This window comes from Schistocerca americana, chromosome 3 (assembly GCF_021461395.2).
Source record: "Schistocerca americana isolate TAMUIC-IGC-003095 chromosome 3, iqSchAmer2.1, whole genome shotgun sequence".
NCBI lineage: Eukaryota > Metazoa > Arthropoda > Insecta > Orthoptera > Acrididae > Schistocerca > Schistocerca americana.
Genome location: NC_060121.1, coordinates 78,714,549 through 78,786,637, shown reverse-complemented (window position 1 = coordinate 78,786,637; position 72,089 = coordinate 78,714,549).

Below are 72,089 nucleotides of genomic sequence, written 5' to 3'. Positions count from 1 at the left end.
TTTCACTTTGTTGCAAAACATCATATTTGTTTGTATCGCAAAATGTGACAGATTTTACTGAGTTTGTTATTCTTCTAGTGGACAACAGATTACCTTTGAGCGACACTTTTATCCACTCAGACGTTGTTTCACTGTCTTGCATCACTTCACTAGCGTTTTGCTTATCCTTATTGCAGGCATCACTACTATTCGACAGAACACTATACCTGGTTCTATCTGCAATTATAATTTCATTTGCTGCCTTTTATGCCTGTCTATCGCTTCCTTTCCGCTTCTCATAACTCACCAGGTTCCCGTTTTGTGGCTTAATTGTTTTATCATTTAGAAGATGGCGCAACTTCTTCAGCTCACAGTTTTCATTAGTTATATGCGAAATCTCACGTCTTAGAACATCTTCAATTTTTTGTAAACTTGAAATGCGTTCGTTTAGTTTTTCGATTTCACTTTTACAGTTTTCACAGGATTCCTTTTTTACGACAGAACAGTAACTTTTATTCACTCGTTCACTATGCATCACTACACTTGTCGCCATGTTGCTTAGATGGTTGGTAACAAGTAGGTTTTTTAAATTAAAATACAGAATGTAGATATGTTTGCACATTTTATTTTGGTTGTTCCAATGTGGTACATGTACCGTTGTGAACTTATCACTTCTGAGAACGCATGCTGTAACAGCGTGATTACCTGTAAATACCACATTAATGTAATAAATGCTCAAAATGATGTCTGTCAACCTCAATGCATTTGGCATTGATGTTATGTGATGTCTAAAAAGGTTCATTGCAAATTAATATTATGCATGCACTGTTATCACATCAATATTTTGAATACAGTCATGTTACTGAATTGGAGGTTCCACATATCTCTAATTTATGTGAGGAAATGCTGTGACTGAACATTCTCATTATTTTAAATGTACCAGTAAACCCCTGATGCTTAAAGACTCGAACTCTCATATGTAAAACAGCTTCAGTCATCTGATTGCTTTATAAATTAGTTACTGTTTTAAATATTGCATTTCAAACTTAATTTCAAATATTTCATAAACTTTCCAAACGAACTTCATGTACAAAAGTGAGAGAGTCACTAGGCGTTCTCAGTCTGAAATACTGGATGAATATATGAGTAGTACAGATACTTGCATGCTGTCAGTTATGCTGTCTAAGGACACTAAGTTGTTAACTGTAATACTTACTTGATTTTGTTGTTAAACTTCAGACATAAGATAATGCCTCATAATGTGCAGATCATGACAGCATTATATCTATTTATATTAAGTCAATAATTACATGAAGTAATGGAACTCAGATGTATTGCTCCTGGAAGCAGTTACATACTTCTGAAAATGACTGACCAGGTCATTGGGCAGTAATAATATTTATTCTGAATTGAAACAATCTATAGTAGTTGGATTAAAATAATCCTTTCATTTACCATCCTCCTCTAGGAAACAACTCCACAACTCCAGCTCTGTAGTTGGGCACTAATGGTGTTTATAAAGGTAAACAACAACCTCGTGCAGCGAGAGTGCATCCCAGTACTAACCTTCGCATTACAGCTCACTCCCAACAAAGACGACAATGGTTGTAAAACCACTTTCTACAATGGGCTGTATCTGATATTATTTGACATGTGTTGGCAGTGGGATCCAAATGTTTTTCAACTTCATCTGAGATGGGGTGCTCAGATGACAAACCCACAGCATGAAGTTTTGCGATTTCCAGTTTTTCTTTATTTTCAATATTTCTCCATGTTTAGCTTTCAATCCTTCATGTACAGACCTTCAAATTCTTCTTTCCCTGATGCATAATAGTCACTAAAATATGAGGAAGTGTACCTGCCATTAAGGATACATCAGCTTTTGTGTAAAGTTTGTAGTGTTGCTGAAAGTAACATTTCCATAGTGCAAGAAATTCCTCATTACCATTATCAGTAGATAATAAATGTACATTTCTCCTGCATCATCCTTAGTAGCTCATGGGGTTGTGGCAATGTAGTGAACAGTCCATCAGATTTATCAGTAATTGGTTTGAGAACACATTCTGGGTTTGTCGTTAACTTCAGTTGTTCTGCCAGCACGTCTTGCAGCTTCTGATTAACCAAATTCCAATTTTCTTTGTTGGAGTGTCCCATTTTAGCTGCTGTATCAAGCTTGGAGGGATGAAATTACTGTTCAAAGCTATTGGGTGTTGTGATATGAATCTTTCATACTCGTGGTCTGATACGGGGTCTTTATAAGGATGGTGATGTAGCTGGAAATTGATCAACCTGCACATTTAGGGTTCACAATTTGTAAACCCAGGCATTGATGAGATCACTTTCATTCTATAGCTCATGGACACAGAGTTTTTTAGATGCCGATTTTGAAAATGTGTAAGTTCAATTTCTCCCCATTCCGATTCAGCCTAGGGGCAATTAGGCCTATTTATTATATGATGTGGAACAGACACCCAAAATCATGCACAATAATGGTCATTGACTTGGCTCAATTATTTGAAATACAGTGTGCCAGTTACTCTCAGGGGAAAAAATGATCTCAAGTTGAGTAGTAGTCAGTTTGTAAGCTTATGACCCTATTTTAGTTTGAGCAAATTTTCCTATTCTCACCTAGAACAAAAAAAAAAGCAATAAGAAATTGAATAGAATGATTTTTAAAATTGTGTTTAGAATCTCTAATGTGACCACATCCCACACCTGGCTATCTAGTTCCAAAGGGCTTAAAATGTGAGACAATGTGTCAGAAATATGTCACACATGATAACTGTCATTTCATGATAGAACCGGCCATTAGCAACATCCGAGGTAACAAAGTATCATCCAGCGGAATGCAGTAGCTGCTTCCCAGGGAAGACTCAGCCCCCCCCCCCCCCCCCCCCACTGCACATCCACAGCTTAGATGCAGTGATATGGCCCCGCAAGAACACAATTGTGGTTCTCGTTGTAACACAATGCCAACTTGTGCTGGAGCCAGGCCAGATGTCGTAGTAGGGAGGAGACATCTGCTATTAACTGGTGTCCATTCATAGCGGCCCACAGCTCGGAGCCATACCTCCCACCTGTATGAAAATGGCCAGCAGACACAGCTACCATCAGCCCTAAGGCATTATAGAAGATTCCACAAATGTGTGAATTGATGTATCACCGGTGCACCACACAGCCTATCCTCCTCCACAGAAAAGCAGGTACCTTCTCCATTTTCTCTCACAACAAGGAAAGAAACTAGTCCCCTTTCTAACCTGAGATATGTGGACTTGAGATTTTTCCAGTCTGCATATTCTGGACCAAGAGACTGACTGCATTAAGAACCATAAAAACTTGACAGGGGCCCTCATAATGTGGGGATAGCTTATTTGGAGATTACCTTTTTGCCCTGCCCCTCCCCCTGCCCCCAAAAAACTCCAAAATTATGGATGAACCCCTTTGCACCTGGCTTAACCTCAGTGGAGCGACCCCCTTCATTATAATGGTGCACCTCTCTGGAGTGAGAGTTCTATGTTCCTACATGCCAGTAATTTGTGGGATAGCTCGACATGGAAGAGGCTGTAGTGGCCTTACTTGCCTCGCAGTGAACAGAGTTAAAAGCCAGGTTTAACAATTTAAGCAAGGTGTCCTGTCTTCAGTGAGAATGCTGATGAAATGCAATAAGAATCAACTTCAAACTCAGATTAAGACTCTGCAAAGGAGGGTTGCAGACACTAGGGTATTGTGGTGGAATGATTAGTGTCATTCACAAAGCAAAACCTCCTAAACTGATGCAAAACAAGCACTGGGCATTATCACTAACAAATTATCTCAGAAGGCCAATAATGGAAAATATTTGAGGTAAATGCCAAATCTTTAGACTGGCTGTGATGCCAGTACTTAGTACAAGCCACACACAACTGGAAAGTGCATCCATGACAACCGGGATATAGAGGTCACCATCCTGTGTCCTAGATAACGGACAAATGTAATCAATGGACAGATTGCCCACCACGCTATTTTCCTTTCCAGACTGCTACCTCCCATTCTGAAAATTAAGATTAGACTTGGCTACCTTGCAGCTGTGACATTCTATCACTAACCTCTGAATTACCTGATACAAGGTGGGCCAGGCGAGGTGGTCCCTAATCTTTGAATGTGTTCTGGCAACTCCTAAATGACTACCTGCCGCAGAATTATGGAAGTAATATGAAATAGCAAGAGTTGGTTCACCAGTCACCATTGAAACATTTCGCACTCCTGGCTTGGTAGCACATAATGCCCTTCCTTACACTGTAACCTGTCACACCACACACCAAGCAAGGTGGCGCAAAGATTACCACATTGGACTCGTGTAGTAACCACGACAGGAACTGCCATGGGGTTGCTGCTAATGAAAACGCAGTGGGACCAAATGGGAGAGGCCCGCAAACAAACAAGGTGGATGAACTTGAATGGAAGGAAAAGCACGACGACAGACAACCGAACAAGACCCCAAGTACAGCAACAAATTATTAAGCCATGGGGTCACAAGAGAGAACCTCATGAAATCAATACAAAGCCCACTCGTAAATGGGAAGAAGCACATGCAATGTAAACACGATGACTGTAAGTGAGATATAAACTGATTCAATGTGAATACCAGACTGCCTCACTGAGTGAGAGGCTGCCACCTAAATACACGACAGGGTATGCCACTATTGGTCACTGGGACAACATGCTCTATAGTGGAGGGCTCACGCTGGACTCAGGGCCAAGAGAGTGTGCTGCCATGGCTTATGGCATGAGTGCTGCAGAGACCTCTAGTGGTCATTGAGTTCCATGTGGTCTGGCATGGATTCGAAACCCGCGGTGCTCCGGACACAAACCCTCCTCCCTAAAACTTGTGCATTGACGTGAAAATGCTCTGGACTTGCCACAGTGGTCGGCAGATGGGAGAAGACCCAGGCTTGTCAAATGCCGTTGTCGGGGAGGAAGGGACATCCAAGGTGTCCATGATGGCCAACACAGAGGCCATGGCATCGTATGGAGCCTCCAATCCACCAGGGGGTGGGGAGGCCTGGGGGCAGGCTCGGAGGGAGACAGCAACCGGTTGCAACTTGAGGACTGTGTCTGTACCCGAAGGAGGGAGTGTAGGAGGATACAGCAGCAGGAGTCCCGCAGGGGTACAAGGGCAGAGCTGGTTATGATAGCGGCACTCCAACCCTTTCGATAACTTCACTAATGTCACATCTACATCTACATCTACATTGATACTCCGCAAGCCACCCAACGGTGTGTGGCGGAGGGCACTTTACGTGCCACTGTCATTACCTCCCTTTCCTGTTCCAGTCGCGTATGGTTCGCGGGAAGAACGACTGTCTGAAAGCCTCAGTGCGCGCTCTAATCTCTCTAATTTTACATTCGTGATCTCCTCGGGAAGTATAAGTAGGGGGAAGCAATATATTCGATACCTCATCCAGAAACGCACCCTCTCGAAACCTGGCGAGCAAGCTACACCGCGATGCAGAGCGCCTCTCTTGCAGAGTCTGCCACTTGAGTTTATTAAACATCTCCGTAACGCTATCACGGTTACCAAATAACCCAGTGACGAAACGCGCCGCTCTTCTTTGGATCTTCTCTATCTCCTCCGTCAACCCGACCTGGTACGGATCCCACACTGATGAGCAATACTCAAGTATAGGTCGAACGAGTGTTTTGTAAGCCACCTCCTTTGTTGATGGACTACATTTTCTAAGCACTCTCCCAATGAATCTCAACCTGGTACCCGCCTTACCAACAATTAGTTTTATATGATCATTCCACTTCAAATCGTTCCGTACGCATACTCCCAGATATTTTACAGAAGTAACTGCTACCAGTGTTTGTTCCGCTATCATATAATCATACAATAAAGGATCCTTCTTTCTATGTATTCGCAATACATTACATTTGTCTATGTTAAGGGTCAGTTGCCACTCCCTGCACCAAGTGCCTATCCGCTGCAGATCTTCCTGTATTTCGCTACAATTTTCTAATGCAGCAACTTCTCTGTATACTACAGCATCATCCGCGAAAAGCCGCATGGAACTTCCGACACTATCTACTAAGTCATTTATATATATTGTGAAAAGCAATGGTCCCATAACACTCCCCTGTGGCACGCCAGAGGTTACTTTAACGTCTGTAGACGTCTCTCCATTGATAACAACATGCTGTGTTCTGTTTGCTAAAAACTCTTCAATCCAGCCACACAGCTGGTCTGATATTCCGTAGGCTCTTACTTTGTTTATCAGGCGACAGTGCGGAACTGTATCGAACGCCTTCCGGAAGTCAAGAAAAATAGCATCTACCTGGGAGCCTGTATCTAATATTTTCTGGGTCTCATGAACAAATAAGGCGAGTTGGGTCTCACACGATCGCTGTTTCCGGAATCCATGTTGATTCCTACATAGTAGATTCTGGGTTTCCAGAAATGACATGATACGCGAGCAAAAAACATGTTCTAAAATTCTACAAGAGATCGACGTAAGAGATATAGGTCTATAGTTTTGCGCATCTGCTCGACGACCCTTCTTGAAGACTGGGACTATCTGTGCTCTTTTCCAATCATTTGGAACCCTCCGTTCCTCTAGAGACTTGCGGTACACGGCTGTTAGAAGGGGGGCAAGTTCTTTCGCGTACTCTGTGTAGAATCGAATTGGTATCCCGTCAGGTCCAGTGGACTTTCCTCTATTGAGTGATTCCAGTTGCTTTTCTATTCCTTGGACACTTATTTCGATGTCAGCCATTTTTTCGTTTGTGCGAGGATTTAGAGAAGGAACTGCAGTGCGGTCTTCCTCTGTGAAACAGCTTTGGAAAAAGGTGTTTAGTATTTCAGCTTTACGCGTGTCATCCTCTGTTTCAATGCCATCATCATCCCGTAGTGTCTGGATATGCTGTTTCGAGCCACTTACTGATTTAACGTACGACCAGAACTTCCTAGGATTTTCTGTCAAGTCGGTACATAGAATTTTACTTTCGAATTCAATGAACGCTTCACGCATAGCCCTCCTTACGCTAACTTTGACATCGTTTAGCTTCTGTTTGTCTGAGAGGTTTTGGCTGCGTTTAAACTTGGAGTGGATCTCTCTTTGCTTTCGCAGTAGTTTCCTAACATTGTTGTTGTACCACGGTGGGTTTTTCCCGTCCCTCACAGTTTTACTCGGCACGTACCTGTCTAAAACGCATTTTACGATTGCCTTGAACTTTTTCCATAAACACTCAACATTGTCAGTGTCGGAACAGAAATTTTCGTTTTGATCTGTTAGGTAGTCTGAAATCTGCCTTCTATTACTCTTGCTAAACAGATAAACCTTCCTCCCTTTTTTTATATTCCTATTAACTTCCATATTCAGGGATGCTGCAACGGCCTTATGATCACTGATTCCCTGTTCTGTACATACAGATTCGAAAAGTTCGGGTCTGTTTGTTATCAGTAGGTCCAATATGTTATCTCCACGAGTCGGTTCTCTGTTTAATTGCTCGAGGTAATTTTCGGATAGTGCACTCAGTATAATGTCACTCGATGCTCTGTCCCTACCACCCGTCCTAAACATCTGAGTGTCCCAGTCTATATCTGGTAAATTGAAATCTCCACCTAAGACTATAACATGCTGAGAAAATTTATGTGAAATGTATTCCAAGTTTTCTCTCAGTTGTTCTGCCACTAATGCTGCTGAGTCGGGAGGGCGGTAAAGGGAGCCAATTATTAACCTAGTTCGGTTGTTTAGTGTAACCTCCACCCATAATAATTCACAGGAACTATCCACTTCTACTTCACTACAGGATAAACTACTACTAACAGCGATGAACACTCCACCACCGGTTGCATGCAATCTATCCTTTCTAAACACCGTCTGTACCTTTGTAAAAATTTCGGCAGAATTTATCTCTGGCTTAAGCCAGCTTTCTGTACCTATAACGATTTCAGCTTCGGTGCTTTCTATCAGCGCTTGAAGTTCCGGTACTTTACCAACGCAGCTTCGACAGTTGACAATTACAATACCGATTGCTGCTTGGTCCCCGCATGTCCCGACTTTGCCCCGCACCAACGATAAGTAACCACATGGACACCAAAACCGGGCCTGGAAAATCAAGTTGGATGTGATCCCAGGGCCAGCGAGGCCCATGGGCCACAATGACCATGGTGGGCGTCCAGCCCACCTTGTTCCCGTACACGCAAGCCCACATGGCCGCGCAAGAGGCATAATGCTAGGAGGGCTGGTAGCGGGGGTGGGAGGGTGCAGGTATCAGCAAATAGAGCAGGGTCCATGGCTGTCGCCCAATGGAGAAGCTCCGCTGGACTATGTCAACTGGGTGGTGTGATATGTGCTCAAGAACAGGGTGAGGGCTGATATGGTTGGCATTGTTTCAACTGCCTTTGTCATGTGTTGTTTAAATGTATGGACGCACAAGCCTCTCTGCTGTGCCATTGGAGGAAGGGTGGAAAGGTGGGCTACGGATATGTTTAATACTGTTGGCCTGACAGAAGTCTTGGAAGGAAAATGCCGTGAATTGGCAGCCATTATTGGAGACCCATGTGTGAGGCAGGCCCTCAATGGCAAGAAACTGAGCCAGGGCTGTGAGTGTGTCCTCTGTGTTGGTGGATGCCATTCGGATGACATATGAGTATTTGAAGTAGGCACCAACGATAAGTAACCACATGGACACCAAAACCGGGCCTGGAAAATCAAGTTGGATGTGATCCCAGGGCCAGCGAGGCACAGGCCAGGGTGTGAATGACTGGGGGGGGGGGGGGGATTCCTTGCCTGTTGATGTGTGCACACACAGTGCACCTGCAGACCAGGTGGTCAATATCGCCATCGATGGTTGGCCAATACATGTGCTGGCGAGCCAAAACTTTCATGTGGGACATACCCCAGTGCCCGTGATGGAACAAAGTGGGCACGTGATGTTGAAAATCCAGAGGGATGAACACCCGATGGGCATCAGTCTCCATGGCCAACAGAAGGACATCATCAACCATGGAGGGCTGTTGGACAGGTGGCGCCAGGGGCTGAAGTCAGTCCCCATCCAATGAGTAGTACAGGAAGGCCAACCATGGATCATGTAGTGGGGAACCTGCCGCAAGATAGGGTCTTGGTGTGTAGCCGTGGCAATGTAAGCAGCCGTAGGAGGCAGAGAATCCAGCGCATCCCAGCAGTCAGAATCAATGTGAAAGTGGAGGACCTCCTGTAGGTCAAAGGCAGGATTGGGGCCTGCTGGGAGACGTGAGAAAGCATCTGCGTTAGCATTGTGGGCGGTGGACTTATACCGGATGCTGTATGTGTAATTCCGTAAAAATAACGCCCAGTTCTGGACTCATTGAGCCACCCACTCTGGAAGGTGAGAGTATGGCACGAAAAGCATAACTAATGTTTATGGTCTGTAAGGAGGGTGAACTTTCTCCCAAAAGGTAGATATGAAATTTTTGGGTGGCAACACGATCGCCAGGGCCTCTTTTTCAGTCTGGGAGTAATTCCGTTGTTTAACATCTTAGATGCATAAGCGATGGGCTGTTCTGAGCCATTGGTATTCTGATGTACGTGGACTACCCCAATGCCGTATGCTGATGCATCAGCTGCCACAACCAAGGGGCAGTCTGGAGAGAAGAAAGTAAGGCAAAGGGTGGACTTCAGCTTCATCTTTAAAAAGAGAAATGTGTGGTCACAGGCAGGAGTCCAATCCAAAGTCGTCCCTTTGCAGTGCAAGTGATTGAGTGGATGAGCAACAGAGGCAGCTTGGGGTAAGAAATTTAAGTTATAAGTAACCTTGCCCAAAAACACCTGGAGTGCAGATAAGTCCTTGGGACGAGGAAGAGCCTCTATGGCTGTGACATTGCGATCCGAATGGAGAATGCCATCTTTACTAAGCCAGTGGCCTAAGTATTCCACTTCCAGGTGAAAAAAAGACACTTGGTCAACTGACAGCATAAAACTGCAGACTGCAGAGCATGAAATAAGGTGCTGAGGTTGTGCAGATGTTCCTGGAGGGAATGCCCAGTGACCAAGATGTCATCCAGGTAATTCACGCAGGCTGGGATAGGCTGTGTAAGTTACTCCAGGAACCTGGGAAAATTGGTGGCGCTGAAGTGACACCAAATGGAAGGCACTTGTACTTGTAGAATCCGAAAGGTGTGTTGATAACCATGAAGTTCTGGGAATCAGAATTCAAGGGTAACTAATGGTATGCCTCAGCCAGGTCGATCTTAGAAAAGTACTCGCCCCCACAAGCTTGGCGGGACATGGGGCAAGTATCTACTAGCGACTGAGCATTGATAGTAGTGCCAAAGTCCCCACACAGCCAAAGGGACCCATTGGGTTTCCGTACAACCAGCTGCTGGCGTTCTGGAGACAATAAAGTTCCTGCTTGACTGCCAGCCATAAGGCCACTGGATGGGGTCAGGCCCAGAAAAAGTGAGGCTGTGCATCCAGCCAAAGTGTGATGTGTGCCTGAAAATCTGTAGCACATCCGAAATTCATTGCAAACGACGACACAAAAGCTGAGCACAGAGCGTCCAAGTCCTGAAAAGGAACAGTCCTTAGCTTCATCAGAAATTGAAAAGCCAAACAGTTGAAATGTATCCAGACCAAAAGTATTCTAAACCAATGGATGATCGACAACAAATAGGGTAAGGAGCCAGTGAACATGAGTGTATGTCACATGGATGACGAACTGCCCATGGAAGGGACTGGAACCATCGCCATAGGTGACCAAATGCTGAGAGGGAGGTGAGAATGCAGGGGAGCCAAGGTGGGTATAAGTCGCAGTATTAATCAGGGAGCCGGCCGAAGTGGCCGTGCGGTTAAAGGCGCTGCAGTCTAGAACCGCAAGACCGCTACGGTCGCAGGTTCGAATCCTGCCTCGGGCATGGATGTTTGTGATGTCCTTAGGTTAGTTAGGTTTAACTAGTTCTAAGTTCTAGGGGACTAATGACCTCAGCAGTTGAGTCCCATAGTGCTCAGAGCCATTTGAAGCCATTAATCAGGGAGACGGTGGCCACAGTGTTGACCTGCAAACTGACAGTAAAAGGCGGAGTGTGAGGAATAGCTTCTGTGCTGATGGGTCCTCCAGCTTGATGACTGATTGCAGAGCATGTGCTGTATCCTGAGGCCCAGTAGAGGCAGGACGGGAGCAAGTCGAACGACTACAACAAACAGATTGGATGTGGCCCTCTTTCTCAAACAGCATGCACGTTTTCCAGCAGTGGGGGCAATCAGATTGAGAGAGTGTGGTAAAGCACTGTGGGCAAGATCGAAGTGGACTGCGTGACCAGTGACGAGGGGCAACCGGAGGCTCTGATGCAATAGAGATGTCAGGCAAAGAGGAATCCCGATAGTGCTAGCCTCTGTTGGCTGGGCCATGTATATGTCACAAGGGCAGAACCCGCAGAGACACATCAATCGCTGCCACTTGTGGCCATCCCATGAGATGCTCGTTGGCTGCCTGAGCAATTTAAAATGAGTGGGCAATGCAGGGAATCTCTTCCAATGAGGGATTATCGAGTTTCAACAGCGCAGTGCGGACTTTAGTATCAGGAGCCAACTGAACACTCACATCCTGGATGAGGAAATCTGCATACGAAGCCTTACACTGCTGATTGTTGCATGTAAAATTGCAGTGACAGCTGACATCCTGCAAGTCCGTGACCCAGGAACAATATGATTGAGCAGGCTGTTTATGGCACTGGTTTAAATCCAGCTGAGAGGCGACCACTTGGTAGTGCTGAGAATAATAGTTTGTCAGCAAAAGGCATATCTCCTGGAAAGAGAGAGCCACAGGATCAGACAATGGTGCCAACTTGCGGAGAAGAAAAAATGTGTCTGGGGAGGCTCACGACAAAAGCAACGACCACTGCAAGGGTCACCCATGACCTGAAAAGCTGTGAAATGTTGTTTCAGCTGATTTAAGTATGTTTCCCAGTGTTCTTTAGCATCCTTAAATTGTGGGAATGGTGGCAGACGTGGGAAAGCATCGGACACCCGAGGACTCAGAAGCTGTTGTGGATATCCGTCCCACTGACATTGTCCAATAGACATCTTACAAAAATTGATGTGGTTGCTAACTGGAGCTGCTGCTGCTATGTGAGCTGCTGATGCAGGAGTTGCTGCTGTTGTTCCAGAAGGCAGACCAACATAGCGTCCATGCTAACAACTACTACCATTTACTTTGTTACCACAGTGTTGTAACCGCGACAGGAACGGTTGCAGGGTTGCCACTAATGAATATGTGGTGGGACCGAACAGGAGTGGCCCATGAATCATTCTCCACATTCACCGGATTGTCCTGCTTACACTCCTGTATCTTCTTTCCCTTCTTAAAAGTTCCTTGATCGTCTGACCTATACTGAGGCCCGAAAGAAGTATACACTTCTTCATCCTGTGTCAATGACATCTAGCTATGCTTCAGTTACATCTTCACCCCTTCCTCCCCCTTCCTTGCCCCAGTCCCAAATCCCTCTTCTCCACCCCACCCCCCCATGGCTCCACCACCCTCCCCTCTGGGCGCTGCTCCCTTTCCCTAGCCGGAGAAGCGTCCCACTTCTTCAGCATCTGCCGGTCAAGGGCACCCATCCCCGGAGCCCCCTTCCTGCTACCTTCAAGGCCAAAGGTCTGCTGCCACAAAACGCCGACGAGAGCCACAGTCTGTAGGGGCCCAGGTCTCTCACTCTCTTTCTGTTCCAGATCTTGCTGCAGCTGGCTTCCTTTCATAGCATAGCCCTCCTCAATCTCAAACAGAAAAGAAGAAGAAAATAAGTCCTGGGACAAGGAGCCTATGGTGTCGCCAGAGGTTCCATCCCCACCTTCGCAACCTGACTCTGACCTAATGTTCATGGATTTCGCACCCTCCTTGTTGGTGATGGATGGTGACCCTGTGCCATGACTGTCTATAGCGTGTTCCCCCCCCCCCCCCCCCACCTGCCTGCCCCCACCATTTGAACCATTATTCTGTGGTTATCCAATGTAATTGTGATGGATATTACCCTACAATCACCTTGCAGAGTTTTACTCTGCAGCTTCTGTGGTTCTAGAGGAATCTCATTTTACTGATGGTCACTCGTCAGGCCTCCATGGGTTCCAAGCTTTCTGTCGAAATCGGGTTGGCCCCCTGCTGGTCGCTTATGGCATTTGTACATTGGTTCGTATGGACGTTGCTAGCACATGGATTCCTCTTCAAACTTCAGGTGGACCCTAACAGCAACTGCTTGCTATGGTCTCTGGGATCACAATTTGCAATCTTTATCTCTCTTCTTATAGGACTCTTACACCTGCTTCCTTAACTGCCCTTCTTCAGCAACTTCCTCCTTCCATCCCCATTCTCAGGGATTTTAATGCTCATCATCCCTTGTGGAGCAGTACATTTCCATCTAGTCGGGGTCTTCTCATAGACCAGTTCCATGCAGACCACTATTTGTGCCTTCTTAATGATGGCTCCCCAACCCATTTCAGTGCCAGTCATGGTACCTTTCCTGCCACTGATCTTTCTCTTTCTTCTCGCTCCCTCCTCCCTTCATTACACTGGTTGCCATACAACAACCTTTGCAATAGTGACAATTTCCCATTGATTCTCTTGCTACCTTCACACTCCCCAATGGACATGTTACCTCGTTGGTCTTACCAATACGCCAGGTGGCATCTATATACTGCACAGGTAGTACTTTCTCCTTCTTTGTCGGGTTGTATTGATGACGTCCTACGTGACGTGTCTGATGCAAATGTTCATGCTGCTAGCATAGCTATCCTACGCTAATATGAACCATTTCACCGCCGACATGTCCCGTGGTGTTGTACGGCCATTGCCATTGCCATCCGTGATTGCTGTCAAGCTTTGCAAGCCCGTTACTTAATCAAATGGAGCAAACTGGTGTGTTGGGAATGCTTTGTTTCTTTGCTCGGTTATACTGTCCCACTGTCATGGTTATGGGTTTCACTTTAATCTCTCCAAGGTTGGCATTGGAAGTCTTCCCTTCCGGTCCTTGCCCTCCCAGATGGCTTTGCACGGACCTCTTGATTCTCGTGGGATGTCTTGTGACCCATTTTGTAACAGCATCGCCATCAACCTTCTATCTGGCCACTTTCCTTCACCAGAAACAGTGGGCTGAAGGATCCACCTTACATTTTACCCCTTGTCAGTCAGAACCTTACAACAGACTTTTTTTTTATAGCTTGTGAGACCCCGATTTCCACTACTTGTATTGTGAAGTGGACCATCTCCTCTCCACTACTGTGGCCAATGTAATAAGCAGAGATCCAAAGTTGTGGCGATCTGCTGGAGCAATGCTGTTCTCTCACCTAACTCAAAATCTACATCTACATGCTACATCCATACTCCGCAAGCCACCTGACGGTGTGTAGCAGAGGGTACCTTGAGTACCTCTATCGGTTCTCCCTTCTATTCCAGTCTCGTATTGTTCGTGGAAAGAAGGATTGTCAGTATGCCTCTGTGTGGGCTCTAATCTCTCTGATTTTATCCTCATGGTCTCTTCGCGAGATATAGGTAGGAGGGAGCAATATACTGCTTGACTCCTCAGTGAAGGTATATTCTCGAAACTTCAACAAAAACTCCAGTGGAAGACTTTGCAGGAGAGATGCTCAGTAGCTTGGTACGGGCTTATCTATCATCTCCATAATGCCTTCGCGATTACTAAATGATCCTCTAATGAAGCACGCTGCTCTCCGTTGGATCTTCTCTATCTCTTCTATCACCACACACTGTTGGGTGGCTTGCGGAGTATCGATGTAGATGTAGATGTATCAAACGTATCTGGTACGGATCCCACACTGGTGAGCAATATTCAAGCAGTGGGCGAACAAGTGTACTGTAACCTACTTCCTTTGTTTTTGGATTGCATTTCCTTAGGATTCTTCCAATGGATCACAGTCTCGCATCTGCTTTACCGATGATCAACTTTATATGATCATTCCATTTTAAATCACTCCTAATGTGTATTCCCAGATAATTTATGGAATTAACTGCTTCCAGTTGCTGACCTGCTATATTGTAGCTAAATGATATGGGATCTTTCTTTCAATGTATTCACAGCACATTACACTCATCTACATTGAGATTCAATTGCCATTCCCTGCACCATGCGTCAATTCATTGCAAATCCTCCTGCATTTCAGTACAATTTTACATTGTTACAACCTCTCGATATACCACAGCATCATCCGCAAAAAGCCTCAGTGCACTTCTGATGTAATCCACAAGATTATTTATGTATATTGCGAATAGCAATGGTCCTACGACACTCTCCTGCAGCACACCTGAAATCACTCTTACTTTGGAAGACTTCTCTCCATTGAGAATGACATGCTGCATTCTGTTATCTTGGAACTCTTCAATCCAATCACACAATTGGTCTGATGGTCCATATCCTCTTACTTTGTTCATTAAACGACTGTGGGGAACTGTATCGAATCTGTGGGGAACTTGTAATTTTTTCACCAAAATAGAGATCAGTCAGTCCACAAATGAAGTCAGTGACACAGCAGTCTTTACAGGTCTATGTACGCAGATAATGAGCTCAGGTAACTTCACATAAACTCACATTGTACGGAAGTTTCTGTACTCAACTATGTTATTTAGATTTGCCCTTAGTTGTTTCATTGCCATATTTCCATGCTGATGTATTCCTGGCAGCATTAATTGAATGATTCTCATAAGCAACGTTGACAAAATGATCTGAATAGGCTGGAATGTCAAGCTTAAAATTGTAGTGAAATCTGTTGTCCATAGCATTTGTGTGTGTCAGCTGATCAAATGATGGAGCAGAGTAATAAATGAACAGAAGATACGTTGGCAATATTGAGGTATCAAATAAGTTCATAGGGTGACCTCACAAGTCTGCAGAACTAGTGTAAAGACACAACCTTTTTTCCTTTCACCGAATGGTGTAATTGTTATAAAAATTACACAGTTCCCACCTGCAAGAACAAAAAACAAGCTATCTTGATTTAGTTTACAATTTAATATGTAACTGATGTATATACACTACTGGCCATTAAAATTGCTACACCACAAAGATGATGTGCTACGGACGTGAAATTTAACAGACAGGAAGAAGATGCTGTGATATGCAAATGTAAAGCTTTTCAGAGTATTCACACAAGGTTGGCGCCAGTGGCAAAACCTACAACGTGCTGACATGAGGAAACTTTCCAACCGATTTCTCATACACAAACAGCAGTTGACTGGCATTGCCCGGTGAAACGTTGTTGTGATGCCTCATGTAAGGAGGAGAAATGCATACCATCATGTTTCTGATTTGATAAAGGTCAGATTGTATCCTATCGTGACATTGCTGCTTGCGTTGGTCGAGATCCAATGACTGTTAGCACAATATGGAATTGATGGGTTCAGGAGGGTAATATGGAACACTGTGCCAGATCCCAACGGCCTTGTATCACTAGCAGTCGAGGTTACAGGCATCTTATCCTCATGGCTGTAGTGGATCATGCAGCCACATCTCCATCCCTGAGTCAATAGATGGGGATGTTTGCAAGACAACAACCATCTGCACGAGCAGTTCACAGCGAAGGTCTCCGAGGTGATAGTCCATGCTGCTGCAAACATCGTCGGTTACCCTTGACGCTGCATCACAGACAGGAGCACCTACTATGGTGTAGTCAATGATGAACCTGGATGCACGAATGGCAAAACGTCATTTTTTTCAGATGAATCCAGGTTCTGTTTACAGCATCGTGATGGTCTCTTCCGAGTTTGGCGAAATCGTGGTGAACGCATGTTTGAAGCATGTATTTGTCATCGACATACTGGCATATCACCCGACGTGATGGTATAGGGTGCCATTTGTCACATGTCTCGATCACCTCTTGTTCGCATTGATGGCACTTTGAGCAGTGGACGTTACATTTCAGATGTGTTATGACCCGTGTCTCTACCCTTCATTCGATCCCTGCAAAACCCTACATTTCAGCAGGATAAACCACGACCGCCTGTTGCGGGTCCTGTACGGGCCTTATTGGATACAGAAAATGTTCGACTGCTGCCCTGGGCAGCACATTCTCCAGATCTCTCACCAATTGAAAACGTCTGGTCAATGGTGGCCGAGCAACTGGCTCGTTACAATACGCCAGTCACTACTCATGATGAACTGCGATATCGTGTTGAAGCTGCATGGGCAGCTGTACCTGCACATGCTATCCAAGCTCTGTCTGACTCAGTGCCCAGGCATATCAAGGCTGTTATTACGGCCAGAGGTGGTTGTTCTGGGTACTGATTTCTCAGGATCTATGCACCCAAATTTCATGAAAATGTAATCACATTTCATTTCTAGTATAATATATTTGTCCAATGAAGACCCATTTATCATCTGCATTTCTTCTTTGTGTAGTAATTTTAATGTCCAGTAGTGTACTTTTAAGGGTTTTGAACACCAAAGAAAAGTTTTATTGGCATAATGAAACATTTTGAAAATGCAACACTTTGTCATCACCAACCACCATAGTGTGTTGTTGTTACTTCGGATAGAGGGAAGACATGTGATATAGGTCAGTCTGCACTTCCCAAGTGATTGAAAGCAAATGCAGAAAGACAAACGTTGTGTGACAGCAGGTTTATTGCTTTGATCAGCAACAACAGTCACAGGGCATATATGAGGGTCACAGGTTTTGGGATTGTAAAGGCTACTAGCTCCAGGAAATTCTAGGAACTCTTGGTTCTGAATAACACAATTTGCATTCAGACTTATTACTACACTGGAGGGTAATTGTATACATTATAAAAATCAAAGGCTGCAACTGGCTGCACAACAGAAGTAGGTGTTCCTGCCCACAGGGTTAGAGTGAATGGCTGAATCACACTTGCAGCACTGTAAAGTGTGAACTTTGAGGGCACTACTCCAAGTGAGAAATTAGGTTTGACGGAGCATATCTGAAGATTTTGGTAGGGAACAAACAGCATGGTATCTCAGATGGAGAGTCATCATCAGATGCAGAAGTAATGTTGGGTGTGCCCCCAGGAAAGTGAGTTGTGACTCCTGCTTTTCATGTTGTATATTAATGACATTTTGCAGATGATGCTGTTACCTATAATGTAGTACTATGTGGGAGAAGCTCCATAAATATTGAGACAGATGTTTCTAAGATTCCAAAATGGTGCAGAGACTTAGTACTTGCTCATAATGTTCAGAAAAATAAAATCTATCAATTCACAAAATGAAAAAAAAATGAATGTCCTATGACTATTATATCAATGAGTCACTGGCAACTGAAGGAGGACGTAGGCTCAGTTGTGGGTAAAGCAAGTGGTAGACTTCACTTTATTGGTAGAATACTAGAGAAGTGCAAGCAATTTACAAAGAAGATGGCTTACAAATCATTCATGCAACCCATCCTAGAATACTGCTCAAGTGTGTGGACCCAGACCAGATAGGACTAACAGGGACTATTCAACATATACATAGAAGGGCAGGGCAAATGGTTACCAATTTATTTAATCTGTGGTAGAGTTTCACAGAGATACTGAAGGAAATGAGCTGGAAGACTCTTGAAGATATATGTAAACTGTCCTGAGAATGTCTGTTAACAATGTTTCAAGGACCGGCTTTGAATGATTACTCCAAGGATATACAACACCACCTTACATATCACACACATAGGGATTGTGAGAATAAGGTTAGAAAAATTATTGCATGCACAGAGGCATTCAATCAATTATTTTTTCCACACTCCATACATGAATGGCTCAGGAAGAAATGCTAATAAATAAAAGAATAGGACATACCCTCTGTCATGCTCCTCACAGTGATTTGCAGAGTACAGATTTAGATGTAGATGTAGATGTAACAGTAGAAACTGGCTATGAGCAACAAGGAGTTGGCTGCCCAATGGTCTGATTGAGCACTTTTCCTGAATAAAAAGAACCGGGTGTTTAAGGGATTGTGGCAGCACACTATTTCTCCGTATCTGTAGTCAATCCACCAATCCACCAACATCACATGCATTATCTGTTGTTAGCCACTACTCTGTAGGTTGTGATGTTTCTGAGCATTACATTGACTCCAGCTTCCAGCAGAACACTGTTGCCATGGAACTTGAACGTCACTACACTTCCTATTACAACTAGCAACAACCATGTTCTATGTCACTTGGTATTGTAAATGTACTGAATTGCGGTTAGCATAGGCAGCAAGCTTCATGCACATAACTTTTTTTGTATGTTTGTGTTTGTGTTTGTGGGCAGGTAAGAGAGAGAGAGAGAGAGAGAGAGAGAGAGAGAGAGAGAGAGAGAGAGAGAGAGAGTGTGTGTGTGTGTGTGTGTGTGTGTGTGTGTGTGTGTGTGTGTGTGTGTGTGTGTGTGTGATGCAGTTGCTGAGAGTTTCTGCAATAGTGTAATTTTTTACAATATTCTCTTGAATTGTAACAATGATTCCAAATCTGTTGCATAGAGGTGAACCTTCATCTTTTGGGATTGTGTAGTTCAGGACATCAAATATGTCATTAATGACTTCAGTAGAGTAACCCTTAGTGTCTTTGTGTAGAATGTACTTAAAAGACTGAACTATTCATCATGGAAATAGGTGTGATGTCATCTATACATCCTGCCTTTCTATAGTTCTACCTCAGTAATGCAGTTTGTTATTGATAGGCCACTTATTTGATCAGTTATGAAGAATGTGGTATAGAAACGTCTTAACTTCAGTCTGTTACATAGCATAATACCTCCATCTATGAAATGGCTCTGTGACAACTTTAACAGATTTGATGTTCTAGAAAATGCCTCTGCTCTTGGTTATGAAAATGTTGTATTTGTACCAACATAAACTTGGGTATTTTTTACACCCATATTTTATGTTACAGCTACAAAAATTGTTGCATCCTCTTTGACAGCCTTGATGAATGTCAGAAGAAAACTACTAGCCACAATTGTATAGTAATTGTAATAACCTGTGTTTCCTTATACATTGTGTGAATTGTGGTAATGTGAACACTGGGGTGGGGTAATTCAGTGCTTTTGATGTTCAGAAGTACAGTGCAATGTTCCTTCAGACAGGCTTGCATGTCCAAAGCAACAGTGCATTGTACTTCTGAACAACATAGAGCATGTCTATCTGCTGACACCAGGTAAGTGACTTTAAAATAAATTGTGAATTTCGATTAAAATATTTTGTCTGTACAAGACTATACATAATGAATGTAAGAGTGTGGAGTTGAAGACACATGGTTGACAATAAGTGGAAGTTTGGGTTTGCCCATGAATCGCAGTTGGATAGGCTAATGGTAAGGCTACTCTGTTTAATAAGGAGAAATCTGGGTTAGAGTCCTGGTCCGGCAAAAATTTTCATTGTTGTCATTCCATTATACAACTGATGGTTGTTCATATTAGAAACAATGAGTACATTTCATCAACATTGGTGTGTTGACCTACTGGTATGCCCTCCAATGCTGAATGTGGGAAATCTATGAGTATTCCAGGTTGGCATTTAAATATGGATGGATTTGTAAGGTGTTGCACAGCATGACTAGAGAATTTGTTACCTCTGCCAATAATATGTTGCATCCTTTCAGTGTCAGTTCTTTCTCTACCTCCCTTTCTCATGAGGTTGGTATTGCAAAAATCTACAATTTACAGTCTGTCTGAATCTGAAGCACTTTCAACGTGGTGAAATTTATACACATTTCAAAATGAATTTTCACTCTGCTGCAAGGTTTGCGATGATTAGAAACTAGAAATTTCCTGACACATGCCATACTCGGTCTTGAATATGGCATCTTTTGTTTTTGAGGGCAAATGCACTACCGACTGAGCTATCCAAGCACGACTTGTGAACAGCCCTCACCATTGTACTTCTACGAGAGCCTCATCTCGTACTTTCCCTACATTACTGAAGTTCTTCTGCATACATTCTGGGAATACCATTGCTGGAAGAAAGCATATTTTGGAGTTACGGCTTAACTACAACCTGAGGGATCGTTTCCAGGAGTGTTAGTCCTAAAACATATGCTGGAAAATTCAGTGAAATTTGGAAGGTAAGAGATGAGATACTCACAGATATCCATCTGTGAAGGCAGGTCATGAGATGTATTTGGGTAGCTCATTTGGTAGAGGCCCTGACTATGAAAGGAAAAGTTTCTGGATTTGACCCCCAGTCCAGCCCACAATTTTAATCTGTGTGAAAGTTGTCTTGAGGACAATTTAGAACATGAATCATGGTCACTACATGACATTCCAATCTAACCTTTACCCCCATCAAAGGATCCTAGCTCAGTTTATGATCTAGAATGAGTGAGAAACCTCAGTCAATCTGTTCCAATATGTTATATCAAAACACAGTTTTTATACAATGTTCTTGTTGAGGTCTTCAGTCCAAGTACTGGTTTGATGCAGCTGCCCTTAACAACACAAAAATACCATTTACATTCAGCTCTACTTTTGCACCACTGAAATTCAATAGTGCTTGATGTTAATTTTAAAAATCTACTCCTAAAACTGTGTATGTGACAGTTTATGTCCTCAGTATGTCTGGGCCAACCTAATTACCATTGACTTTCCTCCTTCCTACAATTAAAACTTCTCTTTCTCCACAATTGCTGCCATAACAGCAATTCTTTGTGATTGCAGAATTAGTGACGTTTCTCATCTTCACTCTTATCATATGTGACGTTGCTGATAACCATAGTAACACTTCATGCAAAACAGCAAGACTTCACCTACAAAAATAATCGCAGGGTGAATGACTTTCTGTGATCAGTACCAGGTCAGATTAAAGAAAGATTCAGAGGCAGGCTGCAAGCTCTTTTACCCATAGGTTTGAACAACATGCAAGCATTACAGAAATTTGGAAGTTAAATGGGAATCCCTGGAGGGAAAGTGACCTTCTTTTTTAAGAACACTGTTGAGAAAATTTAGAGCACCAGCATTTGAAGCTGACTACAGATTGACTGCTGGCAACGTACATTTCACATAAGGACCATGTGGATAAGATGAGAGAGAAAGATTAGGGCTTGAATGGAAGCTTTCAGATAATTGTTTTCCCCTCACTCTGTTTGTGAGTGGAACAGAAATGGAAATGACTAATTGAGTTACAGGATACAGTTGGCCACACACTATACTGTGGCTTGTAGAGTATGTATGTAGGTATAGATGCACATAAAATGGAACAACTTATATCAGATACCATCCCCTTATATCTTCATGATGTAAAAAGTGAGTGCTACTACTACAGCTCCCTTTAACCCTTGTAGAGGCTAGTGGTGCTGCCGCCTCTTGTTCACAGGGTCCTGGGTTCAATTCCCAGCTGGGTTGGGTATTTTCTCCACCCAGGGACTGTAAGCTTGCATTGTCCTCACCATTTCACCATCATTCATGAAAGTGGTGAGACTGGACTGAGTAAAGTTAAGGTTTTGTACAAGCACTGACAAGCACCGAATTGAGCACCCCACAAACCAGGCATCATCATCATCATCATCATCATCATCATCATCATCTATCCTACCCTGACTGTTGACTCAACTATCACCTGTATTGTCGTCATCATCATTGCTTTTGTTGTTGTGAGGGACTGTGTCCTATAGGATTATTTCCTCCGTCTGTGGATCCAACCTCCACAACCTCTTCAACTCATAGCTATTTCTACTGAACCTACTGTCATAATTGTTGTCATTACACATTTGTGGGTTCTGAGGCTGCTGATCTTTGAAAGGTACTCATTTGGGAATTTCCATCTTCAGTTTTCAGTTATTTGGTTTGTATGGCTGTGGAAAGTCCTCTAGCTTGTATCAGCAACCAAAGAATCTTGATAAAAAATTCAAGCTGTAATAGTCTAGTTTTTGTAGAAACCTTTGAAATTCTTAAATATTATCCTCGCAATAGCTTGCTTGTATAATGTGGTAGAAGCATTTTATCACAAGCTTGTATGTGTTTACCATTGCCTGCTCATGTGAAATGGCCTTTTCACTGTGTAACAGTTACCTCAATTCAAAATTGAAATGTGAACATAAAAATCTCGTATTGCTCAAACACGTATGCATCCTGCTTGTGCTTTAACTCTGATTCAACCTACAATATAATAGATCCACAAAATACTTCACTATTACCTGCTCTGTATGGAGCTCAAACTGTATGGAGCACCATCTTCCATGAATGTGGCCTCTGACCTGACCTTGCAATGCATGTGACATATCTGTTTGTCCATCTAGGGCTGCAAGTATTTCTGGTGTGTAGTAGCACTCGTTGTCTTGTGCTCCTGTTTTTCTGTGGGATATATGTGGTTAGTCAATCATGTTTAACTTTAGTCCTCGCCCTTTGAAGGATGCTCATACCACATTCATCACAAACTCTCTCATTACATATACTGTGATCAGACATATCCTTTGTCTGCGGTAGCCCAAGGATTGTGAGCAATTGCGCCACCTGACCCGTCACACACATTGTTCCTGGTTACAGGCCAGTAAAGAATAAGTGCATATCCTCATCGTTCATAAAAGTCTAGACAAAAATCATGTACCACATGTGATGTGCTTCATAGTTCAAGTTTGTGTGCTGAATCCAAAATGACATATTTAAGAATTTCCTCCATGATTAGTATTAGCACCATAAAGTGTGTCCCGATCTACAGTATAATATCATTATCATACTTCTAATCTTCTTTAGACAGGCAATTTTCAAAGTACAAAGTTAGATATGGTCAGCAGCCTACCACTGTGTTGCAAGCAGACCCCTGCATTACATGTCTGGAGGTTGTGGAAAATGTGGCATTTCACAATCACACACAAATTGCTTTCTTTACAAGCCTGTTCACCTCTCAAAGTCTCTTAAAAGTTATCACTGGGAGATCACGTATCTTCTCTGGTTTGTGATAAATTTCCTTCCATCATACAACTAACCACTTCTTTCATTCACTTTTTGTACCTTTTTCCTCCATTATCCCTTCTCTCCTTAAATTTTGGCATTTACCAAACCATCCTGCAACAATAGAGAGGTGGTTTAAAATGCTTTTCATAAACACACAAATTGTTCTAACAAACTACAACTGTTTTGTAAGTGTTGTGTAATTAGAGATGTAAAGAATTGTTCAGTCATATGTGACTGCCATAATGCAATATTTTTAGACAGAGCTCTCAAATTGTTCAAGAAACCTTCAGAATACTACTTTAGACCTAAAATTTTTGTATATTTTGTATATTTAGTCAACAGACAAGAAAACACCTACATTATATGCGATTGTAGCCAATGAAGTTTGCTGGGAGTGATGAAAATTTTTTGTCGTGAATGAAATTCTCATTTGCAAATAACTCACTCAGAGCCAACACCTAGTTTGAAGTATGCTCTGTGGTTAGTACTTTCAGGAATTCAAATGTATACTCTCACCGAATGTATGGACCTGCATTATCTTCTCTACTTCAGTAAAGGTATACTTGCAATTGCAAAAAATCATTATCCAATTTAAGTACCACAAGGCGAATTTACAGTGACATTGAAGTCTGGTACAAAACTGATACATAAAGACAAATGCAAACAGTTGTGTAAATTTTAATCACTGATTGCTCTTAACAGTTATTTATTAATTTTCTTAATATTTGAAAATCTCTTTTTCAAACTTATCTCAAATCCAAAATCAACGAGGAGGCTGTTGTAGTGCAGAGTTACGATAGTATTGTATTAAACTTCTTTCTGTAAAGGAGTTGCCTATCAGAGGCAATTACTTTGTAGGTCCATGTATTACTTCCATTTACAAATTGCAGGAAGTGTCATCTACAGAAGTAGCAAGTGGTCTCAAATATAATTTGAAAGCTTGGAATGGATGTAGTATATCCCTAAATCACCCAGGTTCATCCTTCATTGTACTAATTAGGAGAATATACTCCCTGTAATTCTTATCCTGGAGAGTAACTGTCATCAGAAAAATGCAGCACATTTCTCTGCTTTGTCTGTCTTTCCACATTGGAAGTTTTCTCATGAAAGTGATTTATGTTTTTCAGTCATTTCATAGATTAATTAATTTTCACCTTGCAGGCTAGTGTGCAAATGAATCAAATGTCCTGTAATATCCAACACAAACTGAGGTCAGCAGCCCACTCTGGATATTCTGTTTTGTGGTGTTGCCTTCTTTTGATCTTTAAAAACTGATTTATTGGGATTCTGTAGTCAAAAAAACTTTTCAGGACATTTATGCAGCTAAGCCAGCAGAGTTCACTGTGATTTGGTTTTTCGCCATACTCATCCCCAATTTGAACTATAATTTTCTGAAACTGTCATTGTGTCAAAAGTGGTATCTCAGATGACTGACCGTCAAGAATATTTATCGCCAATGGTCATTCAGCTAGAAATAGGCTTTGTTTTTTTGCAAAAATCACAATGAAAATTTCTAGAGCTATTTACAGTAAATAGAGAGGGTTGAAATACAGGGAATTTGTAAATACTGTACATGGTAAGGTAGTGAACATAGTGTTCATTCCACATTACAATTACTAACCTGGTGAGCACAATTAACATACAAAGCTAACAAATACCAAATATACTGATGCAGTGATTAAAGAATTGTTAATTGTATGCTGACAGTACAATTAGCTATTATCTTACATGGTAATAACCATTGTACATTATTCTGCTTATGAGGGCCCATCAGTTAACAAAATAAACAGTGGATATAGTTGATTTTACAGACTGATCTCAGCACTACTTGGATCATGAAATCTTGCAAACAGAGAAATGGGTTCTCCAATAACCAATTGTGCAGTCTTCCCTTAAAAAATTGTAATGGCATGCCCTGAACACTTTGTGTTATTAATTAAAGAGTTTTAAAATATTCACCTTGTGTTAGACACAAGGTGGTGTTAAACTGTATCTTGGTATGTCATCATCCGCCTTCATTCTATTGTTGTAGTATGAATTTCTACCCTAGCAGAATTTTATGTTTACGTGTAGTAAACAGATATATGTGTACATGATTATGTTTACAACAGTCAATAGTCTGAGCCTGGTAAAGAGAGGATGACAGTGCTCTCTGGGACTTGTTTTACACATTGTGCATTACAATCTTTCCTGTCTTCTGAGAAATTTGGCAGTGTAGGAGGGTGTCTTATCAATTGAGAAGGCCATGAGTAATATGTGATGGCAACAATCCAAAGTATATTAGTCTCAGGAAGTCAATACTAATCATGTCTGTAAGTTTCCAAAGCAAGTAGGAGATCATAGAAATCTATTGCATACCTGACTAACATATTCTTCACAGTTAAGTTTGTAATCCAGAGCAAACAAAACAGCTTCTTTTATGATTGCCCAAGGACATAGAAAACAGATCTGTAAAACTGTTAGGAAAGCATATTGATCACAGAGAATTTTATTTGCTGAGAACCAGTGAAGGGCAGATTTGAGTGTTTCCTGTTTTCTGTTATGCAAGGCTGAGTTCTTGTGATGTGACACTACCAGTGTTGTGTTTTCTGCATAGCATATGAGAGTATGATTTGTACAGAGAGGAAAATCACTGAAAATGAATTTGAAGAAGAATGGTCCAAGTAATGTGCCCTGTTGAACACCACGTAAAGGGGTGTGTTTATTTTCAACTGTGACAAGCTGTGTTGTATTATGAAGATATGAAGCTATTAATGCTAATTCTGGATTGCATACTCCATAAGATTCTAGTTCTGTTGTCAGGATGTCAAAGGGAATGTAGACAAATGCTTTGCTTATTTCATGTAGGATACGTGGCTTAGCACAATTGCATCGACTTTTATCATACGGAAATATATCATACAATCAAATTCTTTTAATAGGACAAAGAAATTCCTCTGCTCTCCTTTGTTCCTCTAAAAGAATTTAATTGTACAATATTTTTACTTACAATAAAAGTTGATGCGTGTGGGCTTGGCCTAATTCATAATGCTTGCGAACACATTGGATATATGTAAGTAAGTGAGATATCTCAGACAATTATAAGACAAGGGATTTTACCCATTTCATCTTTTGGAAAATAAAGAGTTGCATTATATTCACTGATAAAGCTATAGCTATTTTGTGGAACGTGGGAGGAAACTGTGCCATATTGTATCATTTACAAATTGTTGTTGTATGTGAACAGGTTCAGAGTAAAAGTTCTCATATATGTATGGATACCATGTTGAAATAAAGGAGAAATGTTATCGTTCAAAAAAGTTACTGGGTTCTGAAACCAGATCAATATTTTGATTGAGAGACTGCAATGATTTAATAAGTGCATTGCAAATGATAAATTCGGTCGCTGTTCATGTAATAGAATACTGTATAAAAATGTTGCCAGTTTTTAATCAGCTGTTGAACATGATGCTGACATTCTGACAAAAAAAGATGGAACAAATGAAATAAATCATATTCAATGCATTTGCAAGAATAAATTGCAGTGGCAAGACGTGTCATAGAGCTGGTACCAATAGATGTCAGAAGATAGAAGCCGAGAGGAAGTTTGAGAATTGAACTGAATCATGATATTTAACTATGTGTTAGCTGTTGCTACTGCTGCTGTTACATATGACTTGTGCCCCAGAAGATATTGCAATCAGTGTTTAACAGTCGATCAAGCACAACACTGTAGAAGGATTGGAAGAGGAACAGTGATATCAGCTTAGGTGAAAACTCGATTAGTACAGGCAGGGGAGTAGCGCGTGGCCAGAAAATTACATTGTTTTATTGGCCAACCATGGGAATCTATCTTACGTGCTTCAGCTTTTTAGGAACATATAACATGTTTAAATTGCAGTTTGCCTGAATCAGTTTGTAGTCGGAATTGAGTTGACTGTAAAATTTTACAAGAACTCAACAAGAGTATTCATTTCTGCAGGAGACAGTAAAAGTCTTGATGAGGAACAGAGGCATATGTAAGTGTTTTGTGATGTCATGTAGTCGACAGTCACTGTGACATATGATGGGAATGAAACCGTATCTCTGATGCTGGATCAATGCTGCCAATGAGAGAGTGGTGAGAAGACAATATCTTTGGAAGCAAAACATATTGTAACGTACGTCAGAGTAGAAGCATAATCCTATATGTATATGCATAAAAATAGCTGTATTCTGAGATCACAAGGTAACCACAACATTGGAAATGGCAACATTTTTGGAAGAAACAGCCAAATGTGACAACGATGATGTAAATTTCACAGATGTGCGATGATGATGATGATGATGATGATGATCATGATGAGTAAAAACTAGTGGTTTCCGAGATGACAGGGTTGCTATGTGAAAAATGTAGAAAGGAAAACCATCTGAAAATTAATGTAAGCCTTTTTTTCTTCGTTTGTTCATTGTTAACAATTTGTTAATGTAAGGACAAATAAAACAAATGGCATGCATTTAGAATAGGTATTATGTTAACTTCTGAGACAGATACTATATCAGTTTGTAATTTTGATTAGTCAGAATATCCACCTCCTTATATATAAAATTCTTGTGTCACAGTTCCATACTCCTCTGAAACGGCTCGATCAATCCTGATGAAATTTTACATGTATATTCAGTACATCTGAGAATTGGTCATAATTTATTTTTCATACCCCTAAGTGATAAAGATGATCCACCCAAAAGAATTTTTTCTTATTTTTTGGACAGAATTTTTTCATTATTTTTTGTGGTATGGCATTACAAAATACACACAACCCTAAATTTTCACCCTTCTACCACCAACCTCAATTTTTTAATAGCAATTTTAGTAATTAAATAATTATGAACCCCCTGTCGATAAATGATCAATTATCACTTGATCAGTTATCACCGCCAAATGTCTACCGATGATATTCGATAGATAGTCAATTGAAGAAAATGTACCAAAAGGAGTGACTCGAATATTCCTCTTTGATTCGATGCAACTAGACTGAGAAGTTTACCTAGGTAGCATGTGTCATTCGCCAAATCGACATTTAGGCTTAGCGCAATTGCATCGACGTTTATCATACGGAAATATATCATACAATCAAATTCTTTTAATAGGACAAAGAAATTCCTCTGGTCTCCTTCGTTCCTCTAAAAGAATTTAATGGTACAATATTTTTACTTACAATAAAAATTGATGCGTGTGGGCTTGGCCTAATTCATAATGCTAGTGAGCAGATTTCTACACAAAGTTGCCATTATGATTGTATGCTCATGGACAAACTGTGTATTGGCTGCAATTGTTAAATCCACGAGATCTACCGTAGAAACGCACTTCCCCCTTAGCCTTTTCCCACTCCCTACACAGTTTTTGGTCATTATTATTGTTTGTGTCACAAGCTACCACCAACAATGGCTATTGTGTTACATGTATACATTGTGTTACACATATACATTATTCTTATAGACTAGAGATAATTTATATGGCAAAACAAAATAACATATTATTCTTAAGACCTGATATACCTGGCGCACTTTGGCCCGCCTCTGAAAAATCTTTATCTTTTTTTTCAAGAATGCCCTTGAAAAGGTGGGGTTGTCTTCTAAGCAGAGCCGTCTTCTGATCAGGGCCGTCTTCTGATCAGGGCCGTCTGCTGATCAGGACCGTCTGCTGATCAGGACCGTCTGCTGATCAGGACCGTCTGCTGATCAGGACCGTCTGCTGATCAGGACCATCTGCTGATCAGGACCGTCTTCTAATTTAAATACTGGAAGTACTTTGCAAACTTTGAGGGAATAGGGAGACACTGAAGACTGTAAACAGTTCTTAAGTATGGAAGCAAATAGTGTACACATCAAATCTGTTGTTTTCTTTACCATGTAATTTGAGAGCCAGTAACAGCCCATACCTAAGAGTTGGATAATTCTGAGACTTCTTTTAAATATAAGAAGGAACAGTCTCAACTTCTAATGATTACTAGCAAATGTGGTGTCCCATTTTTCTGGCAAGTAATTCTCCTGCTTCAGGCAGCTGATACTGTAGCGATTCTACTACTCTTCACTTACTGAAGTATAGAACGAATAGAACTACGATCCACATCCTAGATACTCTGGAATAAACCATCTGGCAGAAAGAAATGTGTGTCAATTTTTCCCCCTTTCCAAAAGTGTGCATATATCCATTACTAATAGTCATACTACTGGCTGCAGGTACTTCCATGCACAGTCCACAGTCATTCTGCACAATAAACTTCTGTGTGTCATAGACTGTGGTTGCTCCCTATATTTGGCAGTCAGTGTTAGCAGAAGTTCCTGCTTTCACTCTGTAGTGCTGTTATTCATTGCTCACAGTACTCCAGCCTTTCTGCTTACTGGTGGTTATCTAGTTGAAGAGTGTTTTAATCCTAGAACTCACTTCAATGCAGCATGGTCTGTCACATCATAATAATTTCTTCCATGCCGGTAACAATATAAGTACATAAAACCATAGATGATGGCCAGGGTCTCCCGTATAATCAAAAGCTATACTTCCTTGTTCCATCTGATGACTTTTTGGGAAACAATTAAAACAGCTGTATCATGCTGATTATCACTACATTCAATAATCCATTAAGCAACCTATTGCTCAAGCAATTCTTACATTGCTGGCTGTAGATCTTTCAGGATTCTGTATGGTTTCCCATGAATTTGTCCATCACTACCAACTGGTATCATACATTGCATAGCTGTTGTTGCTGGTAATGGTCCACCACATTTTAAAAAAATCTGAATCATCACAGTGAAGCTTTGACCACTGTTCTGTCTGTCTGTACAAAATGATGTAGATGGATTGACAGTCTGCATGGGACTATCTCCACTTGACATACCTAAATCATCATCCTGAAGGATGTCCAAGTTTAATTCCCTGGCAGACAGACCTCATCTAACTGAAGTTATCCACACACCTCGGGACTATACAAGCTCGACCTATTCTCTTACACTTGCTATATTACCATGCAGAAAATATACAACTTATTCATCTCTTTAGTGGATTCCAACAGATCCACAGCACTCATCATCTCACTTGATAGGTCACTACCCACATTCACGAAGACTATCAATTCTGTATCTCATGTAACTCTTCAGGCTTTCCCGGCGATCTAATGACATCCTGGGTTGTTGGGTGTTCTGCCGGATATCAGCGTCGTACTTGCACGATATTTCAGTCACGTAGCTCGTAACCTTCATCAGGTGCAACCTGAGACTGCTCCTCAAGTGGACCTGGTCCAGTATTTATGCCTATGGCCTTCCCCCTCCACCAACGGCTGCAGGCACTTCCTCTGTGGTCCGCACCCATTCCCTGCGACCTGCTGGAGCGTTGCTGCTCCCTATTCCATCCGCTGCGGTTCTAAGTGTTCCCTCTGCAGTCCGCGCCCACCAAACCCGCTCCTGGGGGTTTCATCTACGGTCTGGGGTACCAAGCGTTCCCTCTGCCGTCTGAGCAGCAACGCTCCAGCAGGTCGCAGGGAATGGGCGCGGACCACAGAGGAAGTGCCTGCAGCCGTTGGTGGAGGGGGAATACCATAGGCATAAATACTGGACCAGGTCCACTCGAGGAGCAGTCTCAGGTCGCACCTGATGAAGGTTACGAGCTACGTGACCGAAATATTGTGCAAGTACGACGCTGATATCTGGCAGAACACCCGACAACCCAAGATGTCAATTCTGTATCTGTTGGTAAAATACTGTGCAAATTGAACTTCAGTGGACACATCTGAGGTGTATTTGGTACCATCTGCATTATACTTGAAACTTGTGACAATGTCACACTGGCAGTGGTCGTTCGCAGCTGGACTGTTTGTTGCCCCATATCCAGAAAATACAGATGAAGGACAACGAATGACAGTAATTCCATCTGGTCCTGAAAATTTCATACACCAACAATGAAACTGAGCCATGTTGATCCCAATGACATGACATCATTGTCTCCTACTCCACTCAACCTATACATGTAGTCGCAACATATTGCCTGGAAATGCTCATAAAAAATACATCCATGGTCCAGCCTCCACCAGAATAAATCTTATCAGTTTCGGCGTTTTACCTTAATTCTTAGGAATGTGTATTGACCTTCATAATTATGTCTGAAAATGCATCTACTGATTGATTCCATTTCTGCATCAAACCATTGAGCTGTTCTCTAGAAAGTGTCGCACTCAACTGTTTGAGACATTGATTAAGGAACAGGCATCTGTACAGATTACTAAAAGGCTTTACCAACTGTATTGCAAGGTACATTATGCGTATCTTTGAGTTACCATTCGACTGTAACTTTGCGAACTGGCCTGATGAGACATGATTGCATATGGTTAGTTAGGGGCAGCTTTCAAATTGCGAATAAATACTGATACATTGTCAGTGAATTTATCCAAAAAATAAGAGGCACCAAATTAGCTGCAACAGGATTTATAGGCATGATAATGATACTCAGTGAGGCTTTTCCCTGTACCGGCTCAGCTTGCCAACACTCATTAATGGCTAGCAAAATGTCAACGGGCTCCTGTGATATTACTGCTCCTTTGCACAGCGATATTACTGCTCCATTGCAGAGTTGCTGAATGACATAGCCATGCTACTCACACATTCAAAAAATTGATCTCTTGGTGCTTCGGTGATATTCACTTTTCCATTATTTGTGCAACCACCATTTGATAATATGGAAAATATGCTCTATCACCACAGTAAACAAACAAGCAGGGACTTACTAACATTAAACCTTACGTGTAGTACTCGTAGAAGTGTCAGCGATAGAGTGCAGCAGTGATCTGAATCTTGTCAGGCCACGGTACAGTCTAACTGGCACTGTCATTGTGCAACACAACCAGTACGCAAACTAACTGCAGCATTGACACCTAACTAAATGCTGATAGCATTAAGACATTTTTAAGCTGATGAGAATGTCCTACGGGCTAATTGTACTTGTAACACAGAAAACATAGCCAAAACCAAGAATCACTCACAAAAGCATAGTTCTGGGCTGGGAGGTGGGGCAGAAGTTGCCTCTGATACCAGAGGATTTCTTCTTTTACCAGATGTACTGTCCATGGGGCCGGACATAACATTGGGGGGGCGCAGAGGGCTGGCTGGGTTCAGGAGGCTGTCCAACTATCACACCAGGTGTGGTGAGTGGATTTCCATCTGACACCCATTGGCATTAGTGAAACAGTATTAAGACATAAAACTGTTTATTTTTGATAAAGTGCAATGGTTGACGTTTCTACACTCCAGGCAGCTGGCTTTGGCTGGGACAGTTGCAGGAATCACCCACCCAGTACACGCTGTCTGAGGCGAGTGGCAGCAGCATCAGCTCTGGCTGTGTAGTGGCACCAGACTTGTCAGTCCTATGCAGCCGACACTTTGAAAGTGTGCCTCAGTTACTGGGTACATTCCGTGCAGGCTTGGTCTGTGAAATATTACCTACCTTCATGTCTCATCTTTCATTTATACTGCACACTTTGGTGCCTACTGCTCCCATTTGGTATGACGGATCATGGCTTTCAACCTTGAATCTAATTTTGATTAACTTGTGTATTTTTGGCATTCAGTAATAATCGAGTCTGCAACACCAAGATACATCCGGTTGTCATGTGCACACTTGAGGTGTCTGAATGCTGTTCTGTCACTCATGCCCCGAGACTTAATAAACAATGAATTATTGTCACACGACAGATACTTGCATCAATATCACATTATCCAACATGAATGCCATGCGAGTGGATCTCAAAGTTAATGTCATGCGCAATGGGAAACTGCTAATTTAATAATTGTGGAAAGGGGTAGTCTATTCCCTTAACTAAGTGACCTTCCCATAATAAAACAAACTTAACATTTTCATGACTATAACAGCTTCTTACATCATATATGTGACAAGAATTGGGAATAGCATGAGTATAAGTTATTGAAAAATTTTTCACCTTTATTCTGGCTTATAATAATTATTGAAGAATCTTCCAAACTTTCTAAACACAAAATGAATTCCTTACTGATTGAGTTCTGATTAACTTTGCATTCTGCTCTTTCAAGAAAGAACTGAATGATGATATACATAGCAGTCCATAACCACAATAAAAAGGTTTCAAAATGTACACTGATCACGCTGCTGGTACTAATGTATGGACACAAAGATATTTGTTCTGCTTTTGTCCATAATCACTCAACAGATGATAAAATCTAAAATATTAGACCTACATAGTCCTGAATGGTATCATTGGAACCTTTGCGGAAATATCTGCGTACTTGCCTTTCTTAAAATGAATCTACATAAAATTCACAAACACGAGGTAGTAAGATGCTGCTCACTGGACATGTTTCAATTGAGCGATGATTTCTTAGAGAAGTAACTGATCACTTATATTCTATGTATCAGTGAGGTTAGTGAACATGGAAACACTGTTAGAGCATTTTAGCTGAGGTACGTATTGAATTAAACAACCAATGTAGTTATTGGACTCGAACGTCATAGCTCATACAGAGAAATGTGGTAAACATCTGAATTAGATATGTGCATCTCCTAGTCTGACCAATTCTGCCTAGTTACAGGAAGAAATTGAAACTTATTCCATATTATTGAAGCTTGGTTCTTAGAAGACTGCAGAGCTCTGCAAAATGTGGTAGACACTCACTGGTCCCAAGCAGCTTTGCCAGTCAGCCTGCCTAAGACTTTATGGGGCAATGGGAAGGAAGAGCTTTGCCACCAGCTGCACATATCCTACGGGTAATCAACCATTGTCTCACTCGAGGCAAGCTATATAAATGGCTTAGAAGCAGTCGTCTTAAAATTGTTTGCAGATGATACTGATATTTGCCATCTAAGGAAGGCATCATAGTATTAAAATCAATTGCAAAATTATTTAATCTAAATATCTGTCTGGTGTGAAAAGTGACAATGTGACACCCCCCTCCACAAAATAAATAAATAAATAGATAAATAAAAAGTGTGAGGTCATTCACATGAATACTAAAAGAAATCTGTTAAATTTCAACTACACAGGAAACCACATATATCTAAATGTAGTCTGTTCTATTAGACATGTAGGCTTTTGAGTTATGAACAACTTAAATTGAAACAATAATGTTGTTCGGAAGCCAAGCCAAAGACTGCCTTTTATTGCTAGAACATTTAGTAGACACGAGAGTATTCTTGTGGTTTATGGGATCCTTAGCAGATAAGACTAATTGAGTACACCGAAAAAGTTTAAAGAAGAGCACTTCATTTTGTAATATCGTGAAATGGGTGGAGGGGGAGGTGAGGCAGAGAGAAAATCACTGATATGTTAATTGTCATGGCAATCATTAAAACAAATACTTTTTTCACTGAAGTGAGATTTACATAGAAATGTGGAAATATTCGGTTAACACCCATGTAAGTATGGAGAAATTACAATTCTAATAACTTAAATATATCCTTGTGGAATCTGAACTCGCTTAAGCGTTCGTCTTTCCTACGTGCCGCTGGAGAGTGTAACGGTAGAGAAACAATTTGAGCATGGTTCAAATGACCCTCTGACAAGCACTTACTGCAGCATGTCATCAATCTACATCTACATCTACATGACTACTATGCAACTTGCACTAAACACCATCAGTCTCCACAACAGGTCCTGCTGTTCCACAGTATCACATAGACAGCTTGACAAGTAGGCAGCAGACTGACATAGGTTGCTCCTCCAGCCCTCTCTGCTGCAGACTGAGTAACTGTACTGGAAATGAGTAGTTCTTATTGGACGCTGCTATGTGTTCGTTATGCATCTGGTCTGCTTTGTCCGTCTGCTCAGCTTTCCTGAACGCTCAGTGATGACCCAACTTTACTTTCCAGTCGCTCTCGCTACTGTATTTCGTAGTGTCAGCGTACTGCTGTTTCATCTGAGTTACACTTTCTTGCTTAATTGTGTATGGTAAACAGAATGACAGCACCTCCCTCCTAAGATATTTTGCTTCATAGGCTTCTCAGACAGCCCAGCTCATATGGTATGCAGCAATGTGTTCCATAATCCAGACATAATTACAGTATCGACGGTCTCCCCAATATGAAACTCCACTCTATTACTGCAGCTTGGCCTGCTTTCCTCTGCTTCCTGAGTTGCCAGGGAAGATGTCTGAATTTTTACTGGGCTGTGCCAATATATTCTATCTAGGTTCAGCACTTCATAGCAGAGCGCTGTCAAGATTCTAGTAGAAGACTTACATGTATCAGCTGGCTATCCATTGGTCAATATCATTTCAGTGTTCAATATTTTTCAGATAGAAAAGAATTTTGTATCAGATTTAACTCATTAAACATCAACAGTAAAGCTCTTCAAATTTTACAACATGTGTTTATCTCACATGCAGAAAATGTCTGGCTTCTGCCGCACTCCCCTCATGCCAGACATCGGAAACATTTTGTACATACAAAATCAGTATTTGAGACAGGAGTTAATCCTGGCATTGATTCAGTTCATAATTGAGATGATTCACGAACTTGTAAAGCAAGAGTATGCATCCTGAACAATGTTAGTATTGATGGTGTCTCCACAGAAGTAGTGAGAGATAGCCAGATTCCCTTTCTTTGTATTGTGATGTAGATCACCTCCTCTCTGCTAATGGGGCCAATGTGATATTCAGATGTAATGTGCATGGAATTCTGCTGAAGTGAGGTTGTTGTCAGAATGGAGGTGAGTCAGTCAACTTGTAAAACCAAAATGTGATGGCAAAGCGTCCAGATTTGTGTATGTAACCAACCAGCTCAGGTAACTTACCATGACATACATCTACATCTACATTTACATCTACATTTATACTCCGCAAGCCTCCTAACAGTGTGTGGCGGAGGGCACTTTATGTGCCACTGTCTTTACCCCCCTTTCCCGTTCCAGTCGTTTGTGTTTCACGAGAAGAATTACTGCTGGAAAGCCTCCATGTGCACTCGAATCTCTCTAATTTTACATTTGTGATCTTCTCAGGATGTATAAGTAGGGGGAAGCAACAAATTCGATATCTCGTTCAGAAATGCACCCTCACGAAACCTGGACAGCAAGCTACACCGTGATGCAGAGTGCCTCTCTTGCAGAGTCTGCCACTTGAGTTTGCTAAATATCTCTGTAACACTATCACACTAACCACATAACCCTGTGACGAAACACTGCTCTTTGTTGGATCTTCTCTATGTCCTCTGTCAGCCCAGCCTGGTACGGATCCCACAAAGATGAGCAATACTCAAGTATAGGTCGAATGAGTGTTTGTAAGCCATCTCCTTTGTTGATGGACTACATTTCCTAAGGGCTCTCCCGATGAATCTCAACCTGGCACCCACCTTACCAACAATTAATTTTATATGAACATTCCACTTCACATCGTTCCATATGCATACTCCCAGATATTTTACAGAAATAACTGCTACCAGTGTTTGTTCCACTATAATATAATCATACAATAAAGGATCTTTCTTTCTATGTATTCACAATACATTACATTTGTCTATGTTAAAGGGCAGTTGCCAGTCCTTGCACCAAGTGCCTATTTGCTGCAGATCTCCCTGCATTTCACTGCAATTTTCTAATGCTACAACTTCTCTGTATACTACAGCATCATCCGCGAAAACCCGCATGGAACTTCCAACACTATCTACTAGGTCATTTATATATATTGTGAAAAGCAATGGTCCCATAACTCTCACCTGTGGCATGGCAGAGGTTACTTTAGCGTCTGTAGACGTCTCTCCATTGAGAACAACATGGTGTGTTCTGTTTGCTAAAAACTCTTCAATCCAGCCACACAGCTGGTCTGATATTTCGTAGGCTCTTACTTTGTTTATCAGGTGACAGTGCCTTCCAGATGTCAAGGAAAATGGCATCTACCTGTGAGCCTGTATCTAATATTTTCTGGGTGTCATGAACATATAAAGCAAGTTGGGTCTCACACGATTGCTGTTTCCGGAATCCATGTTGATTCCTACAGAGTAGATTCTGGGTTTCCAGAAATGACATGATAATCGAGCAAAAAACATGTTCTAAAATTCTACAACAGGTCGATGTCAGAGATATAGGCCTATAGTTGTGCGAATCTGCTCGATGACCCTCCTTGAAAACTGGAACTACCTGTGCTCTTTTCCAATCATTTGGACCTCATGTTGTGGCAGTTCCTCGATTGAACTGTGACTGAAGTATATAGAAGTGATACACCACATGGTGTTGGGCAGATGTGCATGCTCTGGATAGAAATTAGACGTCAGTATTTCTGTATCATACTTCCGTACTGAGATCTTTGTGGCAAATTATTTGAATAGCCGAAAAGGTCAGGCATAACAGTGTCATGGTACATGACACTGTAGCATTTGTGTGTGGTAGCTGAGCAATTGATGTAGCAGAATGATACAAGAATAGGATATATGTTGCTAATGTTGAGGTGTCAAGTAGGAACAAAGTGAATCTCCTTATGCTGGGTGATACTTAAACCAAACAGCATAGAATTATTATAAAAATTATTTCCTGATTTTGATGACATGTAATGTTGATTTAGCCTGTAACTTCATCTATAATTGGCATTAATGGTACTTTTGGCTTTCAAAAAGACCAAAGAATGATTTTATTGCCGTAATGAAACGTTTTTTGGAAGCAACAGTCTGTCATCACTAACTAGATTAGTTGAACGTTTCCAAGGATCTCTTTTATAGTATTCTCCTCTATTGTAATATTGATTCCAAATCCAATACATGGAGGTGAACATTTATCGTTTGGAGGTCTGCAGTCAATGACATCTTTGATATTTTGAACAACTTCAATAGTGTCCTTGTATAGAAGATACTTAAAAGGCTGAACTACTAGTCATGAAGATATGCACGATGCCATCCTTTCTGCATTGTCATCTACTTACACTAAAGAGCATTTTGGTAATCTGGTTTGTTAATGTTAAGTCAGTCTTTTAGTATTAACAAATGGCATGATTGAAAATTAGAAAGTTTCTCTAACTATTACATAATAATATGCCTCTGTCAGTGTACTCGCTCCAGTAAGATTTCAACAGATGTGTGTTCAAGGAAACCCATATGCTCTTGTGTTACCTGCTGAATTCAGAAAATGTTTTATTTAATATTTTTACACTATATTATATGTTACAGATACAACAAACATTGCAGATTGTTTGACAGCTTTGATGATACTCTGAAGCAACTGACTAGTCTTAACTGTATAGTAATTTTGATAAACTGGTTGCTTATACAACCCATGATCGTAACAACCTGAATGTTGGAATGTGGATCTAGTGCCATGGAGGACAAGACTTCAGATGCATGAAGGAATTTAATTGCAGACCTGATGATGTCATACATTCACTTCTTCTTCTTCTTCTTCTTCTTCTTCTTTATCGTTGCCTTGTCCCACAACTCATAGGGTTGGCGTTGCTCTTCTGGATCCTTCTCCTCCATAGTACTCTATTCATTGCCTCTTCCTTCTTCCATTCTTTCTCCCTTAGGTCCCCAGATATCTTATCCTTCCACCTCATCTTCGGTCTTTATATCTTCAGCTCTGTTTCCGATATACTCTTCTCCTTTTCTCTGTAGGTGTCCGTACCTCCTTAGTCTGCTCTCTTGTATCTTTTTCCCCATGGGTCCCACCTTCACAGCTCCTCTAACAAATTCATTTGTAATCCTGTCCTTCCTTGTTACCCCACACATCCACCTCAGCATCTTCATTTCCACCACTTCCATCTTCCTTTCCTGGGCTACTGTGATTGGCCACGTATCTGCCCCGTATATCATAGCAGGCCTTACCACTGACTTGTACACTTTCCCTTTCAACCCCATGCTCACCTCCTTGTCACAGTTCACTCCACTCATTTTCCTACAGTTGTTCCAACCACAATTTATTTGGTGTTGTATCTCGCTTTCCAGTCCTCCGTCCCTTTGTTTGTACGACCTCATGTTTAAATTTGCAGACCAATTTCAGCTCAATATCCTGGATCTTGCAAGACCTCATCTGAACATCCTTCAGTGCTAAATATTCTGACTTTGTCCTGCTAATTTTCATCCCTATTTCTTCTAGTGCCTTCTCCAATTCTCCAGCTTTTCCTCAAGTCTGTTAATGCTCTGCTCACAATGAACCACATCATCCGCAAACATCCTATTCCATGACACTTCCTTCTTAATATCTTTCACGAGCACATCCATAATCAGGTCAAAGTGTTAGGGACTAGGCGCAGACCCTTGATGTAACCCTACTTTTACTGGAAACTCCTTTGTCATGCCCACACTACTTCTCACCTGTGTCATTGCTCCTCTGTACATTTCCTTCACTAACCTCACATACTTCTCTGGCACGTACTGCTCTCTCATGCTTCTCCATATTTTGTCCCTTTGGACTGTGTCATATGCTTTCTCCAAATCAATGAAAGCCATATGTAGATCGGCCTGTAGCTCCCCGTGTCTCTTCACTATCAGCCTTAAAGCATGTATTGCATCAGTGGTTCCTTCCAGGCATGAATCCAAACTGTTCTTCACGCACCACAGTCTCCTTGCATAATCTTATTTTGTACATTCACTGTTCAGGGTCATAGTTGTGAAAGTAAGAAAATCCTTTTCTAAGTGTGTGATTTTGGTTTTGGGGAGAGGGCTTTTAAAGTGAATACGTGGGCACTGTCATCTGACTTTGATGTTATTCTGTTTCTGCTTAACAGGCCAGACACAAGTATACAAAGTGTTCTGTCATAATGTTTCACACCTGTACAAATATGACATATGGTTTTATCTTCCACACTAATTAACCTGTTTGCCCACTTTAACGAAAGAAAATTGTAGGGAGCATTTTTTTCTGCTTCTGTAACACATCAAATCTTTTTAGTTCCACTTCTTTGTCCATCTCCTTCTCCATGGGTTGGTATTTTGCAGCATCAACCTCAATTATAGAATGTCTCAATCTTAAGTACCATCAGCATTACCAGTGTCATCCTGTGTTGTTTTCAAGACCTCAGCAGATTGTTTATGATCAAAACATGACATTCCGGCCTCACCTGTACCTCCACCAAAGGATCCTGACTCATTTGTGATCTAGATGCAGTGAGAAATCCATGCTAACTATACTCAGATAGAAATTACTTGATAATTGACACTTCACGTGTTGGTGCAGGTTTCCTTCAATCTGAGTGCTCATTGTCATGCCCAAACAATTTGCTGTTGCCAAACTACAACAACAACTGGTCAGTTCACTTCCAATTCTTTGTCCAGCATTTTTTCTTGAGATGTTTGTATCCTGAATCCTAGATTTGGCCCATTTATTTCGTATTTCATCACTTCTGATAACCACACTAGCCCCAAACCCTCACCCCACACACACACTATACTGATTAAATACACACATTTCATACATAGCAGTAATCACACCAGTGGATAATTCTGTACAAGATGCAGTTCGGTGCAGCATACACTGTTATTATAATTACAGAGATTGGCTTACATTAGATAAGCCTCAAACAACATTGTGAAAAGTTGAATTTTTAAATCGTTATGTTCAGTCATCGTTGCGAGACTGTCGTCATAGTCATAGATATAACCAGATGCTGTGCAGTAGTGTAGCACAGTGGTTAGCACAAAAATTTGACATGAAGAAGTCTGTTGGTTCAAACCCTGCCAAATACAGCAAATTTTTTGTTTTGTTTCTAAATCAGATCAGAAGACTATAATTGTTAGTTGTATTAAGTTAATTGGTTTACGTGTAATTTTTTATTTCTGATACTAGCTGTGTCATTTTCATTGTCATACTCACTTTTCTGTATAGTCTCATTTCTCTTCCTATCATTCTTTTTTCATTTGGAGTCTACATGTGTCACCTATAATCTGAAACCAATTGCCAACCAGGAATGCTCATTGTTTGGTTACATGCAGCTTTTGTAGGCAGTGTGAGGATAGTTTCAGGCAACCAGTGATAGTGAGAAATTACAGTTTGCTATTAGCTATGATACTGAAATTTTTCTGCTTATAGATTTTAGCCTGAAACACCATGAACAAATGATTTTAGATTGCGATTGTTGACCACCATTTTCTTGGAAACATGATCACGAGGCTGTGGTTAAGATAAGTTAAGAATTCGAACTGTAGCAGATGACATGTTTTGTAGCCCATAATTTAGTCATTGGTCACTTCACATTAGCTGTCGACAGAGCATCTTGCATTTCTCTCATACCTGGCTCTTGTTACAAGTTAACAGCCTTTGCCACCCATAAATGGGCAGCAGCAGACTACTGATGTGATGGCAGTGCAGCATGTAACATTCACTGGCAGCATGCATCCAAAGTGAAAGTTAAAAGAACATTTTGATGTATAATGCTCACTGTAACAAATAATTTATATGAATTTCTGTTTATTGAATTTCAAAAGGACACTTAATTTTGTGAGGAAAAAGATAATTATGAATTTTGCTATTATAAATGATTATTCAAAGAGTGTGAAATACTATCTGTGGCAGAGAATGTGAAAACCACCTCAGAAGAAACCATGTGTAATTAAAAATGACAAAGGCTGTACAAGAATTAGTTCAGATATAAATAGGCATTATATTGTAATAGAATCACTTGTCTTCTGCACAGACTGAATGGGAGAGGAACCCGTGACTTTGCATTAGGCTCTTAGGTAGTCTTCATTTGTCATAACTCAATGATTGATGCCATTTGTAGCTCAGATTATAAAAGGTGTGTAGAGATTTTCATTGTTTCTGTTAAAATATATTTATCTAGTAAAATATGTTTTTCACAACTACTGCAAAGTTCATACTGGACATTACCCATTTTATTTAAGAAATTTCAGCATTTTATTGGATAGCGCTGGCGGTGCGGAGCTGCACCATGAGCGAGCAGTCTGCAGCTACGGCAGATTTAAATATACGATTGCAATAACAACCACGTCCGAAAAAGGGTACAGGTAGAGGTGAATGAAAATAATAAAATCTACTATCCCTTTTTATTCTGCATCTGGAATGCTGTGAAAAGAAATACTTTATCTTGTGCATTCAAAGGTGGATACAAGATGCAGCTTTTGTAAATTTTCATTCAAAAAGCGATAAATTCTGAACATATTGTAAAGTGTATTTAAAAGTGGATACTTTTCATGAGAGCTTAGCAACATAAAAAAAGCAAATGTTTTCATGTTGCATTGGATTTCAGTTTAACTGGCTGTACCCTGACTCACTTTGAAGCATGACTATCTTTACTATATTTCGATGGACAATAATATTTTCATTCTTCCACAAACAGCTTTAGTACTAATGAATAAAAGTAAAACTCAAATCATTATTTTGGAATATACAAAGAAATTCATTTTTATTAATCTGCAACAGAATATTTCATATGTAAAGTAGTAATCACAGATGAAAAATTTATTGCAACCTTTCATTTCTCATGTTCATTCATGTATATGTTAAGTTCAATCTCAACAGTTTCCCAATCAATTTAAATGCAAAAAGCAAAGAAAGTTTAAAACCAAATGGTCAACTCCCAATTAATTAAAACTGTCAGAATCACGTTAAAGATTAGATTAGATTAGATTTACTTTCATTCCAATTGATTGGTAGTGAGGAGGTCCTCCAGGATGTGGAACCTGTCAGAAAAACAACAATACATGACAAATATTTACAACTAAACAAATAAGCTAATGTACCATTCCACAGGTCCCAAGTGGAATGATCGTCATTTTTTAATGAACACTAAGAGTCATTTTACAAATACTAATGCACTGAATTTAAAATAAAAAAGTTTTTTATTTATTTATAATGTAATACAACTACTGTAATACTTATTTACAATGAACACATTCCTGCACTGAAATGGTGCAGAAGTTAAATTATACTAACACACACTCACACACATACACACACACACACACACACACACACACACACACACACACACACACAGAGAGAGAGAGAGAGAGAGAGAGAGAGAGAGAGAGAGAGAGAGAGAGAGAGAGAGAGACAGAGACACAAATTTTCAATGAACACATTACTGCACTAAAATTGTGCAGAAGTTATGTTGTACTTATATACAAATCAGTTGGTTTTACTAAGAAATTCATCAATGGAGTAGAAGGAGTTGGCCACCAATAAATCCTTTAGGCTTCTCTTAAACTGAATTTCATTGGTTGTTAAGCTTTTTATGGCTGCTGGCAAGTTATTGAAAATGTGTGTTCCTGAATAATGCACACCTTTTTATACAAGACTAAGTGACTTTAAATCCTTGTGAAGATTATTCTTATTTCTAGTATTGATTCCATGAATTGAGCTGTTGGTCTGAAAAAATGATATATTTTTAATGACAAATTTCATTAAGGAATAAATATATTGGGAAGCAGTAGTTAGTATCTCTAGTTCCCTAAACAGGCTTCTGCAGGATGTTCTTGAGTTCACACCAAATATAACTCTCACTGCACATTTTTGTGCCCGGAAAACTTTAGCTTGGCTTGATGAACTACCCCAAAAAATAATCCCATATGACATTATGGAATGAAAGTAAGCATAGTATGCCTGCTTTTTCACTTGAATATCCCCTAGGTCCGACAAAATTCGCATTGCAAACAGAGATTTGTTAAGACGCTTCAGCAGTTCTGTGGTGTGCTCCTCCCAGTTGAATTTATTATCAAGCTGTAATCCCAAGAATTTAACACTGTCCACTTCTTCTATCTTCTTCTCATCGTATGTTAGACATATACTCTTGGGACACCCCTTAAAAGTTGTGAACCGGATGTAGTGTGTGTTTTCAAAGTTTAGTGACAAAGAATTGGCTAGGAACCAGTGATTAATGTTCACAAATATTTTATTGGCTGATCTTTCTAAGACTACACTTGATTTGCTATTTATTGCAATTTTTGTATCATCGGCAAACAAATTAAATGTGGCACCTGGTAATGTTACGGATGAAAGGTCATTGATATCCACAAGAAAAAGTAAGGGCCCCAAAATGCAACCTTGTGGGACCCCACATGTAATTAGTTCCCAGTTGGATGATGCCTGATAGCTTGATACATGTCTCTTTCCTAATAACACCCTTTGTTTCCTGCCGGAGATTTAAGACTTGGACCATTTTGCAGCATTTCCTGTTATACTAAAATATTCTAGTTTACTTAAAAGGATATTGTGATTTACACAGTCAAATGCCTTTGACAGATATATACCAGTTGCCTGCAATTTTTTGTCTAATGAATTAAGCACATTTTCACTGTAACTGTAGATAGCCTTCTCAATATCAGAACCTTTTAGAAATCCAAACTGTGACTTTGACAGTATGTTATTTGAGATAAGATGGTTATAAAGACGACTGTACATTGCTTTTTCGAAAATTTTTGAGAATGCAGAAAAGCAGGAAGGATCAGACATAAACTGTCCTAATTTTAATCTGACTATAATTGCAATGTCTTGTCTCAAAACACAGTTTTCAGATTTTGTTCTTGTTGTCTTCAGTCGAAATACTGGTTTGATGCAGCTTTCTTTAACAATGCACAGATACCATTTACTGTCAGCTCTATTTTTGCACTGCTGAAATTGAATATTGCTTGTGGTTCACTTAAATAATCTACCCTTAAAATTGTGTGTTGGCTAAGAAGTGCAATAATGGGAAAAGTTACTGCTAACTTAGGTCATTTTCACGAGTAGTTCAAAGTTATCCACATTCAAACTTTTCTCCTCCCTCACAATTGTCCTCTTAACTTTCGTTACTGGTTGTGATCATTTTGGCAGCTACTAAATGCGGTATCATTAAAAGAGCATAACTGGTTATTCATTATCTCTCTCCTCTATCCTCACTGTTGTGTCAATAAATGTTGTCATTGTTGTGGAAGACTTTCTCTCATATCATTATTTTCTGATTTCACAGATGTAACCTTAACAACCTTTACACCATTGTATGCCAATGATCTCTGCTAGTCATGGCTCTTTTTACTGAACTTAATTATCTGAATTATTTTTACTCCTTTGCGAGGGTACAGAGCACTCATGTGGGGCAGTTGGATGATATATAAATTTTATAGCTGAGTGAGATTCAGTTATTTGGTCTGTATGGCTGAAGCAAGACATTTTAGTGCCCTCAGTAGCTAGTTAATGTTATCAGTCAGGAACCATATTTAACAAATTCTGGTTCTTGTAGAAGGCTTTGGAATGCCTGAATATCATCCGTGAAATAGTTTTCTTGTATCATGTGCCTTACAATTACAAGTTGTTGTTGTTGTGGTCTTCAGTCCTGAGACTGGTTTGATGCAGCTCTCCATGCTACTCTATCCTGTGCAAGCTTCTTCATCTCCCAGTACCTACTGCAACCTACATCCTTCTGAATCTGCTTAGTGTATTCATCTCTTGGTCTCCCTCTACGATTTTTACCCTCCACACTGCCCTCCAATACTAAATTCGTGATCCCTTGATGCCTCAGAACACGTCCTACCAACCGATCCCTTCTTCTAGTCAAGTTGTGCCACAAACTTCTCTTCTCCCCATTCCTATTCAGTACCTCCTCATTAGTTATGTGATCTACCCACCTAACCTTCGGCATTCATCTGTAGCACCACATTTCGAAAGCTTCTATTCTCTTCTCGTCCAAACTATTTATCGTCCATGTTTCACATCCATACATGGCTACACTCCATACAAATACTTTCAGAAACGACTTCCTAACTCTTATATCTATACTTGATGTTAACAAATTTCTCTTCTTCAGAAACACTTTCCTTTCCAATACCAGTCTACATTTTATATCCTCTCTACTTCGACCATCAACAGTTCTTTTGCTCCCCAAATGGCAAAACTCCTTTACTACTTTAAGTGTTTCATTTCCTAATCTAATTCCCTCAACATCACCCGATTTAATTCGACTACATTCCATTATCCTCGTTTTGCTTATGTTGATGTTCATCTTATATCTTCCTTCAAGAAACTATCCATTCCGTTCAACTGCTCTTCCAAGTCCTTTGTTGTCTCTGATAGAATTACAATGTCATCGGCAAACCTCAAAGTTTTTATTCCTTCTCCATGCATTTTAATACCTACTCCTAATTTTTCTTTTGTTTCCTTCACTGCTTGCTCAATATTCAGATTGAATAACATCAGGGATAGGCTACAACCCTGTCTCACTCCATTCCCAACCATTGCTTCCCTTCCATACCCCTCGACTCTTATAACTGCCATCTGCTTTCTGTACGAATTGTAAATAGCCTTTCGCTCCCTGTATTTTACCCCTGCCACCTTCAGAATTTGAAAGAGAGTATTCCAGTCAACACTGTCAAAAGCTTTCTCTAAGTCTACAAATGCTAGAAACATAGGTTTGCCTTTCCTTAATCTATTTTCCAAGATAAGTCGTAAGGTCAGTATTGCCTCACGTGTTCCAATATTTCTATGGAATCCACACTGATCTTCCCTGAAGTCGGCTTCTACTAGTTTTTCCATTTGTCTGTACAGAATTCGCCTTAGTATTTTGCAGCTGTGGCTTATTAAACTGATTGTTCAGTAATTTTCACGTCTGTCAACACCTGCTTTCTTTGGGATTGGAATTATTATATTCTTCTTGAAGTCTGAGGGTATTTCGCCTGTCTCATACATCTTGCTCACCAGATGGTAGAGTTTTGTCAGGACTGGCTCTCCCAAGGCTGTCAGTTGTTCTAAGGGAATGTTGTCCACTCCCGGGGCCTTGTTTCGACTCAGGTCTTTCAGTGCTCTGTCAAACTCTTCACACAGTATCATATCTCCCATTTCATCTTCATCTACATCCTCTCCTACTTCCATGATATTGTCCTCAAGTACATCACCCTTGTATAGACCCTCTGTATACTCCTTCCACCTTTCTGCTTTCCCTTCTTTGCTTAGAACTGGGTTTCCATTTGAGCTCTTGATATTCATACAAGTGGTTCTCTTTTCTCCAAAGGTCTCTTTAACTTTCCTGTAGGCTGTATCTATCTCACACCTAGTGAGATAAGCCTCTACATCCTTACATTTGTCCTCTAGCCATCCCTGCTTAGCCATTTTGCACTTCCTGTCGATCTCATTTTTGAGACGTTTGTATTCCTTTTTGCCTCCTTCATTTACTGCATTTTTATATTTTCTCTTTTCATCAATTAAATTCAATATTTCTTCTGTTACCCAAGGATTTCTAATAGCCCTCATCTTTTTACCTACTTGATCCTTTGCTGCCTTCACTACTTCATCCCTCAAAGCTACCCACTCTTCTTCTACTGTATTTCTTTTTCCCATTTGTGTCAATAGTTCCCTTATGCTCTCCCTGAAACTCTCTACATCCTCTGGTTTAGTCAGTTTATCCAGGTCCCATCTCCTTAAATTCCTACCATTTTCCAGTTTCTTCAGTTTTAGTCCTCAGTTCATAACCAATAGATTGTGGTCAGAGTCCACATCTGCCCCTGGAAATGTCCTACAATTTAAAACCTGGTTCCTAAATCTCTGTCTTACCATTATATAATCTATCTGCAACCTGTCAGTACCTTCAGGCTTATTCCATGTATACAGCCTTCTTTTATGATTCTTGAACCAAGTGTTAGCTATAATTAAGTTACGCTCTGTGCAAAATTCTACCAGGCGGCTTCCTGTTTCATTTCTTAGCTACAGTCCATATTCACCAACTTCTCTCCCTTTTCTTACTACTGAATTACAGTCACCCATGACTATTAAATTTTCGTCTCCCTTCACTATCTGAATAATTTCTTTCATTTCATCATACATTTCTTTAATTTCTTCATCATCTGCAGAGCTAGTTTGCATATAAACTTGTACTATTGTAGTAGGCATGGGCTTCGTGTCTATCTTGGCCACAACAATGAGTTCACTATGCTGTTCATAGTAGCTTACCTGCACTCCTATTTTTTTCATTCATTATTAAACCTACTCCTGCATTACCCCTATTTGATTTTGTATTTATAATCCTGTATTCGCCTGACCAAAAGTCTTGTTCCTCCTGCCACCAAATTTCACTAATTTCCACTATATCTAACTTTAACCTATCCATTTCCATTTTTAAATTTTCTAACCTTCCTGCCCGATTAAGGGATCTGACATTCCACGCTCCGATCTGTAGAATGCCAGTTTTCTTTCTCCTGATAATGATATCCTCTTGAGTAGTCCCTGCCCGGAGATCCAAATGGGGGACTATTTTACCTCTTTAATATTTTACCCGAGAGGATGCCATCATCATTTAACCATACAGTAAAGCTGCATGCCCTCGGGAAATATTACGGCTTTAGTTTCCCCCTGCTTTCAACTGTTCGCAGTACCAGCACAGAAAGGCCGTTTTGGTTAGTGTTACAAGGCCAGATCAGTCAATCATCCAAACTGTTACCCCTGCAACTACTGAAAAGGCTGCTGCAACTTTTCTGGAACCACGCGTCTGTCTGGTCTCTCACCAGATACCCCTCCGTTGTGGTTGCACCTACGGTACAGCTATCTGTATCACTGAGGCACGCAAGCCTCCCCCCCAACAGCCAGGTCCATGGTTCACAGGTGGACAATTACAAGTAACTTTGTGAAATATGTGATAACCAGCTTCACAGGGCTACATGGATTGTCGGGAACTATGATTTCTTTCAAACCATGTATCTGAGCAAATGGGCAGTACTTCTATAATTTCAGATTGTTTGAAATTTCTGAGCATGATGATGTTTGTTAGCAGCTTATATTGTGGGTAATCAGTAGATTGAAAGGAACACATGAGAGGACATGTGACACTTGTAAGGAAGAGGCTAGATGCTGATACCCAATTCCACTTCTAAGGACCTGCTCATTAACCTTGAGCTTGTGACAGAAAGGGCACAAGGGAGACAGGGAGAAATTGAGCTGTTCTAGCCAAGTGCTAGTGTGGATATTACTACCAGAAATCCAAAACACTTGAAACTGCTAGGCGAGAAAAGAAGAGTTGAATTGAAAACTGTTGAAATCTTGTACCTGCAAGTTTTTTGTGATGTCTCGAATTGTATGACTAAGACAAGCATCCCGTGAGTACCATCTTTTCCAGAGGCAAAATATTAATGTTGGGAGTCACATTGTTCCTTAAGGCACCCATCATTACTTGCTACCATTTTAGTATTCTCAGTTGATGACCAATTTTTTGTTCCACCTCCTTTGTTTGAAATGGAAGAACATTGATGAAATTGGGCTCTGAGTTTGATGGCATGGGGTTTCTGGCACTCCTGGCATCATCATGGGGTAGCATTCTCCTGAGATGACTTGGTTTTATTTTTTTATTTTTATTTTTATTTAAATTACTGGAACACTAGAGGGCTTACCTACTGTGGTGGTAGGATCTGATGAGGAGCCAGCAGCTGTGGGACGTATAGTCCATGTCTCATTCAGCCATTGGCATTTGTCAGGTCACTGTGAAACCTACTGGTTTTGTTTGTAGTAACAAAATTATAAAGTGAAATTAGCCAAATTCAACTACAGTTGTGTATGTGTTCTCTAGTGGTTTTTATACTAACAAACTAGATTCCATTTGATACTATTTCACTACAGCTGGGAAATCTATGCAATGCTGTTAGTTTTTGGGGAATACCAACTGGGCTGTGGCATGAATGGGAATTTGGATTGAGGAGGGAAGTGTATAATATAATCAGTGCAATAATGCAAAACCACTTTGCCAGGTTATTAAATGTAGTGGTTAGTGCATCTGCATAATGAGCAGGAGGTCTGGGTTCAAATCCTTCCATTTGTAATCAATTTTCATTCATCATTTCAGTCTTTGTGTTTGAGGCATCTAAAACTATATGGTTTCATTTGAGTAAATTATGTTGCTTTAGTGGTTCTACTACTAACATAGGTGTCTGGTTGAGTAACCTTGCATTGTGCCCCAAAGAAATATGAGAATTGTAAGGGAAAGTAAATGACTAAATTGCAAAACACAAATAAATGTCCAATATTAAACCAGATGATGTGGTAACAGGCTATTAGGACAGAGATGAACTGACAACTACAGAGGCTAATACTATACACAGTATAATAAATGTAATTTGACATAGCACTGCAGTCAGAGGAAGAGGAGCATGCACAGGCAGCATTGAACATGTCAGTGTCCTTGTGCAGTGTGTCAGAATGTTGACAGGAACAAATTCCTCACTTTTAATAGTTATTGATCAATTGCTATTCAGACTTACTTCAGTGTTCAGTACAAAAAGCCAGTATTAATTCAGAATGAATACACTTTACCAAGTTGCAAACTGATGCACTGAACACTATGATACACAGATGACACATCATATGCTGAAACTCTCACTACCTTACCCAGCCAAGAACAGTGACCAAAAGATGACGATACATGCTCTACATGCTTCCTCCTCAACTATCTCGTCAGTGACATCCTTCATTCACACTTAGCACATGCCTGACCACCATTCAAAATTTAATGCAGGTTTTCAAATAATGCAAAAATGTGAAGAAGAGAGTTGTTTAAATAGTAGTAATTGAACACCATTTCTTTGTAGGTACATATTGTTAAGATGCTAACATAAATATGTTTTATATTCTGCATGAACTGAAAATGTTATAGGTGCTCTACGGACCATTTCTATTCTTCGTTTGTTTTATTCATCTATCTTTCTTGTAAATGTTAATCCACAAATTTCTGGTTGAATGAACATAAAAGCAAAAACATGTTAAATGCGGTAAATTACGGAGGTACTGTCGGTGACCTGGACACAGTAGTGACTCAAGTAGACACCATAGAGAGGGGATATAAATGCTACTACTTTTTCCAAGTTTCAAAATAAAAGAGGGAGGTGAGAGCTACAATTTTTGGGTTTTACATTTGTTACTTAGGATCCCACACTTTATTGATTTTCTGCGTGGAGGGGGAGGGGGGGGGGGTTATTTGAACACAATAAAATGTTCAGCTGCGTTTTGAAAGTTCCCAATCTTCTATCATAATTGTCCACATATTATACTTATTTATTTATATATTTTGTACAATGTGAAAATATTTCTGGCATTTTAAGCACCATCTGCATCAGGATCACAATATTTTCTTATTCTTCTTAAGAATTTCAACCAACACCTGCTCCCATCTGATATTACATAGAAATTTTTCTGCAAGATGCTCACCTCCTACATCTCTCACAACAAGAATTATCACTTGCTTCTGGTAAGATATTATTTTTATTGTACTGTTATATACTGAATTTAAAAAATCACACTCTTCAAATGCTAACTCTCAATGAGTTGGTCTGCTGTTGATTAGTTACCAATTCATAAGAATGACAGTGTTTTATTATCTGTAGCAATATGGTATCTCAGTAATGGCAAAACTTTGCTGTGGAAATTGCACCTCTTCCAGTAACTACGTACTTCCTCTACCAGCAAGCAAGTGAGTACACAAGTTACGAATGCAACATTAAAATTTCTGATGACTCTTCTACCCTCACTCTGTTCTGCTCCAAGGGAAGAATAAATGGAATCAGTACCAATGTAGGAATTTTGCTTAAATCAGAATGATGAAATACCAGTGCCTCACACAGCTGGTTTTTAATTAGCTTAAATGCTTCTTGACATTCTTTATTCAATTTCCAGATGGAGATAGACTTGTGATGATGAACAAATTCGAGGATGAGAGCTGTGATAGTAACTGCACGAACTGGGAGATTTTCAGTTGTCTACATCATTTTGGTGCAGGAAAATTTCTCACTGGTTCCATTTTCATCAGATCAGGTTCAATTCTGCACAAAGAAACTACATGCCCAAATAAATTCCAGGATCAATCCTGCACAAAGAAAGTACATGCCCAAGTAAATTCCTTTGCGGCTTGGCGAATTCTTATTAATTCATCTTTAATGTGACTCATGCTCCACTAAACACTTAAATTACATGGCATATATTGTCTAAATGTTCTCCATCAAGGTAGTAGTAATTAGAATATCACCTACATAATGTTAAATGTGTCAATAATACTTCTCGTAGAACTTCATTAAGTGCTGTCATAAAGGCCGATAATGATACTTACAGATCAAAGGGCATTCTTTTAAACTGGTAACATCTTCCATTCCACATACAGCCTGTGTTATTCAAGCTATACCTTCATCTTGCAGTTGGTCACACTGTACAGTAAACTGCATCATTTCTCCATGAGCATCAGTTAGTAAATGCACACTGACATCCCCTTTTGGATTAGAACATTTACTATCTGAGTGTTAAATTATCTGATTTTTCAACACACCCTAAATTGCTTTATTAACTACTGCTTTCTAGGGCAAGGGTACTGGGTACGATTGCTGTGGAATGGCTGATGATTCTTAACTCCAGTTTTACAAGTGCATCATTTGATCAGACCAGGTGATCTTAAAATAGATCAACATAACAGCCTGTTCCTTCCATTTAGCTTCAGTCATGTACATTAATGTTTGAATCATACTTTGAGTGCTAGTCAGAGCATCTTAATCATCATTATTCTCTTGGAGCCCAGCATCTTCCTCAGACTTCCTTAAAGATGCAGTTCCCAAGCTCATATTTGTGAATGGAGCACCTTAATCGTCTCCCTCGACAAATCCTGAAACTCTCTCATCTTCATTTCTGTCTGACTAGTGGAAGGAACAGAAGTGTGAGAGACTGCATTTAAAAATCTATTCAGGATCAGTCAGTTCTGAGAACTAAACTGATATTAAGTGATCCAAAAACGAATACACTCTGCTCACACATACTCTTCTGAATTCTGAATGTTATCTGTGCCTGCCTTCAAGGATACAAGGTACTTTTATGGCTCCATATTATGTAAAAATCAACACCTATTTCATTCAAGCACTGTTTATAATGTATATGTTGTACAGATTTTTTTGTTGATATCAGGTAATGCAGCACACTTTATAAACAAATAAGAAGCATTCTGAATATTTTTGAACCTGCTTAGGGTTATTCAAATAAATTAGAAAGAAACTGATGCAAACAGCTTCCTCAATTTGAGGTGCCTTTTAATCCAATGTTATACATTTGCAGGAGACCAAATTTTTACCAGATATACATGAATGATGGCTGAGATTCTAGATCTATTTAATTACACCTATTATGTATATTATAGGGATAAAAAGTATCACATCTTACAATTAATTTTTTCCTAATAAAAATGTTATGTGTTCTATAATTTAGTTGATTCTGCAATAAATCAAGTATGGACTATTGAAATTTACAGTAAAAAATAGAGCAATGCTATATAAACTTTAGGAAATATTTGTATCTGAATTCTGAAAAATACAACTTGCAGGAAATTGTGAATGAAGGTATGAGTCCAATAAACCCTGCCTCAGAACATTCCTGAAGCATAGTCTTCATCCTGCAGCATTTATTCATCTTCAAGCTTCCTCTTGGCATTCCTTTTAGCACTTCTTGCTTCTTTGGTAACTTCAACAGCTGAATCTTTCAGCTTCATGCACCGATTGTCTGTCACACGCAAGCAACTGATCTTCAATATTAGAGCCACATTTTATGCCTGAATTTCTCAGAACTTCCAACCTTCCTATCACTCCATCATTGAAACATATCACTGCATCTAGTACACCAACGTTTAATGTATTTACTCCTACAAAAACATTCTTGGGTAATCTTTCCCATATGGAATGGTTGAAACTTTCATTTGTATTCTTAGTGCCCCCATGAAGACATTTACTAAGCAAAAAAGGGTCACTCAGATCTCTTAAAATTGGTTTTATTTTATTCATAACAGGCTCAGGAAGAGAATGCTTATGATGGTATATTTGACCACTTTCTTTTGCTTTTTGGTAACCAAATCAAGAATCTGCTCCTCTAGGGCAAAGTCTGTGAATAGGGTGGTCATCTGTGGACAACATATGAAAGTAGGTAGCCCATACAGCTTATCTCTTTGCTATAAAATCATTCAGAGGTGCAGTACGTCTAATGACCAGTCCATAATAACTCTGAAGAATGTCTATTTCAGTTTCTGTTAATCTGCCTTGGCCAGACAGAGCTTTCCCATCCAATAGCAGCTTTCCTTTCATTTTTCTTTGTAGCTTCCTCAATCAAGTACCCATCCTGTATTGCACATGTCCACAACACTCCAGTTTTGTTACCAAGCTATCACCATAAACATGGAACTCATTAATTTTATTGAAAGCTTTAGAGTCCCCATCACCTAGGTACTTCATATATCTAATGTTATAAATGGGCACCAACCTCTGAAATATTTTTAGAGCTCCATCACACTCCATACCTCCACTGTAACCACCATAATTCTTAGAACACCAATGTTCAATATGTCCTCCAGTGTGGCCACGGCAGGTGTGGCAGTACTTAGATAAGCACTCAACATCAACAACTTTTCCATTCTCCAGAGAAGTAGCACTTGCAACACCATTCAAGGAACGATGTCCTCAACATTGCCATGTGCCATCAAGTGCAACAGCAATGTCCCTAGTTCCAAAAATATTTACAGTTTCTTCTACTGCAAGTTTCATAGATGCTTTAGACACAAGAGTCAAGGAACCTAAAAGTATTTTTATGTACTTTGTGAATCTACTGGGAGGAGGAGGAAGATCCATCAAACCACAGAAAGTATGAGCAGCCTTTTTCTCCTTTTCCTATTGGACACATCGCATACACTAACTTCAGATTCATATCATATGAGTTATGCACAATGTTCAAAGTCATTGTGAAGATATCAAGGGAGATTTATTGCAGGATCTACACAGAACAACTACTTTTGACGCTAAACCCTTCCTGCTACTGTGTTATTCAGTTATTTCCAGACAGCATACACCATCACATTGTTTTCATTTCGCCACTTCCTTTATCAAAGATGGTAAGATGCCCACATCAACAACAACATAGCCACTACAAACAGCATCATTTTTAACACAAAATTTGAATCACCAGGAGGTGTGCCATGTGGGAGTTTTTGCCCGAAGAACTGATACATAGGTTACTTTCAACAGTGTGGCTTGATTTGATTGTGAACTGGTTACCACGGAATTTCCTTTTATTGAATTTCTTGATGTGTGGCATAGCTTGCATTTATTGCACACTAAATGATATGTAATTCCACTAAATATATATGTAGCACTTGGGCAACAAACATTCAGTAACACGTAAAGAAACTGCTTCAGCAAAGCAAAAGTAAATACTAGCAAAGATAATCATTTACAGAGACAAGGAACCTGCACTGTTACCAACATATACAATGTATCATATGCATAATTGCTGGAAACAGAAATTTCATAGTACTTTTCAAAATAATAGTGGTTTCTGTAACAGAAATAATTGAGCGTGGCAGCCACATGACCGTAACTGTAACATTTGGTATATATATGTCATTTTTCATTTGAAATCCTACAATGTATATATATACCAGTGTAATCAGGATAGCTATAGACTGTCATAACATCATAAAAAATTAGATTTTTCCACCATTTATAAGTACCCTGTATCCTTAATGGGTTTACTTTGACTGTTGACAGCAATGGCAATATGCAAATTATTAACAGGAAATATTAAAAAAGCAAGGTGTTATAACCTTTAATCACCAATAATTACGTGGATATTCAAACATACTCACTTAGAAAAAATAGCTGGTTACATGATAACAACTCAGTATCTCTCATTCGACTGCCGTCCCGTGAGATGCGGCTGGCGCCGTTCGTAGTTAGGTGGCGCTCCCGCGCTCAGCCGAGTTGCGGAGTGCCTCTATCGCCATTTGCGCGTACTGTCGTGGCAGCACTGTAAATGTCGTGGCACAGTCACAACCCTTTTCCCCCCTTGAAAATAAAAGAACACTGACTTCATTGGAGACATGGACAGTGCGGAGACATCCATGGCCTCTTGTGAGGCCCCAAGAAGATCCCGCGGAGAGACACGAGAGTATGGTCGAAAATATCCAGGATGGAAGCTCGTGCGTGGAACATGCCTCTTGGACGAGATGATGGGTGAAAACTCCGGAGCAGCATCCATAGGTGTCGTGAACCTGGGGGTGAGCTCCAGTGAGATGGGTCCCAGAAAAGGCGGCGTCGTGACTGGGGCCGGTTCCGGTGTACTCGGAAGCGGTAGCAACGTCGGCTGCAGCAACACGTACGGTAGATCGGCAGCAGTGACAGGGCTGGCGTCTCGGGCTGGTGGAGGTGAAGGAAGGGGCGGTGGCACCGGCGTGGCCACCACTCGTGGGTGCATCTGGTCGTAATGGCGAACAACCGTGCCGTCGTCCGTACGTATTTCACAAATCCGGCGGCCGCAAAGAGCCTTGACCACCCCTGGAATCCATTTGGGGCACGATCCATGCCCTCGTGCCCACACGTCGGCGCCCACCGAGAATTTTCCCGCACTAGGGGACACAGCACAAGGCCTGACAGGGTGAAGCACGTGCAGTAGAGTGCGCGGTTGGCGGCCATGTGAGAGTTCAGTAGGGCTGCGATCACCCAGAGGCGTGAAGCGATAAGAACTCAGAAATTGCAGCAGAGCATCATCTGTGGAAAAATCACTAAGGAATTATTTCATCTGCGGATGGAAGGGCGGTGCTGTAACATGATGAATCCCTTGTCCAGTACAAAAATCATGGAAGGCCTGCGAAGAGAACTGAGGGCCATTGTCCGTGACGATCGTGGATGGAAGACCTTCTAGCGCAAAGATTTTGGACAAAGCCAGCGTCGTCGCCGCATTGGTGGGCGACGGACATCGAACAACAAACCGAAACTTCAAGAAGGCGTCGATCAACAGTAGCCAATAAATTCCGAGGAAGGGGCTGGCAAAGTCAGCGTGCACCCGTTCCCATGGCTGCGGCTGATCAGGCCATGAAGAGGGCACTGTACGAGGTGCAGCCAGTTATGGAGCACACTGACCACATGCAGCAACCATGTGGGTGATGTCCGAATCAATACCAGGCCAATGATAGGAATTTTCTGTTTATTATAAGTTCTCAGATTTCACGTAACTGGAGACAAAGGAGGGGAGCCTAACTACAAATACGTGCGAGAATTGATGAGAGTTACTGCAGAGCCAGTGTCCACTTGCATGTGAATGTCTTTATCCAGAACACGAAGAGTAACAAACAACTTATTTGTTTGAGAAAGCACACATTTAACATCCATGTCCGATGCCTCGTCCTCGTCGACAGGAACTTTAGGGGACTGACACTAAGAAGCAATGTGGCCTTTTCTCCTACAGGAATTACACGTGGTCCAACGTTTTGGACACGCGGCCCTGTCATGCAGTACAAAACAATGTGGACAAGAAGGAAGTGCGGAACGAACCTGCTTCTGTGGTTGCTGTTTTCGCTGTGAGCGTTGCGGCCCAACGCGACTTTGTTTACGTGAGTGAACCGCCGCCACATCTTCATTCTCCTGTGAAACAGGCAAATTGTCCATGTCGAAAGTTGACTGTACAGTGCCTACATCACACCACGCGTCTATTTGCACGCCAGCAGCATGAGCCACTTCAAAGGATTGAGCGATGCTTAGAACTTCCGACAACGACGGGTTTGGCAGTTGTAGGGCACGTTGCTGAACTTCTTTATCAGGAGCAGGCCATAGAATAGCATCTCTAACCATTGCATCAGCATAAGACTCATGATGAGTGTCCGTGACAAACTGACATTTCCTACTCAGACCGTGTAGTTCCGCCGCCCAAGCCCGGTAAGATTGATGGGGCTGTTTACGACACCGGTAGAATGCCATGTGAGCGGCAACGACATGGGTGTTTTTTCGGTAATAGTTAGACAATAAGTGACACATTTCTTGGAAGGACAGAGAGGCAGGTTCCCGCAGAGGGGCTAACTGAGATCGCAGCTGATAGATCCGTGGGGAAATCCAAGATAGAAATAACGACTTACACATAGGAGCATCGACAATGCCGAAAGCCAAGAAGTGTTGCTGCAAACGCTTCTCATAATCCTCCCAGTCTTCAGCGGCCTCATCGTAAGGAGGGAATGGAGGCAGAGAAGAGGAAGACAGATGATGAGTACGCGACGTCAACAACACCTGAATAGCAGCCGTCAGCTGTGCTTGTTGTTCAATGAGCGCTTGCATAAGCTGTTCCATGTCTGACCTGTCACAAACACCCAAATTCACAATGCAGTGAAAAAATCCCATCCTCGTTGCCAAAATGTGTTATAACCTTTAATCACCAATAATTGCGTGGATATTCAAACATACTCACTTAGAAACAATAGCTGGTTACATGATAACAACTTAACATCTCTTATTCGACTGCCGTGCCGTGACGTGCGGCCGGCGCCATTCGTAGCTAGGTGGCGAGTGCCGAGTTGCGGAGCGCCTATATCGCCATTTGCGTGTAATGTCGTGGCGGCACTGTAAATGTCCTGGCACTGTCACAACACAAGGAGGTAGATTTTCTGTAATAGCTCCCATCCTCCTCACTGAAATGGCTGTTATGTCCGTAATCCTGCATATTTGGACTTCCACAAACGGCATTAAAATGTATTTATGATGATATTTTTCCTTGCTCTATAATTCTTCTTTCACTTCAGTGACAGGTTTGCTCTTGGTAGTGTTCATTGTGACTTCTGACCCATTTCTGACAACTTAAGTTTCTGAGTGGCCCATTTCCAAAACTTCATTTCATTTACTGCATCATGACTTCTCATATTATGACTTCAGCTTGTGGAAATTCTGGCCACTGGACTTGTACTCTGTCTCTGGCATATGCTGGAATTTTTTATTTATAATCCTGTTATTTTTCAAAAAGCCAAAATTTGTTTAAGAATGTGGTTTAAAATTGTTCACATTTGGAATAATTTTTGGTTACAAAATTGACCCAGATAATTGCCTAACATTTCATGTGGCTAACACATGGATCTGTTTTGCCCTATTTGGTTTAATGTCTCTGGAATAAATGTTTGAACTGTTTGAACCCAACCAAGGCATACATCCTGCCCCCTTTTTGGATTGTCTTGAAAATTCCATTATCTGCAATTAGTTGCAGCGCCTTATCAATGTTAGTCTCTATTTCAGTTCATGCTGCATTAATCTCGTGCAGTAGAATCTCATTATTTATTCCGTTCAACTCTTCATCGCAGTGTGTGAATTGCCGGTGGATTTCGTCTTCTCCAGTACGCACTACCACTCATACACAACCTCTACTGACCTTTTTTGCTGCATGCGCTATTGCACATTGCTGCTGTCAGGTTTATTAGAGTCGAAGATGTACAGGTACTTTTCCCTTACAAAAGGTACAGTGGTACTTTGTAATGAGGATACCACTTCCTAGCCACTTTCCTCTTGGACATAGCTGATCTCCATTGTTTGTATGACTTTGCTGTTGGACAACCATGTTGATAACATGCTTAAACAGAATCTTTCCTAGAATTTAGCATTTGGTTCGACTAATGCCTTAAATTTTCAGTTGAAATACATTAATACTTGGTCCCACTTCTGTAGATATTTGGCCCTGGTAAAGAGCTTTTGATCTGATGATGAGTCATTCCTTCCCTGACTGGTATGTACTTCTCATGCAGTCAGGAGATAGCCAGTTGTATTGCTTTTGTAGTGCCACCCAGGGATCACATGTAGGGTCCTTATGGTTGACATATGCGCATGTGAAGCTACATTGACCCCTGAAATACTTTTATTAAGATTGTCAGTTATGAAACTGGTTAGGTATATCTTATCTTGTATAAGTAGTTTATAAACATATTGTACAACATTCAGGAGAAAGTTAGTTTTGAATAGGTATGTACTATTCCATAAACTAAATAAGAAAACTGCATATTATTTTCAGCTCAAGGCGAAGGAGGTCGAAAATTTTTACAGCAGCATACACAGCATCTCTTTGCAGCAGAGACAGTGTACATAATTCTTTTGTTTAGTGCCAGAGGTGTGAATTGCTGAGTTCTGTCACTAAGCATCCAGTCTCTAGGAATGTGATACATTAGAGAAAATAAGTATTGGGAAACAGTAGTAAATATTCTCAGCTGGCTAACTTTTTTGCAATTGGAGGTTCATGGACTCATTCTATATATGACTATTTTCACTGCTCAGTAGGGAGATTATAGTTTCATTAAGGAAGAGTTCCCCCCAGTATATAATTCTATGTGACACTATGGAGTGCACAGAAGTGGAATAAGCTACCTGTCTGATCCCTTCATCATCCAAAATGAGAGAGCAAAAGATGCTGAGCTCACTCTCTCCTCAGTCTCATAAACGTGACGTTCCCTACATGATTTGCAGTGGATGTCAATGCCCAAGAACTTAATGGTATCACCGGATTATGTGCTGGTTATTCAGTGTCACTGAGTGTTTGCCTGGCATTTCATGACTTCATGTAAATTGCATAACAATTATTGTGTTTAGGTTGGCAGGAAGGAAGTTAACAAACCTGCTTCAGAATTTTGGTGAAATGCCATTGGAGATTGTGTTCGACAGATATTCTGTTACAATGATGGTGTCATCTGTAAACATGGTACATTTCCACTATTCACCATTCACTACTGCAGACAGATCTTAGCATGAGTCAGAGATACAGAAGGACTCGGAAGGACAGAAGGTGTTTCTCTAACCAAACACTGTTCTGGCTGTACTGCTAAATGACTAATCAGGTTCATGACACACAGCACCAGTTGGATGTAACCTACGTAAGTGTTTTCTTTGATTTTCAGTATTTCATACAAGTATGGAGTGAATTTAAATTCCTGCCATAATTTAGTACTTATATCTTATGACAAAAGTTTAACACCATAGGACAATTATTACAATTGGAAACTGTGCGTATATGCCTTGCAACTGTGTAGCTCAAGTTGCACCAATTGTACACACTGTACATATCCAGTATTTCTTAGTGATAGCACTTAGTGATCCAAGAAACTTTAAACATAAATTCAAACCACTCCTAAATGCGTGACATCAGAACATAGTTGTGCATTTGTGAAGCAGTCAGAAGTGTGAAGTTGTTTTCTTCATTCTAATTTGAGTCTTTAAACATACTGAATATGATTTATGTGCAAGTTGTTTGTTATGCATCATAATTTGACCAAATTTTTACAATAATGTGGCTCATCACTCATGCCTGAAATTCTCTTATGCAGATGTAACAATAATACACATCCTAAATTATTACAAAGTATTATTCTAAATTTTTGTTATAGGTTACTCTTCTAAGTGTACTTCACGGATAAGTAAAGGATACAAGAGTTTGCTGAAATATATTTTGCCATTATCCTAATCATCTGAATATTAGTTGTCTGTTACACTGTTGCATGCATTAAAACATTAAAAAGCAGCTCATGATCTATGAACATTTCTACTAAGCAGCAAGCTTTCAAGAATGACACAGCACTTCAGGATTATAAAATATGCATAATATTAGTATAACAGAGCATGAGTTGCAAATTGTGAGGGACTAGATATTATCAGTCTTCTCACTGCATGCAAGTATTTCTCACGTTCCAGTAACTTGGTTTTTATGATTTTGGTGTATTTTAGAATGTAGGATTCAACTGACACTTATTGACACACCAGGAAACTATGTAATTTGCCTAGACATACAGTATTGGAAGACCTGTATATTGTCATTTAGTGTGTCTACAACAGAAATTGGAACAGCTGATTAATCCTTCGCTCTGTGTGTTGATGGTACTAGTAGATTTGATTAGTTGTGGTTCACACATGAGACAGTATGGTTCTGCAGTGAAAAGATGGAAACTTCATCCTTGACTTACGCTAGGTATGGATCTTTTCACATACTGTACAGCTCTTTCCTTTGTATCTGAATCAGAACATGCTGTTGTTCTTGTGTGGTTTTGTGTATGGACTGTTAATTATCTGTATATCACATCTCATTGAACATGGTGCATATTTTTCAGTACAGCCTACAATGGATGATGTTTTCTTTTACAAAAGGATTGTCATATTTGGAGGCTGTGGATCTGCATATAATCAAACTTGGTAAATGTAGCTACAATAACTGTAGAAGGTATAACTGCAGATGCGAATTTATTAATGACCTTGCGAATATGTGATTGTCGTTACTTTTTAAATTTTATTTATTCATAGAATACTTACTTTAGCACAATTTAGAAACACACTGAGGAATCTATGGAAAGTCATATTTACTTTCTGTTATGTAGCCTGTGTATATAGGCAATTACTGTATTTTGCCTCAGTTAAACTGTTATCTGTGCACATTTATACCATTACCACACTGGCAGTATGTTTTCCTACAATTCTAGTATCTCACAACTTCGTTATTTCTGTATGACACTTTTCTACTTAATGACAGTCTGCATTTGTAACACAATGTATGAGGGACCTTCAGTAAGTAATGCAACACATTTCTATTCTTGGCCATTGTCAGTTTTAAAAAATGTGCATGAAACATCTTTGTGGAATATTCCTGCTTCAGCCCATATAGTTTCATCATATCCAATGTTCCAATAAGTGACAGCACTGTTTGGGCCTTCAAAATGGTGTCTGTAACAGAGGTGTGTTCCAGGCAGTGACCTGTTGAGTTTTCAGTGCAAAGCCAGACCATCGCAGATATTTATAGGCACTTGCAGAATATCTACAGAAACCTGGTAGTAGAAAAAAAGAAACATGTCAGCCGCACACAGTTGTAACCCTGCAATGTTGGAACACGCGGACACATTGACTGTGATCCGGCAATCACGATGGATGTAACACCTTGCTGCTCTGCTGAACACCTCTGTTGTTAGTGCAGACGCACTCGTCCACCAGTTAGGGTACTCAAAGATGTGCGCCATTGTGTTCCACCTAACTGGAGACTTCACTGATCTTCACAAATTGTGTGACAATGTTCGACAAAAAATTATCACAATCACCCTCATAATGCACAGACAATGAAACACTGATTCATCACTTTGAACTGGCAATTAAAATGTCAAACGATGGAGTGGTGCCATACCACCTACTCTGAAGAAGAAGTTTGAATCCACATCCTCAACCAGTAGAGTCATGGTGGCAGTCTTCTGGAACTGTGAAGTTGTTATTCTGTGTGATTACCTCCATCGTGGTGTAGTGTTTTGCACTACCATCAGGAAGTTGAAGAAACCACTTCAGCGTGTACATCACCACAAAAATGAAAATGAGCTCTTCATTCCCCACAACACCAGAAGACCTCGCACAAGTCTGCTCACCTGAGAGGAGCACACATACTTTATTGGGACAAAGAGACGAAAGCCAGAAGGTGCGATGTCCAGACTGTTGGAAGGAAGAACTGTCCATTGAAGGATGCACTCTGCAGAAAGCAGTGTGTGGATGATGCGGTGGTTATTGATGCAGCAAGATGGCACCAATGTCGACTAGTAGAATGCTGTCATGCAGGCATACTGGAAGTAAGGTGGCATAAGGCCATCACATTGAACAAAAATTGTATTGAAAACTACTGTTTTGTAGCAAAGATCATAGGAAATAATATGGTGTATGGAATCCAGAATAAAACCAACCTGCTTTCAGAAAAATTGTTGCAATAATTACTGAATGCCCCTCATATAATGAAGTCAGCATTTTAGACAGTCAAACATTCCAATTCTGTAATGTACAATGTATTATTTTGTGTATTACAATCAGATCAAACAATCTGCATAGTTATTTCAAGAGTAATAGATGTCAAGAAATTTCTTTTAACACTTAGTATTTAATATTAGATGAGGTGTAAACTGTAGCGACTACAGAGGCTTTTTAGATGTTTAATTTTTACAACACAGACACATCAATGAAATATCAGTTTAACAAGTTTAATGTCTGCAAGGTACCAGTTACTTGGAAGGATTATCTAACAGCATATATCAGTGCATAAGGTGCTGTTGCATTTTTGAATCTATATTTAATGTTGCACATTTGTCTATTTACCCACTGTTAATTGTGATATGGTATTGTGTGAACTTGTTGGCTCAGCATAAACATGTGAATCTCACAGTATCATATTTCACATGATCTTTGGTTTTAAATACAGTCAGTTACCACTTGCCATAAACAGAACAGTAATATGTGTCTCACTATCACCTTTCTAGAAATGTCTGACATTACTTCCACTTCGTCTGACATCACTTCCACTTTGTCCGACATTACTTCCACTTACTTGTGTCAGATGTATTCTGTTTTCTTTTCTATCGGTCTCTGATGACCAACTCTTGATTTTTTCAACCCCAATGGTATTAGGTTGCGAGGCCGGAGGGTGTCCTTCATTTCCTTTATTTAATCTTCTGTCTGTTGGGGAGGAGGACCTGCTCAGGCATTGAAGAACAAGAGGAAGAAGTGGAAGTGGAAGAAGTGGAAGAAGGGGAAGTGGAAGAGGTTTTTTATACTCTCTTAATGTGTCTGGAGAAACTTTTACCAATGCTTGTATCAGAACATAGTGATGACTATGCTGTGGAGAAACATTATTTAATTTCCATGAAGTTGTGCACAAGGCTGGACATTCCTGATGGACACCAAAGTAATTTGGAGATGCCTGATGTCTGGAGAAGGATGAAGTGAAAATGAGGACAGGACGTTGTGGTGGAGCGTTTTTGAAAGTATATGAGGTACTACCGTGCCACCTCACAAAACAATATCTTCTTAGTAAACAGTTTCCCACATGCTACTGTGTTCAGAGTTGTCTTTCATCCCAGACCTCATGGATGTCTGCCCTGATCCTATTATTTGTATTTTGATGTCCTGCAAGTCCGCTAACAGGAAGATGACATGTGATCTAGCCAGCTTTGCCAGATGTCTGAAGTACCTTTACCTGCAGCCTATCACTTGGGGAAGGCACAAAATTGTCTCCATCAGAAGCCCTACTTGCTGAGCCTCACACTTATTCCAGCCATGTATGTCCCTCACCTTCCCAAAAATGTGCATCAGCATTATAAAAGCCAGGGCACAAATGTATGAAGGGTAGTTCATGAGTGTTGTCAACTACTCTCGATCATGCATTGACATTGTACTTACTCACAGCAGATCGAAGTATCAAGACAAGTATTGCTCTGAATGCAATGTTAAGTGGTAGTGGATATACACTGTTGTCTGGTGTGGAAGGAGGCAGCTTAAAAGAAATTTGGTACAAGTTGTCAGCGTTATCGCAGCACTTCAAATTTGAAATTACCTTCCAGATGTCTTAAGACAGAGCCAGTGAGACCTGGTTGAGCTGGTACTGTGTGGATGTCGCGTGAAATAACCTTAAAATGAAACTAAACCCAAAGGTATTTGTTGTACTGCAGCTGCCAATTAACTATATATATTTTACCGATAGCAGATAATCAGCATCCCATGACTTCAGAATTAAATGGATTAAAGAAATGATAAAGTCAGTTTTTATGCCATTTATTTATGTAGTCATAAATACCATAACATTCATGCTCTTGGGACATTTTCATTGGGGTTACATTCATTTAATGCAAACTATGCAATCTGTTGTATAATTGCCACAGGTTTCTCTTGCTGTACCCATGGTGTGTCAGAATTCCTATTACAGACATGTAGGGTTTGTAGAAGGGACTTCGTGCATTTCCAGACATGGGTTCATTAATGAAACCTAGTGAATAAAGTTTGCTATAGAACCTCTCTTTAATAGGAATTGTGAGACACCTTGGCTTCTTTAGTGACCAGATGAATGGCATGTGTTGAGTGTAGGCTGTTGAGCCTCTGTAAATCAGTGTCCTTGGGTTCATTAATGAATCCTAGTGAATAAAGTTTGCTATAGAACCTCTCTGTAATAGGAATTGTGAGACACCTTGGCTTCTTTAGTGACCAGATGAACGGCATGTGTTGAGCGTAGGCTGTTGAGCCTCTGTAAATCAGTGTCCTTTGTATCCAGTTTGCACATTATTCTACTTGCTACAAAGAGGCAGGTGTTGTCAATATTATTACATACAAAGACATTGCATGTTAATTTTCTGTGTGAGTTTGCTTCTTTTTATATTGCCAGTTGGTCAGTTTGATACTTTTGAAGCCTGTTGTATGCTGTGAAGCTGTTTTGATGCCAATGCAGTGAACTAAGTTTGGGCCTCTCAAATGCTTGAAACTTTGTTTTGTGAGTAGTTTGTTACCTGGCTGTGAAAAAAGTGCTTGTACTTAAGCTTTGCCTTAGTGTTATTCACTGGATACAAATATTCAATAGAAAAACGCTTTATTCTGTCATGTCCATACTATTGTTTGTTTAATCAAACAATGGAAAATCCATGGTGGAATGTAACAACATTAGAGAAAGAAAGTTGCTACTCACCATATAGCAGAGAGGCTGAGTCACCTATTGCATCTCTGCTCTATTGTCTGTTTATATTTTTTTGTTGGTATATTACCCTGGTCTAGAATTGCCAGTTATCAGCAGTTGTGTTTCCCTTATAAATTCAATGTTACAGTGGTGGAGACTGTGAGTGCAACACATTAGGTAATAATACATTAGTTTGTTCATAAATGTTTTCAGATTGTTTATGCTGTTAGCAAGAAAGCATATATGTATATTACCTGTTTACTGTTACAACAGACTTAAACTTCAAGCATGTGAGCAAGAAAATCAGAAGTCTGTAAGTGTGTTTATTCTGAAATACGCAATGAATAGTGTCTTGGTATTTGTGCACGATCATTTACAGTGCCTCGACAAGCACTGTTTCCAAATGTGCTTGCCAATATCTACTCATGAAGAGGTATAATCTTACGTTAAAAATTTAGTATGCCTTATTGTGTTAAAGTTGGTCAATAATTACCACAAATATTGACAATCGAATTATTGTAGTTCCTTAAAGGTAATAATTAGGCAATCTGCAACTGGTACCAGGTTCGTTGATAGTCCCTGGATATTCAACTGAATCTCCAGTACCCCAGTGTATGAGCTACCTTGATTGTCGGTTCCTGGAACAGTGTTAGTTTAATAAGTGACAATGTCATTCGTTGTAATGTAAGTGACTTCTGTGACCACAAACTTAGTTTTGTAATATTATCTGATTGATCATGATTTTTAAATGTAGTAAGCCTTGCGTTATTAATATCTACATCCACATCTACATCCATACCCCGCATGCCACCTGATGGTGTGTGGCGGAGGGTACCCCGAGTAACTCTATTGGTTCTCCCTTCTATTCCAGTCTCGTATTGTTCGTGGAAAGGAGGATTTTAGGTATGCCTCTGTGTGGGCTCTAATCTCTCTGATTTTATACTCATGGTCTCTTCGCGAGATGTACGTAGGAGGGAGCAATATACTGCTTGACTCCTCGGTGAAGGTATGTTCTTGAAACTTCAACAAAAGCCCGTACCGAGCTACTGAGCGTCTCTCCTGCAGAGTCTTCCACTGGAGTTTATCTACCATCTCCATAACACTTCCGTGATTACTAAATGATCCTGTTCGATCTTCTCAATCTCCTCCATCAGCCCCATGTGGTATGGATATCACACTGGTGAGCAGTATTCAAGCAGTGGGCGAACAAGTGTACTGTAACCTACTTCCTTTGTTTTCAGATTGCATTTACTTAGGATTCTTCCAATGAATCTCAGTCTGGCATCCGCTTTACCGACGATCAACTTTATATGATCATTCCATTTTAAATCACTCCTAATGCATACTCCCAGATAATTTATGGAATTAACTGCTTCCAATTGCTGACCTGCTATATTGTAGCTAAATGATATCAATGTGTATTCATCTGTGTTTCTTTACTGTTTTTATTACTCTAGGTATTGGCTAAAGATTTTGCTCCTGCAGATGCATGTATTCATGCATGTCCTCTCTATGCATGTTTCTTAAAAAAATTGTTCAAATGGCTCTGAGCACTATGGGACTTAACTTCTGGGGTCATCAGTCCCCTAGAACTTAGAACTACTTAAACCTAACTAACCTAAGGACATCACACACATCCATGCCCGAGGCAGGATTCGAAGCTGCGACCGTAGCGGTCGCGCAGTTCCAGACTGTACCACGTAGAACTGCTCAGCCACCTCAGCAGGCGCATGTTTCTTACTTGGGTACCTTGTCAGAATTGTGGGTACATGAATGTTGGTTATTGTAGATGTTGTTTGTGCACATGGTTATTGGGTGAACAGAAATGAACAACTCATTCCATTTTTTATGGCTAGTGATAAAAACAGTTCACGGGTGTGGAAGGTTCTTAATTCTCCTACATCATATCTTTACCTCAACATGCCTTTCATTCTTCTTCAGATACTGCTCATTGCAATACAGGAGACCAAGTACACAAAGTGTCTGTTGACTGTCTGTTCGAATTATCTACTCACTTCTCAAGATGGGCAATGTGGCTAAAATTGCCTGTTGCTTATGCCTCATTCTGTTTGTGGCTACAGGATGACAAGAATCTTATTCAGAGTGTGTCAGTGTGGACTCCCACAATCCAGTCCCAGGTCACAGTGATCATGATCTTAACGACTGAAGCAATATCTTTGAATTTATTCTTCTTTGGGTTGTGGGAATGGCGCCATTCCATTGACTGTCATTTTGTTTCGGGCTCAAAATGGTGAACCCAGGTTTCATAAACTGTCACAAGGTCTCCCCGTCAGCTTTAAAATGTTGCAAGACAGATATTTTTTCTGGGTGATTTGTGATCCATCGTAAAACACTGCTGGAACCACCTTGCACACACCTTTTAAATTCCAAGAGTGCAGATAATTGCATCCACCCTTTCTATTCTGAGTGACAGATGTCGAGGCGCATTGTTGTCCCTCCTCACTGATGACATCAGCTCACTGCAACATGTCAAGTGTGACAGCTGAGGGTGGTCTCCCCAGCCACTGCAAATCATTGAGCTCCGTCGAACCACCTTCTGATGGCCTCACCCTCTGTGCCCAGTGACTAATTGTAGTGTTGACAGCAGATGCTCCATAAACTTTGCATAAGCATTTGTGAATACTCCCTACAGTTTATCTCTGCAGTGAGGAATTCAGTGACGCCACATTGCTTGTAACGTACATCACCTACAGATGCCATTTTGAAACTGTCCTGCAGCTATGCTACCTTTCGAAAGTGACGGAAATTTGGCATGCTTCCTCAGGAGACTTCAAAGAATACATATGTAGCATTTTGAATTCATAGCATTGTTTTTGGCTGATACTAAACACACAATGGGGCCATTTAAGAATAAATAATTAACTTTGACGGTTCCCCAGAAAGTAATGCCCTTCATTTTTTTTTTGAGAGGGAAAGCATCATTCACAGCAAAATAATAAGGAAATTTGCAGTTTCTTGCTGCAGAGGTGTAGGTTCCAAAAGTGAGAACTCATCTCAGAACATTGCTTTGCTGAAAGAGTTTTCTTTAAAAACTCTGCCATTATTGCTGTGGCCCTACTTGCCATGTAATTCCCTCTGTTACTACAAGCAGCAACCTGGTGTCGTACCAGAAGGCTCTCCCCACTGCAGCACTTGGAATAACACTGCTGTGATGCTCCAAATCATTTGCAAGAATGGGACCTCTCCACAGGTCACTGGCACACCCCAGTGTTGTTGGTTGGCCGGGGCAGTGCCGAACCACGAGTTGTCGCATGTCCCCTGTGTGATAGCAGTTTTCAACGTCCTGTACTTTTCAGCCGTGGTACCATTCCAAATGCGTTTCTTGCCAGTTACAGTGAAACCAGAAACGGTATTCTCTGCAGCTACTGAGCAGGTTGGCTAAGGCATTCAGGAGGATGGCAGTTCAACTCTGAATCCGATCATTCAGATTTAGGTTTCCCATGATTTCCCTAAACTACTTCAGACAAATGCTGGGGTGGTTACTTTGAAAAGGGCATAGCCGAAGTCATTCCCCATCCATTCATGACCTGAGCTTGAGTTCTGTCTCTAATGACCTCGTTGCTAAATGCTAAACCACCACCTCCTCCTCCTCCTCCTCCTCCTCTTCTCTGCAGCTGTTATTCCCATCTCTCCCAAAACTCCAATTCTGATCCACCATTGAATCATATGTAGCAGCACCACTGTTTAGGATAAGGTAAAGTTAGTTTTTTGCGATATTCTGAGCACAAGTTACCGCCAGGTGCTGGCCAGTTTGCTGTAAGTTACGCTGACCAGCAGTTGTGAAGTGGAATGGAGGCCACAGGGGCCATCAAACCACTGAAAAAAGTAAATGCAGCGGTTTTCATGTCACAAGTTACAGGAAGAAGGGGCCCACTGGTGCAACCGGGTTGTGGGGTGTACCTGCCTCGGAGCAATGCGTTAGTGAAACAGAGGTGCACAGCTGAGTATAAATAGGTGTCGTTTTCTAACGAGATTAAATGAAGTGTTACAGCTCTCCTGCATGGCGGACTGTGTTGCACCACCAGCTACACGTGGCAACAGATGGGGCGTCGGTGTCCTGGTTCACGGTGGGTCGTCAGTTCTACCCTCAGACACTGACACGGGGTCCACAGCCAGCCAGAGGAGGCCACTCCTCAGCTCGCTACCACGGGCAGTTGTCTCATCCCCCAACACACTCTGTAGACTTACAAGGCAAGGGCTGCAGGTTCAGATGCAAGAATGGGGGCGGTCATTTCCACCACGTTCCCAGCCGCACCAGCCGAGGAAGAAGCAGCAGCAGGGCCAGCCTACAGCTCCCGGCAAAGCAGCGCAGAGTCAACAAGGACAGTGGCTGGTGAGTTGGCTGCTGGCACAGCCATCCTGATGTAATTGGACCTCTACAGCTGGCAAACAAGGCCAACATGACACATCGTTGCGTTGCACAGGTCGCTGGGGCAGTGGCCTCAGAAATGCGGGGCCTGTTGTGATGCGGACCGAGGTGAACGAAGCTGTGTAGTGGAAATGAATAAATTATTTGGAAAGTTCTCGATGAGTTAAAGTACGGCACCTCCTGGCACTCATCCACTACATTTGGCATCAATACGCCACATCTGGCATCTGATACCACAACATTTGGTGTCAGAATAGCGGATGTCATCTGTCCAGTACGACGTTTGAGTCCACTGCCTGCAGGACAGTCACAAGATGTGGTGAGTGCTCTCCAAATTGTTCTATTGAATGTTGGATGTTTTCTTTCTTGATGGTGTTTTGAGTATGACTTGCCAGAAGCCACATTTTAGATGTTTGGGTGGGTATAGTATTTTTTGTTGTCAGAGTAAGTGTTAGTATGTTCAGGGAGTATCATTGTTTTGTGGTGATTAATTAATTTTGTATAGGTTTATGATGTTACTGAGTGTGATGATACAAGCTGTAGGAAGTCTGGTTATTCTTGTACTTAATCCCGAAACAAAATGAGTAACTGAGAACCAAAGCAACACAATAGCAGAGTCAGGGACGCAAGGTGTATCGGAACCGGAAGCGGTACGTATTTTGATGGAAAAGGTAGCACAATTGATAGCGGACAATACTACGTTGAGAAATGAATTAACATTTAGAAGTGAGCGAGAAACCGCATCTGATCAGTAGTTGTTGCCTAGGGTGCAGGAGATTGATCCAACTGTTGCA